Source organism: Glycine max, chromosome 9 (genome assembly GCF_000004515.6).
Source record: "Glycine max cultivar Williams 82 chromosome 9, Glycine_max_v4.0, whole genome shotgun sequence".
In the NCBI taxonomy this organism is placed as follows: domain Eukaryota; kingdom Viridiplantae; phylum Streptophyta; class Magnoliopsida; order Fabales; family Fabaceae; genus Glycine; species Glycine max.
In genome coordinates, this window is record NC_038245.2 from 27,536,977 (window position 1) to 27,609,065 (window position 72,089).

The 72,089-nt window shown below is 38.3% G+C and overlaps 1 protein-coding gene across 1 annotated transcript; it reads right to left on the reverse strand.

Moving 5' to 3' along the window:
• Positions 1-30,239: 30,239 nt before the first annotated feature.
• Positions 30,240-35,464, reverse strand: LOC102660859 (F-box protein At3g56470). Its single transcript, XM_026123746.2, has 2 exons — positions 35,414-35,464; positions 30,240-31,838 (listed from the first exon to the last, which is right to left on the reverse strand). The coding sequence occupies exon 2, from the start codon at positions 31,835-31,837 to the stop codon at positions 30,422-30,424; it is 1,416 nt and encodes a 471-aa protein (XP_025979531.1). The 5' UTR covers position 31,838; positions 35,414-35,464; the 3' UTR covers positions 30,240-30,421.
• Between the last annotated feature and the right edge of the window lie 36,625 nt (positions 35,465-72,089).

The following is a 72,089-nucleotide window of genomic DNA, read 5'->3' on the forward strand; positions in this document are numbered from 1 at the left end:
TCCTTGTGGAATTAGTGGGTCCACGATTAACGGTGTTGGAATTGGCGGTCACTGTCGGCCTCCCGTTTGCCCTACATTCTCGAGCATAATGGCCCACTTTTCCACAAACATAACAACGGTTCTCCTGTGTCTGCTGGAGCTGTGGGCAATTCCTCTTAAGATGCGGTCCTCCACACTGAAAGCATTGTACCCCAGTCCCCCTTGACTGGCTCGTGTTGGAGGTAGCCATAGGTTGCTTCCCCTTGCTGCTAGCATACGGCTTCATCCTCTTGTTACCATTCCCCTTAAAAGGATGGTTTCTCTGAGGTCCTCCAACACCTCTAGCTTGCCTCTCCTTCATCTTATCTTCAAAAATCCTGCACTTTGTCACCAACTGATTAAAATCCGTAATCTGCATATAACTAACCGCCTGTTGGATCTCCAACCGAAGCCCATTCTCAAACTGAGCACACAGATCTTCCTCATTCCGAGCATCTTGGTATTGAGGCCAATACTGCAGAAGCTCATTAAACTTAGCCGTGTACTCCCCAACAGACATGTTTCCTTGCTTCAAATCCAGAAATTCCCTCGCCTTCCGCTTCCTGAGATCTCGCGGGAAGTAATTCTCCAAGAACTTGTCCTTGAAGGCATTCCAAGGAATCACGCCTCCAGGTGCAACAAACGAAGGTTTCACGAACTTCCACCAATTTTCAGCCTCCCCTTGGAGCATAAATGTCGCATAAAGAACTTTATGCTCCTCAAGGCAACCCATCGCCTCGAAAATCTTCTCCGTCTCAGCTAGCCACAACCTAGCACCTTCAGGATCATAGTCTCCACTGAACTTTGGCGGGTGGTTCTTACGGAAAGCCATGAGTCCCCGATACTCCGCCGGTTCCACATCACGTTCCTGCACTAGAGTTTCCAGCACAGCGGTGATGCGGTCAAGGACATCACGGTTCTGATCCCTACCACGTCCTGCCATACCTATCCTGTAGGGAAACTATTAGCACCCAAGAAATCCTAAAGAGAGAGTGTACCACACAGGCTATGACAGTTATAACAACATCCTTCTCTTTATACATACTTATACACACAACAATCCTATGAATCAGTCACACATCCATGCTCAAGACAATAAGGCAGAAATACACACAATGTGTGACTTAACGTCACTCCCCGAAACCTACTCCCAAGTTTCAGAGAAACACAGCATTCACACAGCAAGACCATAACAGGTTCACTAGAATCCAACTTTTGCTCTGATACCACCATTTGTGGCGTCCCTAAATTAGTGACTGGTTTAATAGTAATAATTTAAATAACAAAAACCATGGTAAATTTTTTTTTTTTTCTTTTTCTTTTCATTTCTTTCTCTTTTCACTAAAACAAGTTTTCGAAGGAAAATCCTCACTGCAGAGTCCTGAATGGCCAGTTCACAACTCTGTTCGGAGTCATTTCTTTCTCACTGCTCATAATCTCTAAACTATTTTGCTTTTTCAACAGAAAGAACGTACCAGCCATTACTTTAGGTCGTCACGTGAAAATAAAAGAATAAAATACGGTAGATAAACTCTTTTACAAATAAAGTTACTAACGCTTTCTTTTCAAAGAACAAGATCGATCATAAATGCATTCATCATTTAAAGCTGTCCAAAATATGGGAGTTTTACAAAATATATAGTGTCATCCAGAGCAAAGGTATCCATAGTGGTGGCTTCAGCCACATGTATACAATCATCAAATGCCTATACATCAGGTCTACCCATACAAAAAAACAAAAGAGTAAACCTAACAGTTAGTCCTAGATACACCCACCCTCAAAAGTATACAAAACTAATCCAAAAAGCTGTCCACTAGGATGAAGAGCCTCCGCTGATCGCCATCTCCCTCGGGCCGCTATCCTCCGTAGAGTCTGCCTCAGATGCCGACATGACTTCCTCGGGAGAATCCACCTCAAGAAGTGGATCCTCATCACCCTCTAGAAAGTCAAGGGCATCCACAGCAGGCTCAGGAGGTAGCTCCTCCAGGTCTTCCTCAGGGTCTTCCTCGGATGACGTTACCTCGATCACTTGAACGGGCTCCACTAGACGATATGGTGTAGGCGTGGGTAGTATCCACTCCACAGTGCGCTGAAGCGTCCGTGCAGGTTCATCTGGATGCACAAAAGAAGTAGCCGTGAATCGAATGGTGCCCCGAAATCGGCACCTCGTGTTGCCTTCGAGGGTCTCCCAAGCTCCCTCTAGGCACTCCATCTCTACTCGATCACGGATTAGCTGCGCCGCCATCACGATCTACAAGAAAGAAGAGAAAGGGGTAGACTCTTTCACAAGAATCTAACTACGCTGCACACAATGCATCTCATAACCACTACATGACGTTAAAAGAAGTATCTTGAGGCTTTCCATCTCTGGTAATCGATTACACAACCTTGGTAATCGATTACCAGAGGCTAAACTTGAATTACACAGCCTCAGAACATGAAATATGCAATAATACACTGTGTAATCGATTACACATGCCTGGTAATCGATTACCAGTGACCCATTCCTCTGTGTAATCGATTACACAGGCTGGTAATCGATTACCAGAGGCTCCCTAAGTTTCCTGACTTCGTTTTCAAGCCTGGTAATCGATTACACCCCTTGGTAATCGATTACCAGAGACCATCTTAGCCTCCTGTCCTCAATTTTAAGCCTTGTAATCGATTACTCACCCTTGGTAATCGATTACCAGAGGCCACAATCCACATATCAATCAAGTTTCACAGCTGGCCAGCCACCACAAGCCTCCTTGCTTTGTGGTCTTGTTTTCCTTTTATCTGTTGACTGCCAGGAGCTCGCCTGCTTAGGTACATCACAGGTTCTCACTGACCGACTATGCCCGGGTTGGGTCGGGATTGGTCAAGCTTGGTTTTGGGCAATAGCACCCCACCTGACGTCCCCAAGGTCTCCTGACCCCCGCGACATATCTCCAGGTACCACTCTGTGGTCAACAATAAAAGCAGGAAGTTTCACCCTTCAACACTTCCTCATCTCAAGCTTGTAGGATTATGGGGTACCCATCACATGTGGTACTAGGTGGCGGTCGGGCGATGGTGCACAACAAGTTTTTCCACATCCACAATGCGCGCATAAACCCACCATCCCCTGTAGCCCACCTCCAACTGAGCTCACGTACTCCCACGTAGCCCATATCCTCGTTTCTCTCAACACCGGGTCCCCATCAATCCTCCCAAGCTTCCCCAACATCAAAGTAATACAACATTCAAACAGCACAAACTATCACAGCCAAGAAAACAGAGCAAAGGCAGAAAACTCTGCCAAAACACCAACCAAAATCACAGCTTTTCTCACTTAAAGACCCCAGTAACAATTCCTTCGTTCCAATTCGTTAACCGTTGGATCGACTCCAAATTTTTACTGGAAGTCTCTAGTACATAAGCCTACATTTTGACCGTTGGGATCTACTAGCAAACATCCAGAACTCATTCTGCACTGCTCTTTCCACAACCAGCAAATGCCTAGTATTTTGCTGCACTTATGCAAAATCCTGCTGCACAATTTCACAGCAAAAATCTGCACAAAATGCAGATTTCGAAAACCACACTTCCCCTCATCCAATCTTGCCCAAATCAAATCCTACAAGTCCCAAATCATGTATCAATCATGTCTAAACCAAGGTCAAGCTTCAAACCACAGCAACACAAAATCTAGGTGTCCAAAACCCCTCAATTCAATGGGTTTTCTAGGTTTGAAAAGTGAAATTTAGAATGAGGTAAATTTGAAGCAAACTCTCACCTCACACAAGTCCATAACATCAATCTAAACTTGCCCAAACTGGATTTACACCTAAAGTTCCACCAAATCAAAATTTGACTCCTCAACACCCAATTTTGCCCTAGAAATGGCTCTTGGTTCACTTTGGTCATTTGTTTTTCTCTCTAGCTCAGCCTAACCTTTCTCACATGTCCTAAATGACATTTCAAGCTATTATTAACTCACTTTAACCTCCATTTACCACAGAATTCAGACTTAGCCTTCCAACTCTCAAAGTCTCACTCTTTTTCCACTCATAACATCACATTCTCACTTTCTAACCTTGGGTTAGTTCTACCCTTTGTCTCTAACAGATTTCCATCAGCAATTTCAGCATATAAACATCACAAACATCATCACCAAAAACCCTAAAACAGAATGGGTATGTCTAACTCATCCAAACATGGCGATTTCAACAAGTTTTCAGCAAATGCCTTCACAAATAATCATCACACAGCAGAAAACTAACAAAACCACCCATCATATCTCCCAAAACCCCATACCCACGAAATTTAAGAGAGAAAGAAGTCCACCCAAACCTGGATTTTCGAAGTTCCACTCGTAGCCACGCACTTCACGACTCCAAAAATGCTCTCCTTTCACGATTTGGGGCAGAAACGGGCACTAAAGGTTGAAGCTTTGTATGGAGCTTTAATGGAGAATGAGGGAGGAAGAAAAGCAACGTGAGGGAGAGAGAAAGCTGTCTGAAAAAAAAATGAGGGCTGAGTGAAGAGAGAGAAAGGCTTTTTGGTTTTAAATAAAAAGGTTTTCCTCTTTTTCTATTATTTTATTCAAGCTCTGCCACATGTCCCTATTTGATTGGAGCAAAAAGGGCCCACTTTCTCTTTTTGACTGTGACCCATACTCAGTCACAAAAGTGAGAAAAATCTGACCTTTGAAACGCTAAAAATCCTGCCTCGGTTTGCGTGCCATTTCTCTGGTTCCAGTTTCTCGCGTTTCTCTGCGTCCGTCGGGGCCAGTTTTCGAAAGCAAGCAATATATATATCAAAACGCTCAGAATGAAACCCCGAGTGTGGTTCAGAGGTTGGTTTCGTTAAATTCTAAGTTGCACGCAAAACGATGATTTTTAACTAATTAATTAAGAATTAACCCATAACCTCCCAGTTATGGATTTCTCTCCCTTAATTAGTCCAGCCCGCATATCTTGCCCCCGCTATTCTTACTCTAACCAAGAACATATATGCATATACACTGAATAATACTTATATATATAATCATTCAAAATACATCGTTTCCAAAAATTCCGGGTAGAAATTTCCAGGATGTTACAGCAGTGACAAGCCAAATGTTCATAATATACTTGCAGTAACAGTAACGATGGGGGGGTGGGGGGGTTTGGTTGTTTGGTAATTAAAGAGCAGACAAATAAAATGGAATACGAAACTACTAATATTAAAAACGGGTTGTTTCCTCTGATTCAGAAGCCACTCTCTTATCCTGGGTTATGGAGAATCCGTCCCTAACAGTCAACCACTTAATCCAACTCTATTTCAATTTACTAAGCGAAAATCAACTTAGGGTTTTCAATACGTGATTAGGCACCACATACACCAGTTAGCCCTTCGTCCATTAAGCATGAACGCAAGTTAGGCTCAGAGGCAATTAATCGAACACGAAGCGTGCGCTGATTAATATTCACGAAATTGGGATAACTGGTGATGGAAAAACTGCCAGGAAGCCACATTACAAACGAAACCTCAAAGAGAGTTGGGCTTCGTCCTCAAAAGGAAACAACACCAGAAAATCTAGCCTTCCATGGATTCAAACAGAAAACGCAATTGAAACATGAAGCAGAAACGTAAATGAACAAGAACGTAAATGAACAGAAACGTAAATGAACAGAAACGTAAATGAACAGAAACGTAAATGAAAGTAGAAGAAGAAGCAAGAATGAACTCGTAATTAGAAGCAGAAAACGGAAATTTGCATTAAGAACGAAAACTGTAACAAGGGCACAGAAAAACGTGAAAACCTAAAACCAAAGCTCTGAATAATGAAAATAGCATAGCAGAATAGAATGCCCTGCATGAATCCCAAGGCAGCTATTTAAAAAGAGTCACTCAAAGTCACTGGGCCCTATTACAATACTCTGGCCCAAAACGAAATAAACACTGAACAACATAAAATAAAATTGTGAAATTTCCTAATTAGAAATTAACTAAGGTAAGCGCTGCTTTATTTGCCCTCTTCAAGTCCACAACCAAAATCCGAATTAAGCCCAATGTTTCATTAATTCCTGAAATTAGATTAAAAACATCAAATTAGCTAAATGAGCCCAAATAATAAAACTGCCTAATTAATTGACAATTAAGACCAATCAATAATTAAAATGGTGCAAAAAGGGTTTAGAAAATAGAAGAAAATGATGGCACATCACAAGAATCAAGATTCAAGATTCAAGATCAAGATTCAAGACTCAAGATTCAAGAATAAAGAAAGGACTCAATCAAGATAAGTATTAAAAAGTTTTTCAAAACTTTGAATAGCACATGATTTTTTGACAAAACCTTTAACAAAGAGTTTTTACTCTCTGGTAATCGATTACCATATTGGTGTAATTGATTACCAGTAGTAAAATGAGTTTGAAAAAGTTTTCAAACTAAATTTACAACGTTCCAAATATTTTCAAAAGGCTGTAATTGATTACAATGTTTTGGTAATCAATTACCAGTGTCCTTGAACGTTGAAATTCAAATTTAAAAGTGAAGAGTCACATTGTTTCACTCAAAAGCTTTGTGTAATCGATTACACATATTTGGTAATTGATTACCAGTGTTTGTTTTTGAAAAATCTAAAGATGTAACTCTTCAAAAAGGTTTTGACTTTTTCAAATGGGTTTTAAGTTTTTCTAAAAGTTATAACTCTTATGAATGGCCTTCTTGACTAGACATGAAGAGTCTATAAAAGCAAGACTTTGTTTTGCATTTTCCAATCAATCTTTCTAACAACAATCTTGAATACTTTTGCTTTTCCAATCAATCCTTTACAAGCCTTGAAATCTCTTTGAAGTTCTTCTTCTTCTTCTTTTGTACCAAAAGCTTTATGAAGTTTTCTGGTTTTCTAAACCTTGAAAACTTGTGCTATTCATCTTTTCATTCTCTTCTCCCTTTGCCAAAAAGAATTCTCCAAGGACTAACCGCCTGAATTCTTTTTGTGTCTCTCTTCTCTCTTTTCCAAAAGAACAAAGGACTAACCGCCTGAATTCTTTTGTGTCTCCCTTCTCCCTTGTCAAAGAATTCAAAACGACACAGTCTGAGAATTCTTTTGATTCTTCCCATTCCCTAATACAAAAGCATTCAAAGGTTTAACCGCCTGAGAATTCTTTTGTATCCCCATTCATAAAGTATCAAAGGTGTAACAGCCTGAGATCTTTGTCTTAACACATTGGAGGGTACATCCTTTGTGGTACAAGTAGAGGGTACATCTACTTGGGTTTTACTGAGAACAAGAGAGGGAACATGTTGCTTGTAGAAGGTTTGAAACATAGTTTATTAAGTGTTAGTCAATTATGTGATAAAGGATATAAAGTATCTTTTGATTCTGAAAAATTTGTTATTAAGCATGAGCATGACAATGATATTGAACATATAGGTTTTAGAGAAAATAATGTCTACATGATTGATCTAAAACAAAAATCTATAAATGATAGATGCTTTTTAAGTAAAGACTGTGATCCATGGTTATGGCATAAGAGAATTGCTCATATTAACATGGATCATCTATTGGATTGCCTAGATTAAAATTTGAAAAAGATAAGTTATGTGATGCATGCCAAAAAGGTAAACAAACAAAAGTATCCTTTAAATCTAAAAATATTTTTTCTACCACTCAACCATTGCAATTATTACACATGGATTTGTTTGGACCATCTAGGGTCATGAGTTTTGGTGGAAGTTACTATGCATTAGTAATTGTTGATTATTATTCTAGATATACTTGGACTTTATTTCTTACTCATAAGAATGATGCATTTCATGCATTTAGAAGACTTGCCAAAGTTATTCAAAACAAAAAGAATCTCAAAATCATCTCCATCAGAAGTGATCATGGAGGAGAATTTGAAAACAATGATTTTGAAATGTTTTGTGATGAGTATGGTATAGAACACAATTTTTCTGCACCCAGGACACCCCAACAAAATGGAGTAGTAGAAAGGAAAAATAGAGCCCTAGAAGAAATTGCTAGAACTCTTTTAAATGACACACCTCTTCCAAAATACTTTTGGGCAGAAGCGGTTAACACCGCATGTTATATTATGAACAGAGCCTTAATTAGACCTATTCTTAAGAAAACCCCATATGAACTTTTTAACAATAGAAAACCAAATATTGCACATTTGCATGTTTTTGGATGTAAATGTTTTGTTCTAAACAATGGTAAAGAAAGTCTAGGAAAGTTTGATGCCAAGGTAGATGAGGGTATCTTCCTTGGGTATTCCTTACATAGTAAAGCATTTAGAATATACAACAAAAGAACTATGACAATTGAGGAATCAATACATGTTACTTTTGATGAAACTAACATTACCTCCCCGAGAAAGGAGTTTGTTGATGATATTACAGATACTTTGGAAGATACTCAAAATGAAGAAAGAAATCTGAAAAGAAAGAGAGATGATGAAGACAAGGATGATCAAGATGACACAACACATGAAATGATAATCTTCCTAAAGAATGGAAAACTTTGAGAAATCATCCTCTTGATAACATCATCGGTGATATCTCAAAAGGGGTAACAACTAGACATTCTCTTAAAGATTTATGCAATAATATGGCATTTGTTTCATTAATAGAACCTAAAAACTTTAAAGAAGCTATTATAGATGACCATTGGATAGTAGCTATGCAAGAAGAATTAAATCAATTTGAAAGAAATGATGTATGGGAATTAGTAGAAAAACCTTCAGATTATCCAATCATAGGAACTAAATGGGTATTTAGAAATAAATTGGATGAAAATGGTATAGTAATTAGGAATAAAGCTAGACTTGTAGCAAAAGGATATAACCAAGAAGAAGGTATAGACTATGAAGAAACTTTTGCACCTGTAGCTAGATTAGAAGCAATTAGGATGTTATTAGCATATGCATCTATTATGAATTTTAAACTATATCAAATGGATGTCAAAAGTGCTTTCTTAAATGGTCTGATTCAGGAGGAGGTATATGTGGAATAACCTCCTGGGTTTGAAGATTCACAAAAACTAGACCATGTCTATAGATTAAAGAAGGCACTTTATGGCCTAAAACAAGCACCTAGGGCTTGGTATGAAAGATTAAGTAAATTCCAATTAGAAAAGAATTTTACTAGAGGAAAAGTAGATACTACCTTATTCATAAAAAAGAAGGATAATGATATCTTGTTAGTACAAATTTATGTTGATGATATAATTTTTGGATCTACTAATGAATCTTTGTGCAAGGAGTTTTCTATTGATATGCAAAGTGAGTTTGAGATGTCCATGATGGGTGAGTTAAATTACTTTCTTGGATTACAAATCAAACAAACAAATGATGGGATCTTCGTCAATCAAGCAAAGTATTGCAAAGAACTCATTAAGAGATTTGGAATGGAAAACTCAAAACACTTGGCTACTCCTATGAATACAAGTTGTTATCTTGATAAAGATGAATCTGGACAACCTGTTGATCCGAAGCAATACAGAGGTATGATTGGATCTCTACTTTACTTATCTGCAAGTAGGCCAGATATTATGTTTAGTGTATGCATGTGTGCCAGATTTCAATCAAATCCAAAGTTTTCACATTTATTGGGAGTAAAAAGAATCATAAGATATCTATTAGGAACAGTTAGTTTAGGATTATGGTATCCTAAGAATTCTTTATGTAACCTAGTAGGATACTCAGATTCAGACTTTGTTGGATAAAAAACAGATAGGAAGAGTACTAGTGGTACATGTCAATTCATAGGGTCTGCACTTGTTTCTTGGAATAGCAAGAAACAAAATAGTGTAGCTTTATCCACAGCAGAAGCAGAATATATTTCTGCTGGTAGTTGTTGTGCACAAATTTTGTGGATGAAACAACAACTATCTGACTATGGAATAGTATTAGATCACATTCCCATAAAATGTGACAACACAAGTGCCATAAACATATCTAAGAATCCAGTTCTTCATTCTAGAACCAAGCATATAGAAATTAGGCATCATTTTATTAGAGATCATGTTTTAAAAGGTGATGTTGTTTTAGAATTTGTAGATACTAAAAATCAACTTGCAGACATCTTTACAAAACCACTAAGTAAAGATACCTTCTATAACATAAGAAGAGAATTAGGACTAATAGATGTTAGTGACTTATCAAAATAAATCTCTATATTACTATAGTATTTGAACAATTTACTATTTCCCTATTTGCATGGTATGTTTGAACAAATATTAAGTATGTTATTTGACTATGTGGAGTTTATAATTTATCTATGCATGGTTGTTTGCTTCATGGTTTCATGGTTCTTGTTTCTTGCTTCATGGTTTGGTTGATATTTTTTATGAACATTGTATGGATGTTTAAATTAAATTTATTTGATACGCACTTTGGCTTTTTGTTGATGCCAAAGGGGGACAGAAATGGGATTAAATCAAAAATTCACATGAGTAATCAACTTATTTTTAAGATAAGCATAAATTCAAAAACAAAGGGGGAGAATTTATGAGAGTGATCGACTAGGAAAAAGTGTATGTGTGTTTCTTGATTTCAGAAGTTGTCATCATCAAAAAGGGGGAGATTGTGGAAGCAAAGCTTCATGATGAATCAACAATGATTCAAAGGTGTTTTGATGATAACAATGATGACAACAAAAGATGATGACAAAGGTGATGAACAAAAAGCTCAAAAGATCAAAGAACAACTCAAGTGAATCAAAGAACATCTCAAGTGAATCAAGAACAAGTCAAGAGTTCAAGACTCAAGAAGAAAGCCTACAAACAAGAATCAAGATTCAAGATCTCAAGAATCAAGATCAAGATTCAAGACTCAAGATTCAAGAATAAAGAAAGGACTCAATCAAGATAAGTATTAAAAAGTTTTTCAAAACTTTGAATAGCACATGAGTTTTTGACAAAATCTTTACAAAAGAGTTTTTACTCTCTGGTAATCGAATGAGTTTGAAAAAGTTTTCAAACTGAATTTACAATGTTCCAAATATTTTCAAAAGGCTGTAATCGATTACAATGTTTTGGTAATCAATTACCAGTGTCCTTGAACGTTGAAATTCAAATTTAAAAGTGAAGAGTCACATTGTCTCACTCAAAAGCTTTGTGTAATCGATTACACATATTTGGTAATCGATTACCAGTGTTTGTTTCTGAAAAATCTATAGATGTAACTCTTCAAAAAGGTTTTGACTTTTTCAAATGGGTTTTAAGTTTTTCTAAAAGTTATAACTCTTCTGAATGACCTTCTTGACCAGACATGAAGAGTCTATAAAAGCAAGGCTTTGTTTTTCATTTTCCAATCAATCTTTCTAACAACAATCTTGAATACTTTTGCTTTTCCAATCAATCCTTTACAAGCCTTGAAATCTCTTTGAAGTTCTTCTTCTTCTTCTTTTGTACCAAAAGCTTTATGAAGTTTTCTGGTTTTCTAAACCTTGAAAACTTGTGCTATTCATCTTTTCATTCTCTTCTCCCTTTGCCAAAAAGAATTCGCCAAGGACTAACCGCCTGAATTCTTTTTGTCTCTCTTCTCTCTTTTCCAAAAGAACAAAGGACTAACCGCCTGAATTCTTTTGTGTCTCCCTTCTCCCTTGTCAAAGAATTCAAAACAACACAGTCTGAGAATTCTTTTGATTCTTCCCATTCCCTAATACAAAAGCGTTCAAAGGTTTAACCGCCTGGGAATTCTTTTGTATCCCCATTCACAAAGTATCAAAGGTGTAACAGCCTGAGATCTTTGTCTTAACACATTGGAGGGTACATCCTTTGTGGTACAAGTAGAGGGTTCATCTACTTGGGTTTGACTGAGAACAAGCGAGGGTACATCTCTTGTGGATCAGTTCTAGAGGAGGGTACATCCACTAGGTTCAAAGAGAACAAGGGAGGGTACATCCCTTGTGGATCTTTGCTTGTAAAAGGATTTTTACAAGGTTGAAAGAAATCTCAAGGACCGCAGGTCGCTTGGGGATTGAAGGTAGGCACGGGTTGTTTCCGAACCAGTATAAAAGCTCTTGTGTGTTTATTTCCTTCTTCCCTACTCTTTTACTTTCTGTTGTGCATTTAATTTTCGCTTTTACTTTCTGTTAAGTTTCTCTTCTACTCCATATTCTCTTAACAACAAAAGTAAAAGCCTTAAAAGAGTAATTTTAATTGGTAAAGTTTTAGGAATAATTAATTCAACCCCCCCCCCTTCTTAATTATTCTGAGGCCACTCGATCCAACACGCAACATGTGATTATCATGGAGGAGTCTCGGGGCATTCCATTGAGCATTGTATGACCTTGAAACATATGGTACAAAGTCTAATTGATGCGGGCTTGCTAAACTTTGAGGAGGATAATCGCTTGTGAATTCGGACGTTGGTAAGCGACACTATGCATGGGACAAATTGAAGGTTGTTGTTAGATGTCTCCATTGACTCATTAGGATTTTCAAGTTTATGCCATTACTGTAAACAACAGTCGCAGTGCTAATAATATGGATACATTTGATGTCCTTGTCTCTCATTCTCTCACAATTGCATCCTCGCTTATTTAACTTCCACTAGAATGTGAGTGTAAGCCGTTGTTTTGTTTGCTCAAGTGACCTATGCTCTTGAGTTGATCTCCAAGTCTGTTCAATCTGAAATTGCTCATTCTCCACGTTTGGTGAGGATGCCGTAAATGATGAGTAAAGTAAAAAAATAAAAAAAAATGTTGGATTGACTGTGTTTCAAATCAAAAAGTACAGACGTTCATGCGACCTCATTTTATCATTCTGAAAAGTTTTCATTTTGAGAGAAAAGTGAGTTGTCAAGAACAAGATTCGTTCGGCTTAATCGGTCAATTGAAAAATCTTTTAAATATTTCTCGTCCTTGAAAATTCATTTTCGAGGATCTGCATAATTTCTTCCATTTTTCCTTGCTACAAGGTCATGACAAAAGACAACAATAGATACCTCAGAGCCCTACACTGGGGCAATGAAAAGCACCATGCATAAGCCTCAAGCGAACCTAGGGGCAAATTAGAAGTTCTCACCCGGTAGGTTGAAAACCCAAAAGAGTGGCCTAAGCAAAAATTAGGGTTGATATAAAATAAAATAAAAATAATCAGAGGCATGTTATTAAGGTTGTATCCCAAAATTCAAACTATAAAAGGATCTAAGTCAAAATTTGAAATGACACATGGCCATGTTTCAACATCCCAAACACTAGTTTATCCTTTGCTACCCCCTCCAAGCCAAAGCATATTCATTTTCTAAAAACAACAACAAAGAAAAATAGCAAAAGTAACATAGAAATCCTAAGTAGGAACCATTGCTAAACTAGCGAGAAGAGCAATGCAAATAATGCATGCATGAAGTTGTACAACAATAAAAAAGATAGGAAATAAAATTCGCCAAAGGCGAGTGAAGAAAAAAAGAGAGACAAAAGATCTCCAAATTCTACAAGAAAGGCACAAAAGTGCAATGAAATATTAATGTATGAGACAAAAGGAGTAGAGCCCAGCCCAAAAGGTAAAAGCAACGCTCTTGAGGTTTTTACTCAATATAACCCTCAAACACTCTTTGAGCCTCTCTAATCCTTTCTTTCATAGTCCTGTTACCCCTAACCATGTTATAAGCCCAATAAAGCCCATGTGGATCAGCCCATGTCATCAAGTTTCAACGGGATTGACAGACCCTTGTGATGTAAACCCATTTGCACAAGGGTTGAGGATGGATCTTCAAAGGTTTTTTTTTTTGTATGAAATTCAGAAAATGGAATGGATAAGGAGAATGAAGAAGGTGGTTGGAAGAATCACTCCTCCGGAATTGGTGTCACACACAAGGTGGTGTTCCTTGATAAACCAATTTCTTGAATCACTCAAGTAACTAAGGAGATTCACTCTCACATTTTAGAAGGTGATTAAAATTCAATTCTAAGGTTTGTTTTTTATTAGAAAATGTGCAGCTCATAAATAGGAATGACATCAAGTTGGTTATACAAGTGAGAAATGATCACCAATAACAACAATTAATGGTGTCATTATACCTAATTAAAACTAGAATTAAGACAAATGATCACCAATAACAATAATTGATGGTGTCATTGCATGAAATATGAGCTCATAGACCCTTTGAAAATCATTGAAAAATAGAAGAAGAAGAAGAAGAAGAAGAAGAAGAAGAAGAAGAAATAAGATTATATATGTATATATACTCCAATAAAAATCAAATTAAAAGAATCATAATTCATGACATTTTGAATAAACAAAATATTTAAATAAACATCTCAACACATTCAAATAAATATAACAAACACAATTTAGTGATTCCTAGAATCAAAAGACTCAATTCTTTGGTTCTCAGAACTAGTGTGCACGAATTATTATACAATTTATATTAAATATATTTATACACTCTCCCTATCCCAAAATAATGGTTGTCCTAACTTATTTTACACATATAAACAAAAAATAACAAATAGATGAAAGAAAATGATAGTTTTACAAAGTTAGCTTTATAATTTATATCATCGTTAATTCAGTTATAATTATTTTTTTGCAATTAATATTATAAGGGACATAAGTAAACAAACATAATTAATGTTACATTGAAAAATTAAAATGACAATTATTTTAAAATAATTTTTTTCTCTTACATGATAATTGTTATGGGAAGGAGAAGCAATATTTTCTTCATGTTTGTTTCCTTAATCGCATTTTTTCAGGTGTGGTTGCTATTCAAAATGTGTCCATTAACTAATGTACTAATATGAGTGAATTATTTCATGATCTTATGTTGATATGTAATATATAAATTCGTATTGTATTTGTTTTTCCGCAAAAGGTTTTTCGTCTTACCGTATTATTATCATTAAACACACATCTTACCTTTGTCCAACAAAAGTATAAATCTATTTAATTTCAAAATAATAATAATTATTGTATTATATTTTTAAAATAAATAAAATGTTAAATTACTCATTTGATTCCTATAGTTTCATTATTCTTACATTTTTAATCCCTATAGTTTGAAAGTGGTTTTTTTAGTCCTATAGTTTACATTTTAATTCTCTTTTAGTCCTTGTAGTTTAAAAGTGTTTTTTTAGTCCTTATAGTTTATATTTTAATTATGTTTTATTCCCTACAGTTTGAAAATGATATTTTTAGTCCCTATAATTTGTAATTTAATTACCTTTTAGTCCTTACTACAAAAAAATATATAAAAATAATTAGCTACAAATTAGTTATAAATTATCAATTATTTTTTACTACAAATTATCTTACGATAAATTAGTTACAAATTACTTGCTAATATTTTTGTAGTTAATTGTAATTGATAATATTACTCATATTTTGATGGTAAGGACTAAAATGGAATTAAGATATAAAATATAGGGACTAAAAAAATCACTTTCAAACTATAGGGACTAAAAGAGAATTAAAATACAAATTATAAGAACTAAAAAAGTCACTTTCAAAACTAAAAGGACTAAAAGAAAATTAAAATGTAAACTATAGAGACTAAAAAACTACTTCCAAATCATAAGGACCAAAAAGATAAGAATCGTAAAACTATAAGGACCAAATGAGTAATTTAACTTAAATAAAAAAGTACATAATGACCCATGCGAATGCACAATCAAGCCTCTTTTGGTGTGAATTTAGCAATGTATTTTTCGTTTTGCCCCTTCCCTTCCATAATTGTCATGGATTTTGGGCTTTCATTTTTCTAAACCCAGAAGAGACAAGAAATAAATTGAGGATTTGTCCTTTCATCCTTTTGTTGTGTCGTGTCCGTTAGACTGTAATCTATTATAGATTAGATACAGTTTTTCCTTTGCTGGCACTCCAAGGGTGGGTTACGTTGTTCAAATAGAAGCTTTTTTTGGAATCTAATTCATTTTTTCTTGTGTTGTAGGCTTTCAGCTACTGAGAAACAGAAGGCGTCTTTTTCTTACGGATTTATTCTTCTCCCCAGCCAAGAGTCTTTTATAAGAAGCTTCTTCCTCTTTATTTACGCGATTACCTCTTCTCTTTTTTACATTAAACCGGAAAACCAACACCATCCCACACCTTTTTCGCTCTACCATTTGTGATCTTTCTTATGTGGAGTTCATCAGTGCGGCTTTCAGTGAACCACTAGCAGCATGGTAGTTAAAATCGCGTTTTAAATCATAGGATCGTATGATTTTACGATTCCACTAAGGTTCGGCGAGTTAAATCGGAAGTAGAATCGAAAATGGAGTAGACTCGTCCGATTTAGCACAGACTCCAGCGAGTTTGGGAAGACTCGCGAGTTTGCTACATGTCCGCGGGTTTACGAAAACCCGAAACGGCGTCGTGCTGGTGCTGCAGCTACTTATTTGGGTAGACTCTGTTTGCCTTGTTCAAGTTCTGCTTATGTTCGAGTGTTGCAGCTACTTTACTTATTTGGTTCATGCTTCTTGGCTTCTTGCTGTGATGCAGTCAGTGCCGGAGTGTTGCGGTGGGGTGCAACGGTGAAAGGAGGTTTTCGGTGCTTCTAGATCTTTTGCTGAAAGGAGGTTTTCGGTATATGGGATCAAGGTGATTTGTTGCGAACAAAAGCTAAAATTCAAATTGCACAGGGCCAGTTAAGGAACAAAAGCTATATTGATATACGCAGTTGCTTGTTGTTCTTCAAATTTAGAGTAAAGGTTTTGGTTCTGGGAAGAAGCTATACAAGGTTTGTTGTTGTAATAACTTATACTGATTGAATATTTCTTAACCATGGGCCTTTATTCCTGTTATTTACTATTAGAATTGGATGAATGCAGTCTCATGAACCTTTTGAATTTATAAGATTTTTCAAGAAATTTGTGGTCATGGGTTTGTTAGAAAAAAGGAAGTGTACTGATAGTTTGTACCTTAGAAAGTGATAATATAGATAAGAAAGTAATAGTGAAAGTATTGAAGATTTGATCACCATTTTATTTGGTGAGGCTAGTTGTGGCGGCCAATTTCCCAACATAGGCTCCTTTTCAAAACTAATTCCCGATATGGGGCTCTTTTGAAACTATTTCCTGCATGGGGCTGTTATTTACGTAAAAAGCATGCAACTCGCAGAAGCCATTGGCGAGTTTGGCTAGCCTTTGACATGTGGCACTGGTCTCGCCATTGTCACTGGCGATTTGAGCTCCATGGGACTCGCCAGTTTGACTAGTGAGTTGAGGTAGGTAAGCTGGCTAGGGTTGTAGGCACGAGACAACTTTTTCAAGTTGGGAATTGCCAGTGGGACTGGCGAATTGTGCTTTATTTGGAACTGCCAGTAGCACTGGCGATTTACTCTTTGAATAGCCATTTCCAGAGGCGAGATCATCAGCTTTAAATAGGCTCACTCGTTCCACATTTGTTGTGCGTTTTTTAAACATTGCTCAATTGCTCAGTTTTTCGAATTGCTTGCTATCCAATTTTTGTCATTGCTAAACCTTTTGTTCTTGAAGTCAGCCTTAAGGTATGAAGTTCTTAACGAAATGTGTGTGGCGTGAAAGTAGTTTTTATGAAGTAATATTTTTTACGCCGGAAAAAAGTTTGTATGTGAAATTTTTATTATAATTTTTTTTAATTAAGTTGCATTTTTTTAAATTAAATTTGTGAAGGTTGAAGTATAAGTCTATTTTAAAAAAACAATTATCTCATCATATTTATGTGAAGAAAATATCTAGAGTCAAAAAATTGTTTTGAATATGAAGTTTATAGTCATTTTATAATTATATTAGGTTGGTGTTAGTGTTGATGTTGTGCTACTGTCTTAAAAATTTATGAGCCTTCTTTGAAGTGTGTTTAAAATCAAGAAAATTTGTGGCATAATATTTATTTGAAGTAATTATTTTGAGTATGGTAAATTTTTTAAATATGAAGTTGTAGTATTTTTTGAATTAGATTAGGTTGGGGTGTTTATGGTTTGTTTGTGTGTGTTAAAAATGTATGAGCCTTGAACTTCAAACTTGTTTAAAATCAAAAATTTATTTGGCATCATATTTATTTGAAGTAAGTATTTTGAGTGTGGAGAAAATTTCCAATATGAAGTGTGTAGTATTTTTTTTTTAATTAGATTAGGTTGTTGTTGCTTTTTTTTTTTAAGTTATTATTATTAAGATTAATTACTACCTTTTGATTCGTTGATGGATTATTTTTCTTTTAAAATTAGTACGTTGAAATCGTTCAACTGTTTTAAGTCTTTTTTGTGATATTTAATTGAAGTTAATAATTTTAATTTAAAATAAAGTTTTAATGTGAAGTTTTAAGTAAAGAGGGATTTTGTGATTAGATTTATTTATTTTGAATTTATTATTATTATGATTAATTATTAACAATAGTGTTTTTGTAGGTACATGATGAATTCAATTATAAAAATGTTGTATTTCAATGCAAGGGTATATGAAGAGAATGATGGTGTAATATTTGAAGGCAGTAAAAAAGCGATTCAGATTAAACGTGGAATTAGTTTCAATGCTTTGAAAAAAAAAATTGGAGATAAGGTAAAGTTACAAAATAATAAAATTATTTCTGCTATCAGTTGTAGATTTTTAGTTTCTAGAAAATATGTTGCTTTGCAAATTTGTGATGACGAAGATGTTGAAACCATGCTCGAAAGTTTTCAACAACAAAATCAAATGTCAGTTTTGGAATTGTACATAGAAAAGGATGTGGTTGGTGGTTCTATGTTTCATTTCGCAAATTCTCTTACATCATGCGGAAATAATTTATCTAATAATGAGGCGCAATCGCCAACAAATGTGAACAACTTACATGTTGATGAAGATGATGATGATGATTATCTTGTGTCTAACTCATACGTTGAAGAGTCTTTAGACGAAGATGATAGTGTTGATGGTATATCTGATACAGACGATGAAGTCGCCGACATTATTCAACCAGTAAGAATTGTTCACCCAGCAGAAGGTATAATTTATTAATTAAAAAAATAGGTGTATGATTTGAATTTATTAATTAAGAATTGTTAAATAAGTATGATTTGAATTTTTTTGTAACTATTAGGTGTACAAGGAATTGAAAATCCATTTTGGAATGATGTTTTACATTATAACAATATCAACTGGAGTCATCCTGATGAGGAAGACATTTGTGGTTTGGAGATGCCATCGAGTTTGAATGTTGGACAAGAATTATATGTTGGCATGGATTTTGATACTAAGGATGCGGTAAAAAATGCATTAAAACAATATGTTATGAAGGTGCATCAAACTTTCAAAGTTGTTGAAAGCAAATCGAACAAGTATGTTGTTTGTTGCTTGAATAAAAGCGCAGAGTGTCCTTGCCTGTTCTATATAAGGACAATTTTATCTAAAAAAACTGATTCATGGAAAGTCACACAATGGGGTGAACCACACACATGTCTCAATATGACCATGACACAAGATCACGAGAAGCTTGATTATGATTTAATTGCCACTTGTGTAGTAGGTACGTATTTAATGTTCATATTATGCTACTTTTGTGTTAATTGTCATTTTAATTTTGTTATTCTATTAACAGGCATGATCAGAGAAGATCCATCAATAAAAGTTTCTTTGATTCAAGAGAGGATTAACAGTGAATTTGCCTACAAGGTGTCGTACAAAAAAGCTTGGTTGGCGAAGCAAAAAGCCATTGCACTTGAATATGGCGATTGGGAAGAGTCATATGCGAAACTTTCATCGTGGCTAACACACATGCAAAATCATTCTCCTGGATCATATTTTCAAATACTACATGACGATTTTATTGTTGGGAACACAGTTAGTCGCGAACACCATTAGTTTCATAGAGTGTTTTGGACTTTTGGTCAATGTAAGGAGGCTTTCAAGTTTTGTAAGCCAATCATACAAGTTGATGGCACACTTTTGTACGGAAAATATTGGGGGACCCTCTTAATGGCCACATCACAGGATGGAAATGGTGGTGTTCTTCCTCTAGCATTCTCTGTGGTCGAAGGTGAGACGTTAACAACATGGTCATGGTTTTTGGCACACTTGCGTGAACACATCACAGATAAAAATGGTATTTGTCTCATATCTGATCGTCACGTGAGTATAAAGTCTGCTGTGGCTAACGAAGCACTTGGTTGGCAACCTCCCTACGGTTATCATGTTTACTACGTCCGACACATAGCAAGTAATTTCAATCGCAAATTCAATAATGCCAAACAAAAAGAAATGTTGAAGAAATTGGGTAAGATTTCATTTATCATGATCACCTTAATTTAACTTTCATGTATACTTCAAATTATTGTTGCTAACTAATTTCATGCAGGCTACACTCCTTGCAAGCATATTATTTTTATCAAAATTTAGAAAAATTCCGTCAACTGAGTCCAGCCATAGCAACATGGATTGCTCGCATTTCAAAGGAAAAGTGGACCATTGCTTATGATAGAGAAGGATGTCGATATGGCCACATGACAACGAACCTCTCAGAATGTATAAATAAGGTATTGAAGGATTGCCGCAACATACCGATAACAACATTGGTCAAATCAACATATAGTAGGTGTCGAAAGTACTTTGTTGATCGTGGTCGCCAAGCCCAAAGACAGTTAAATGAAGGACAAGTATATTGTTCTAAGCTTGTTAAAGAACTTAGAAAAAATCAAGAAGAAGCTTGTTCGCACATCGTTCGCGTGTATGATATCCACTCCACAAGGATTGAAGTAGATGAGACCTTCAATCCTATTACGCAACGTGGCAGACAAAAGTGGGCAATTAACTTGAATGGTCATTATTGTCAATGCGAAAGGTATTTTGCACTCCATTATCCATGTTCACACATTATTGCAGCTTGTGGTTACGTGAGCATGAACTACTACCAATATATAGATGTTGTTTACACAAATGAGCACATCTTAAAAGCTTACTCTGCACAATGGTGGCCTCTTGGGAATGAAGCGACTATTCCTCCTTCTAATGACGCATGGACACTTATCCCTGACCCAACTACAATTCGTGCGAAAGGTCGGCCAAAATTAGCAAGGATAAGGAATGAGATGGATTGCGTCGAATCATCTAAGCACCGACAAAAATGTAGTAGATGTGGAGTAGAAGGACATAAAAGGCATCGTTGTCCAATGCAATATGAGCCTGGGAGATGTTCATTTAATTTATTTATGCATGTTACTCGAGTGACTTCTATTGCTTTAAGTTCTATTCAATGTATTTAATTTGTGGGGTTCAATGAATTCATTAGTTAAAAACATTACTTATTTTGGCTTGTGAACTTTAGCTATTTTTTAAAAATTACTTTTTTAAACCCTAAACCCTAAACCCTAAACCCCAAACCCAAACCCTAATCCCAAAACCCCAAACCTAAACCCTACACTCTAAACCCTAATCCCTAATCCCCAAACCCCAAACCCCAAACCCCAAACCACAAACCCTAAACCCCAGACCCTTACCTCAATCCCTAAACCATAATCACCAAACCCTAAACCCCAAACCCTAAAACATAAACCCTAAAACCTAAACCCTAAACTCTAATTCCCAAACCCTAAACAACAAGCCATAAACCCTAAACCCAAACCCTAAACCCTAAACCCCAAACCCCAAACCCTAAACCCTAATCCCCAAACCATAGCCCACAAACCCTAAACCATAAACAGTAATACATAAACCCTAAACCATAATACATAAACCCTAAATCCTAATACCCTTCATCGTTAGTTAGTACCAATAGTTATTTTCGTTGTTATATTTTTTTAAAACTTTATTTATTATTATAGTTAGATGCGCGACATAAACTGTAACCATTAGTAAGCCTTAATAAATGACATACGATAGATTAAGTGTCAAATTCAAATCACAAACATATAACAACAAATTTAAACAGAGACATAAAAATCATTCATTATGATGTCCATGGTGACGTGAGGATGTGCCACATGGTCTATCCCATCTTCGCACTTGGCGATCAGGATTTCTTCTGCCGCGATGTCTCCCTGCTTCTACTTGCTCAGCCTCAGCAGAAAACTCCTAACACAAATCAACACCTAATAAGTCACCCATATCAGGTATTGCTCCGGGTACATTTCATTGCGGAGCTAATGGGGCGTTAGGTGTTGTCATTGGGGCATCATGTTGCTGTGAAGGGGTCATAGTCGGCCATGAAAAATGAGGATGTGTTTCCGCAACACCACCAAACGAATGTTCGCTTGCAGACATATCTGTGCGATGACCTTCAAACGGATACTGATACATCTGTGAATGATACTGAGAAAATGTTGGTGGCGTGTAATACATTCCATGGCCACACTCCTCAATCTGTTGGGAAAATTCTTGTGCTTCAACAGCCTTCCTTCGTCTGTCAAAACCTCGAGTTTCAACACTTGACTGAAGCATGTGAAACTCTTGTGGTGGAAATTGACGCTTTGATGTTGGACCATGTGCCACAGGCTCAGTGATTCTCTCTTGCTCTTCTGATAAAATCGTTATCTTCTCCACATAAGGCACGAGATCATCAACTGTCCATGTGTTCCTCCCTTATGGTGACACCATATACTGTAATGTCTCTGCAACTTCAGCCTGTAATTATTAGGGTCAGGAAATTAATGCCCATGCTTTAAAAAATAAATTGAAGTTAAATATTCAAAAAGAAATAAATACTAATGTAGTTGTGTTTGCATTAAGTTAAATATTCCAAAAGAAATAAATACCAATGTAGCTGTGTTTGCATTCTTTGGGTCGACAAACATCTTCGTTTTTCGCCTATACCAGACCATGCAGTCAGAGTTAAAACTCAATAGGCCCTCCTGTCGAGGATAAACGTCGACCCTAAACTCAGCTCGATTGTTCCATTAACTGATCATTGGGGCCAACAGCTGGAACCAATTTTCAGCTTGTTTGCCTTTCAGCGTAAGGCCATGGATATTCAGTGGTTGCGAAGGACACTCGGGAATAGGTTGTTGCATTCCAAATTGTCGCAACACTCTATCGGGTTGGTGCCACTCAACAACATGGAAACAAATGAGTGGCACCACCGCGCACTACGCTACACTACAAACCAAACAAATTGAAGGCAACGATGACATAACAGTTGCTGTGTAAGGCTCCCACAGAAACTGCATACAATAACACAATTGTTAATTTTCACTTAAACATGACATTGTATTTATTGTTTAACGAATACATTACGATCTTCTTACCTCATGTCGTTTCATGATATCCAATTTGCAACAAAAAACTATTAGATCATCATTGCCAATATGCTGATTTCCACGTTGCAACCACCTAAAAAAATATGAAATCATCAGTGGACTCGCGTTACATTATTAATTATTTTCAAATGAAATCTTATTTTTAAAATAAGTAACTTGTGTCCGAGTGATTTATTTTTTATTACGGGAGAAGTCCTCTTTGGAGCCAAAGTCGTGCATCGTTCCCATGCCTACATTTGGATTAAGATGCACGGCAGGTCCCCATGCATATGTGCTGCACTGTTCAAAGTCACGTAAAAATTGTAGGTACCTTAGGGAAACTTTGCTGCTGTAGAAGCAAGCAAAGCTTCATGGTGAATCAAGAATGATTCAAAGATGTTTTGATGATAACAATGATGATAACAAAAGATGATGACAAAGGTGATGACAAAAAGCTCAAAGATCAATCAAAGAACAACTCAAGTGAATCAAGAAAAATTCAAGACTCAAGAAGAAAATCTAGAATCAAGATTCAAGGTTCAAAATCTCAAGAATCAAGATCAAGATTCAAGAATGAAGAGAAGACTCAATCAAGATAAGTATTAAAAAGTTTTTCAAAACTTTGAATAGCACATGATTTTTTGACAAAACCCTTTACCAAAGAGTTTTTACTCTCTAGTAACCGATTACCAAATTGTTGTAATCGATTACCAGTAGCAAAATTATTTTGATAAAGTTTTCAAATTGAATTTACAACGTTCCAATTATTTTCAAAAAGTTGTAATCGATTACAGTGTTTTGGTAATCGATTATCAGTGCCTTTGAACGTTGAAATTCAAATTCAAAAGTGAAGAGTCACATCCTTTCACACAAAAGCTTTGTGTAATCGATTACACTAATTTGGTAATCGATTACCAGTGACTGTTTCTGATAAATCAAAAGATGTAACTCTTCAAAAAGGTTTTGACTTTTTCAAATTGATTTTAAAGTTTTTCTAAAAGTTATAACTCTTCTAAATGGTCTTCTTGACCAGACATGAAGAGTCTATAAAAGCAAGGCTTTGTTTTTCATTTCAATAATCTTGAACACTTATTCATACAATCCTTTACAAGCCTTAAATCTCTTTGAACTTCTTCTTCTTCTTTGTACCAAAAGCTTTCTGAAGTTTTCTGGTTTTCCAAACCTTGAAAACTTGTGTTATTCATCTTTTCATTCTCTTCTCCCTTTGCCAAAAAGAATTCGCCAAGGACTAACCGCCTGAATTCTTTTTGTGTCTCTCTTCTCCCTTTTCCAAAAGATCAAAGGACTAACCGCCTGAATTCTTTTATGTCTCCCTTCTCCCTTGTCAAAGAATTCAAAACGACACAGTCTGAGAATTCTTTTGATTCTTCTCATTCCCTAATACAAAAGTGTTCAAAGGACTAACCGCCTGAGAATTCTTTTGTATCCCCATTCACAAAGTATCAAAGGTTTAACAGCCTGAGATCTTTGTCTCAACACATTGGAGGGTACATCCTTTGTGGTACAAGTGAGGGTACATCTACTTGGGTTTGACTGAGAACAAGAAAGGGTACATCTCTTGTGGATCAGTTCTAGTGGAGGGTACATCCACTAGGTTCAAAGAGAAAAAGGGAGGGTACATCCCTTGTGGATCTTTGCTTGTAAAAGGATTTTTACAAGGTTGAAAGAAATCTCAAGGACCGCAGGTCGCTTGGGGACTAGATGTAGGCACGGGTTGTTGCCGAACCAATATAAAAACTCTTGTGTGTTTGTTTCCTTCTTCCCTACTCTTTTACTTTCCGTTGTGCATTTAATTTCCGCTTTTACTTTCTGTTAAGTTTCTCTTCTACTCCGTATTCTCTTAACAACATAAGTAAAAGCCTTAAAAGAGTAAATTTTTAATTAGTAAAGGTTTAGGAATAATTAATTCAACCCCCAATTCTTAATTATTCTGAGGCCACTCGATCCAACAGTTGCTGCTTTTGTCAACAAATAGGACTCCTCCTATGAATCTAAGGATCCATGCACGGGTAAACCTTTGTAGTTGTTCTACGTTACCGTCATGGTTATTTATTTGTGAAAAATGGTGAGCCAACCAGCTTAATTTAACCACACTGCCTTGAAGTTCACCTTCCTGTGGTCTGACTCCCAACAATTCTTCACATAATTCAGCCCAATCAAGATTAGTTTGACCAATTAATGGTGCCCCATCAACACGCAGACCTAATAATACTGAGACATCTTGAAGAGTAATCGTACACTCTCCGCATCTCATGTGAAACGTATGTGTTTCGGGCCTCCATCTTTCAATCAAGACAGTAATTAATGAAGCATTTATTTTTAGGTAACTCATCTTCATTATCCAATAAAAACCACATTGTCGAAGAAGAGGAATAATTTCCTCTGGTATTTCTTTTTCCCCTTGATATGTGGGGACAACTCGTCTGATGTGTAATTTCCGGTCTTCTTTTCCATTCCAAACATGTTCTGAAACATGTTTAGCTTGCATCCATAATACGTCATCATCGATCAGGCTAGACTTAATTTTAATATTTGATGAACATGACGACGAACATGCCATTGATACTGCAAAATAAAATATAATATAATAAATTCACAAAATAATTTATACATTAGTTGTAAAGAAAAAAAATTAACTACATTTACAATAAAATAATTAAATATATATCCCACATAATTAAAATTTGAATAAATAACAAAATATATTATAACAAAATTTAAATATATAAAACATTATTTAAATATATTGCATAAATAAATTAAATTACATGCAAAAAAAAATTTAAAAAAATAACATTATATATATATATATATATATATATATATTTGGGACCAAAAATTTATATAATATATATACAAAATTAATACAAGGTATTATATAACTAACCTAGCATAGAAAATTTAAATATTTGTAACTAAAACTAAAACTAATATCATTTAAAACTATAACTAAAACTAATATCTTTTAAAACTAAAACTAAAACTAAACCTACACTAAATAACTTAAATTATCAAACTAAACCTAATTTACCATTTAAAACTAAAACTAAGTAAACACAGATTTTTATAAATAACATAATTTATCATTTATAACTAAAACTAAGTAAACACAAATTTAAATAAATAACATAATTTATCATTTAAAACTAAAACTAAGTAAATACAAATTTAAATAAATAACATAATTTATCATTTATAACTAAAACTAAGTAAACACAAATTTAAATAAATAATGTAATATATATATTTACCAACAAAAATTAATATAATATATATACAAAATTAATGCAATGTATTATATAAAACTAAAACTAAACCTAATATCATATAAATCTAATATACAAAACTAATCTAGCATAGAAAACTAATCTAACATAATCTAGAATAGAAAATTAATACAATGTATCATATAAACCTAATATGCAAAACTAATCTAGCATAGAAAATTTAAATATATTTAACTAAAACTAAACCTAACGTACAAAATTAATATCATTTAAAATAAAAACTAAAACTAAACCTAATATCATTTAAAACTATAACTAAAAATAAACCTACCGTACAAAACTTAAATTATCAAACTAAACTTAATTTATCATTTCAAACTAAAACTAACTTAAGATAGAAAACTAATAACATATACTACTAATTTACTATACCTAATTTACTACTAATTATCAGAATACAAATAAAATAAAAAAATAATTAAACAAACTTACCAAGTGAGAAAACTGGAAATGGATCTCTTTCTGGGGAAAGCTTCACTCGAACACCAACACCAACAACTTCCTTCTTTCCTGCGTTTTTCTTGTGTGGATGCTCTATGGGGGTAGGGTGGATTTATGGAGCCCAAATTGCTATTGGAGTTGGCGATTTCCTCCAAGCAAATCGCCAGTCAAACTGGCGATTCCCTACTGTTGCTCTTTTGCGCTTCTGCTACGCTGCAACCCTCGGAAACGAGCTCACCTAGCTCAACTCGCCAGTCAAACTGGCGAGTCCAATGTGCACGGCTTCTGCTCTTCTGTTGTGCGCCTGCAACCCTCGGAACTCCCCTAGCTCAACTTGCCAGTCAAACTGGCGAGTCCCACCTACCTCAAATTGCTAGTAACACTGGCAAGACCAGTGCTAGCTGTCATCCCCAGCCCGAACTCGCCAATGCCTTCTAGGATTTGCATGGATTTTACGTAAAAAATGACACCATGTAGGAAATAGTTTGAAAAGTGCCCCATTTGCGGAAATAGTTTGTAAAACAAACCCTTTTTGGAAAATTAGCCGGGTGTGGCTTCCCCCAACGAGTGCATGTGAGGATGATATGGGCCAACAAGACTCCGTTACAGGAAGAGAGAGAAAGAGAGGGCACATGGCTAGCACATGAGGAGAGAGAGAGGGATTTGGAAATTTTTAAATTGAAGCTTCTTTTGGAATCTGATTCGGTTCTTCTTTCATTGCAGCTACGGCAACGAACGTCATAACGCTTCACTCATTTATTTTTTTATTTTAAAAAAAAATCTGAGCATCGTCGGGATAGGACACTAGTAAAGTACATGCAAGGTAACCATTCCAAAAACGAGAGGTTAGAAAGAGTCAACATCACAAAACCAGAACCACAATGAGTGAAAATTGTAGAACAAAACAGACAAATATTAAGTAACATTAAAATTCAAGGTTAAGCTTCCCCTCCCATTTTCCCTCCCTAAACTAAAGTCACACACAATTAAGAAAAAAAATACCACTGCGTTGTGAAGATTTTGACAAAACAAGACGCAATTTTGATGTAACAAATATTTTTAAAAAATAGAGTGAGAACTTGAAGCTCGAGACATGGACAAGCGTGTTTCAAAAATACTAAAGTTTAAATATATTTTTCGTCCTCGTAAATATGAAAATATTTAGAATTTATCCATGTAAAATTTTGAATATATTATTCCTTCTCATAAAATTGAAATGTATATCATTTTTTAACTTGAACATGATAAATTCGAACCTATAAAGATAACATTTTACATCAGTTATACATATAACAAATGTAAATATGATGTTTTTTACATCGATTATCTATATAATCATGTACAGAGTTATGTTGTAGGTTCTAATGTTTGAACCTTACTTTGAGCTAAAAACAACACATTTAAATTTTATAAGGATAAAAAATACACTAAAAATTTTACACATACAAATTTTGAATACTTTCATATTTATGAGGACAAAAAAACACATTTTAATCAAATAACAAACCTATGAGAAAGGTGAATGATCACTAACTAACTTGGCACATGCATCTTCTTTCACACTTATTAAGGAATTAGTTATTTTCATTAGAAGTGACTCCCAACAAAAAATTGAACATTTTTCTTAAGTTATTCTTTATTGGAACTTGATATTAAGCATAATTTTTTTTATCTTATTAAATGAATGATATTTTGAAGGTAGTCTCAATAAATAAGGCATTGGTAATTGAGATTTACTTATATTTGAAACCAAAATACAAGAATCTTTTGCTATATATGCTCGAGACCCGAGGGAGTAAGAAAAAAACATGATAAACTAAGAAACTTAGTTAATTACATTTAATTACATCAATTTTAATTAAAAAGTAATTTTTTTTCGAACTTATCCTTTATTGGAATTTGATATCAAGGATAAGATTAATTGAAGCTAACACCTCAATTAAATGAAAGATATTTTAAAAATAATAACATAAAATAAAATAAAATTAATTGAAATTTTATTATATTTTAATAAAAAAATGTGTTTTTTCTTCTTATATGTAATACTCGAGGAAGTCAGCACTAGGCATAACCAGAAAGAAACGTTCTGAATGCGAAGAAGTTGAACCAAACCAACTAATATTAATACTAAATATTTAATATATTAAAATAAAAATAAGCTCACCTAAAAATTAAGGCCGGGCCCATGTTAGGGTTTTGTATTGGCACCAATTGATTTCTATTGGCATCACTTATTATTTTATTCTGTCAAAAATACACTGAGCCCTAATGGAAACCCCTTTATGTTGAGTATTATACAAAATGGAAATGTGTTCCCATTTTATAGAGGGTTATGCTTTCCATATACAAAACAAAACACATTTCCATATTTGTAACTTTCCGTTTTATTAGATATTTAAAATTTCAAGAGGTTAAATTAGAAAATAAAATTGGGAGAAATTGAATTCTGATTTGATTTCCCCCTGTTATTCTTCTTTAAGACACTTATATTCATAATATGGTCGAACACTAAATGTGAATAAAATTATCATGTTATGAATAATTAACCCCTTCCACTAAACTCAATCCTCATTGATAGTTCATATAGTACAGTGTTAGAAAATTTTAATTATAGAAACTTAGAATAACTTAAATCATTACGGTTGAAGTATGAACTATACCTGTTAGAATAAATATTTTAATTTAGAAGGAATTTATATTTTTAAGTTTTGAAAATTTTTAGACCCTTAAGAAGTAAATTTTAATGAAAAATTAGAGTTTTTTTTTTGTCTTAGGTGTGAGACCATGAGTGTCCCCTAATCTTGCCGTATGTCACTATTGTTGACTTAAGAAAATTTTACACACAGAAATAATCAAACACATATTCTCCTACTAAATAGATATATGCGAATGCAATGAGACCTTACACTATTATGTCAATTTGATGAATTGGAGATTCAAATTTAATATACTCTCTCTCTATATATATATATATAAGTAATTGGAGATTTAAATTTAGTATACTACATTTTAACATGAATAGTGATTGATAAGGGGATCTAACTCAGTTGAGTAAAGTGTATAAATGTTATAAACTCTCTGGTACTATATTCAGTTCCTATGGATAAAAAAAATATGAATAGTGATTGAGATTATTGACTGTATTTTTAGAATGACATTAACTAGTATATATACCTTGTTTTGAAAAAATGACATGTATCTTCCTTTTAATTGTAAATTTTCTTGTCTTTATAATAACTTCTTTTTTTATCCATCAGTTTATCTATATATAGCCGGTGAATAGGGAAGCACCGCCACCTGCAGATTGAGTATAACGTATATGGTGGCAAAAAAGTCGCCAGTATTGGTTAATATTTAAACTTGATGATAAACATATCAAAAGAATGTATATAAAAAAAGTTAAGTCTACAGATGAAGATTGAAGAGTAGTTGTGCATGTGTTCGGTTTTTCTTAATTCTTACACAAAAAGGCTTCTCAACACTTCATGAGCATATTCTAAAACACCAAATAGGTTCACATATACACATGCATAACACATCTATTTGCCAGTTAGCAACATACGGTACTGAGATTAACTGCTTCCTTCTGGAGGAATATTTCTATAACACCACCATGAAGGTGCAGTAAACCAGGTGTATGTCCAATGGTCTATATCACCATGGAAGCAAAACGGCTCGCCATCCTCATTGCCAAGCCTGAAAATGCCCCAATTGCTTACGTCAGTCCTATTGGCGCCAAAACGGGTTAATATACCTTTTAAATGATCAGAATCCCATTCATTCCACCAAGGAACAATTGGATCATTGCAGAAAAAAATGCTGTTTCTAATTCCAGCTCCAAGTTCCATTGCAGAGAAGGATGTTGAGGAACATTTCCCCAAAAATATCATTTGATCCCCCAAATCCTCAACCTTCTTCCAAGATAATTGACAAAAGTCCAATGAATATACCTCGAATTTTAGGGTCTCAAGCACCGCATCTTGTTTGGTACTAAAATATCTACAAACAAGCAAAAGCTCCCCACAAGACTCCACAAGATATCTTAAAATTTGATAGTCATGATGATTGTGTAATATAATCCCTTCTTGTAATATCTCAGGCCTTTGTACTTCAAGAAACTGTGTTTCTATCTTGGACTGTGTTCCAAAATCATCATCACCTTTGCTAATGCTAGAGTAGATACTTCGAACATCAATTTGCCATATATTAAATCCATCAGCCAGGAGGTAAAAGCTTCCATTACAAAATACAGCATCCTCAAATGGCTCACCCGTTAGTTTATGTTTACGCCATGAATTTGCTCCTGGGACCCAAAAAGCCAGCTCACAGTACTGGCTGTGTAGAAGCATGCAAATAAAGTTATTCTCAGAGGGAAGCCCTGAATGCACCATCTTGTGGTAAAAGTTCCATATTAAAGGGAGACTAATTTGGCGTCCTGAAAATGGATTCAACAAGTTAACTTCAAGATGGAAATTGTCAATTTTTTTTACCATAATTAACCAATCACAAAATGATCCCCAACAATACTTTCCATATGCCTCTGATAACTCCAACTCCCAAACACGATTCTCCAATATACTGATACAAGTTCTAATCTCTTTGTTCTGCTGATCTGACACCAAGAGCCAAGGAAATCCATGCCTTTGCCACCTAGGAAGTTCTTCACCAAGAACTCTATTCCAACTTGTACAAACTTTGCTGATTGATAAGCAATCGATAAAGGTCAGTCTTTCAGCAACCATCTCAAGTATACCTCGAGGGAGACTAGACCAATCTGCAAAGTTTTTCTTTTTCAATTCTTTTTTTCTTCTGTGTATTTTTTTTCTACATTTGACACTAAATCTTCTCCTGACTGCTTTCAACGGCAATGAAGGGATACTTGACCAATCCTCATAGTATTTCTTTCTCAAGTTTCTTTTTTTATTTCTTCTTTTCATCCTTTTGGCAACAATTTTTGTGATGATAGCTTCCCACAGTAATGAATGCATCCTGCATGATGTTTATAACTAAATGAGACATCAAATATATTGTTTACAGAATTTAGGTGGGAAAGAGAAAGAAATAGAAAGACAGAGAAAGAGGGAAAGAGAGAAGATACATAATAGAGAGGACAGAAGGAAAGAGAAGAGAAACAAAGACGTCAAGGAAATGTGCACTGCACTATGTGATTATCATTCAGTCTCTCTAAAATACAACAGACCTGCCTTATCTATAGACAGCTACCTAACAACCATAAAATAACAGTAGTTGACTAAAACTAACTAACTACTTGACATCCCTTTTCTTTTTATTTACTTATCAATACCCTTTCCCCAAAAGAAGACCCTTGCCCTCAAGGGTCATGCATTTCAAACACAGGAAATTGTTGTTGAAACTTGAATAGAGGAACCCATGTAGCCTCCTGATCAGGTAAACCACACCACTATACCAAACTTCAGTAATAATAAGACCCTTCTTCCTTCCCATACGTATGTTGAGAATCTTTTCAGGAAACATAGAACTAGGTATGACTGGCCAATCAATGGGAGGATGCCTCTGCTTAACAGAGGGGTCTGGGCATAACTTGAGTACAGAGACATGAAATGCTGAGAAGATTCAAGAGTTTTCTGGAAGCTGTAATAGGCAACTGGACCTACCTTTTCCAGAATCCTATAGGGCCCATAGTACCTAGGAGCAAGTTTCTCAGAGTTTCTTGCTGTTGCAGAAATCTGTCTGCATGGCTGAAGCTTCAGAAACACCCACTGACCAATCTGAAATCCCCTATCAGACCTTCTTAAATCTGCCTTTTGCTTCATCATGTTTGCGGCACAATGTAAGTTATGTTTAAGAACTCCCACCATTGCTTCCCTTGCTGCAAATGTTCTGTCAAGTGCATCTACCACTGAATTCCTTGGGAGATAGGGAATGTGCAGTGGTGGTTTTTGACCATACAAGAGCTCATGAGGGGAATGTGGTATTATACCACCATTCAGCAAGAGACAGCCACTTACTCCATTCTTTTGGATTCTCCAACACATATACCTCGAGTAAGTCTCCAAGCACATGTTAAGGACTTCAAATTGCCCATCTAATTGAGGATAATAAGAAGATGATTTCAGTTCAATCCCCAATTCAAGAACAACTTCCAAAAATTACTCTCAAACACAATATCCCTACGCTTAACCAATAGCAGCATGAACATTTGCCCTTCCACAATATCTTCAGGATGTATCTTTTTAGATTCCACCAATTGGCATTCATTTGGTGGCTTGGGTTTAAGTTTAAGCATTTTTCCATTGTACGAAAAGTACATGGCAAGTGCATCATAGTCCTCAAATGCATTATTGATTCTTTAAGCCATTTCAATCCCAATACCATATCATATGTAGGAAGCTCCATTACTCTCAAACCAAATGTAAAATCTTCACCCTGCATTCTGCATTTAAAATTCTTCCACAGTTAACACTACCAGAAGCCATAAATTCTGTGCTCTTGATCAACAGCTTCCTCTCAGCTTGTCGCTATAGTGTGATTTCTAGCATGCGTGCCAAACTGCGAACTTCTCTCATGGTTCTTGGCTTCAATAAGCGAACTGGGCCAGCATATTCTTCTTGCAGACCAGTCAAATAAGCGTCAACATGATAGTCTTCAGATACGTGGAGTTTACAAGAAATCGCATCAAACTCATCATTAAAATCTGCCAAGGTGCCTTGCTGAATCTTCCGTGAGGGCCTCATGTGAAGGTCCAAAATGACCTTCAAGGCTTCAACATACTTGTCCCAGCTTGGGTCTTCACCTTCCCATAGCTGCTCATAAGCTTGGTGCCATTTGAATGCTCTATCATCTAGTCCCATGCTTGCCATCTTAACCTTCATGCCATTAGGGGTTTCATCCAGCTCAAAGAATCTTTCACACTTGAGTATCCAAGCAATAACATCTCCCCTCTGAAATTTTGGGAATACCGTCTTTGTAAATTGTTGGCAGCCGATACTCCCTTCTATTAGAATCATGTCTATCTCGAAAGTGATCTAGATTGTGTGTACGATGATGCCCATTTCTTTGATTATTTTCAAGATTGATGGAAGCATTATCCCTTTTGCGCATTAGCCCTTGAAGCAGATCAGAAATGCCCTCCACGGACCCACCATGTCTGATAGTGCATCAATCTTTGCAAGCTTTTGCTCTATTTGAACAAATCTTTCTTCCATTTCACGCATCACTGTCTGTGATCTTATTTCTGTGCCCATGAATGAAAAGATTCTGGTCTAGTGGCCGTAGACAGCCAGCTCTGAATACCAACTGTTATAGGATTTAGGTGGGAAAGAGAAAGAAACAGAATGACAGAGAAAGAAAGAGGCAAAGAGAGAAGAAAAGGAATAGAGAGGATAGAAGGGAAGAGAAACAAAGAGCTCAAGGAAATATGCTCTGCACTATGTGATTATCATTTGGTCTCTCTAAAATACGACAGACCTGCCTTATTATAGACAGCTACCCAATAACCTAACAGCCAAGAAACAACAGTAGCTGACTAAAACTAACAAACTGACATCCCTTTTCTTTTTATTTACATATTATATACAATGAAAGATTAATATCAGATTAGTCAGCCTTAACAATTTTCTTAGGATGGAAGCTTGTACTAGGCTTAATGGTTTTGGAGAAAAGACTGGGCTGATTAAATTATCGCTATTTATTTTTCCAAGAAATAAATGATGTGCTAATACCTCCCTACAACTACAAATCCTCAGAAAACAGACAGAATGTATACAATGTCGTATAAGCTATCCAAATGAAATTTAGCAAGAATGACAAATCAAAAGATGAAGGAAGGACAAAAGCAATCAGAAAAACAATTTATGAAACTATCTGTCCTTACGTTCTCCCACATGATGACTTGTTGCAAAGTAATACAAGTCAAAATAGGTATACTCATGAGAACATTTTTGTGAGAGGAACCAATAGAATTGTCAGAATATATGGAAATATTAAAAAAGGCCTTATCATATCTTTCTTAGATTATCTTATAGGATTGGTTTCCGTGATTCCTCATTATCTCATAACAGGATTGATTACTATATTTACTTATCTTATCATGATTTGTTTCCTCAATTAGTCATGATAGTGATAGCAGCATTACCCGGGTAGTGGATACAGAGTTTTTCAATAATCTAGGTTACAGCTACATTAATTTAAATTTAAAAATATACATATTTATATAAGAAAAAAAATTATATAAACATGATTGTGCAAAAGAATTCAAATAAGTATAAATATATCTCCAATCACATTAAAAATTCTCTTTGTCCTAGAAAATAAGGGCACATTTCCTAAATACCATCCTACATCGATAGGCCATGTTGCAATTCAGAATTCACAAATAAACATGATCCTCATTGTACTAGCGTAGAACCCACAAACCAAGAACTGCAAGGATTTGCACATAAATCACAATATTCTGTTTAAACATTGATAATATACCGACGTAGGGCATGCATCAAACAGATTATTTATCAGTTATCACCCAGGACCAGGAGTAGTCATATAATTAAAATATACATTTCAAAGTGAGAAATCGACACACGTACACGCGTAAGAGGAGAAAACCTTTAACAAAAAACACAAACCCGTGAGAGAGTTGAATGATCACTAACCTGTACCTGTAGCTGTAAGTTCGCACGATGTTCCATCACAAGAAAGAAACGTTCCGACTTCGAATACGCAGAAGCTGACCTAGAAATTGATGCTGGGCTTAGTTCAAACACAATCCATGTTAGGCTTTTCGCTTTGTGCACCTAGAATTCTGTTTGTGCACCCAGCGTATTTTTGAAATTCTGAAAATATCCCTAGTTATTTCTTCTTCTTCCTTTTGCCTTCTTCAGTCATTCATTATGTTGCTTTCTTTTCATTCATTGATTCATTCTTGTAAGAGGAGAGGTCCTTTGTTGTTGTGTCAGCTTTGGTCGAGGGTGCAAGTGTTAAGGTGGTTCGTCGACAAGTGGTAGTTGTGTTGGTGGTTGGTGTGACGGTTAATGATAGAGGTAAGGTATTGGAACTTGTCTTTGATTTTTTTTTTTTATAAAACTTACAGATTGATAATCCATAAGTTATATAAAATTTACAAATTAATAATTTGTAAGTTATAACTTACGGATTACCAATTCATAAGAACCATATGAATTTTGGTTTCGACGGATCGATAATCCGTAAGTTCTATTTTTTAAAACTTTTTAAAAATATGTTTTATTGTTTTTAAAAAATAATTAGTATTATTATTTAAAATATTTTTAAATACATATAGTTTGATAAAATAATTTGTTTTAAAATAATTTATAGTTTGAAAGTGGTATTTATTTTAAAATAATTTAGAGTTTTATTTTATTTTAGTCGTTTATTTTAAATTTATTTTTTAAGTCCATGAATGTATGGTGTGGTTAGGGGTCATTTGTTTGTCATTGATTTTGTTTCAATGTTTTGTTAAGATAGACGAAGATAAGTGGATGCATGACAATGTAATATCTGAAGAAGTTGATATGAATGAAGAAAATGAAGATGAACCTGGTGTGTATCAACAAGTTGATTGTTCTGATGCCTTCAATAATTTTTCAGGTATTAATATGATTTTTTGTTGTTAAAGTAAGTAAATGAATGTCCCTTGAAGACTAAATAATTATGGATTGCATTGTAGGTATTTGCTACCCATAATGATGTTTTGCATTGGGATCGATCTGTTAATTATGATATTGGTTTTGTGGCGGTGATTGTGAGGTCAGACACAAATACTAATATTAGAGGAAGAACCTCATTCGTTTTAATTGGTTGTGAAAGAAGTGGTGACGTAGCTCCATGTGGAGCTTGTAGGCCTTGGATCTTCTTCACCAATGGAGTCTTTTGCTTCTTGATGATGAATGGCAGCAGAATGGAGAAGGAAGAAAGATGATTGGAGATGCCACTTCAAGGATAACATGAGTCAAGAAGAAGCTCACCACCATAGGAAGCCATGGATAAGAGCTTGAAGGTAGGAGAAGATGAGCGGAGGGAGAGGGAGAGAAGGAACATGAAATTTTGTACCTCAAATGAGGTCTGGACTTTGAAATGTACTTCTCAAATGATCAAAGTTGGAAAAATGTACACACATGACCTCTATTTATAGCCTAAGTGTCACACAAAATTGGAGAGAAATTTGAAATTCTATTGAAATTTCACTTGAATTTGAAATTAAATTTGTGGAGTCAACATTTTACTAATTATGATTAGTGAATTTTAGCTATGGTTCAGCTCACTAATCCAAGATTAAGTCCAAGATTCTACACTAAGTGTGCTTAGGTGTCAAGAGACATGTAAATCATGAAAGACATGCACAAAGTGTGACTATATGATGTGGGAATGGAGTGTAGCAAGAAAATGCTCACCTTCCCCTACAAAATTTAATTAGATTGGGCTTTTCCCAATTCAATTAAATTTATTTCCCAACACTCACATCAAATATTCACTTAATGCATGCGAAATTATAAAACTACCCCTAATACAAAAACTAGTCTAGGTGCCCTAAAATACAAGGACTGGAAAATCTTACATTTCTAGGTTACCCTACCTACATTATGGAGCCCTAAATACAAGGCCCAAAAATAATGAAACCATAATCTAATATGTACAAAGATAAGTGAGCTCATACTTAACCCATGGTCCCGAAATCTATCCTAAGGCTCATGAGAATCCTAGAGTCTTCTCTTGCATCTCTGGCCTAATCTTCTTGGAGTCTTCTATCCAATGTCCTTGACGGGTAGGATTGCATCAAGTGGTCAGTATAGGGCCAGGAAGAAAGATTTAGCATGAACAGTTACTAGTAGTAGAAAATATGGGTGTCCCAATCATGAATTGGCTAAGTCATTAGTTGAACAACCATATGTTGGTTGACTGGCTTTGGATGAGAAGATTATTATTGTTGATATGACAAAGTCAATGGTGAAACCAAGAAATGTTCTTCTAACATTGAAGGAGGACAATGCCAACAGTTATACAACAATCAAGCAAGTATACAATGGAAGAAATGCATACTATTCTTCCATAAGAGCTAGTACTACAAAAATGCAACAACTAATAAAGCTTCTTGAACAGGGTTAGTGTATTCATTGGCATAGATTGAAGGATGAAGATGTTATACATGATATATTTTGGAGTCATCCTAATGCAGTCAAATTATCCAATGCCTGTAATTTGGTATTTTTGATAGATAGTACCTACAAAACAAACAGGTACAGGATGTCGTTACTTGATATTGTTGGTGTGACACCAACAGGGATGACATTTTTTTGCTGCTTTTGCCTATTTGGAGGGAGAACATTTAAATAATGTTGTTGAGCTCTAGAACACTTTTGATTTATTTTTTCAGTCGTGATGCACTCCCTAGAGTTATTGTTACCGATAGAGATCTAGCATTGATGAATGCGATGAAATTTTTTTTCCGTAAGTCTACCAATTTGTTGTGTCTGTTTCATATTGATAAGAATGTGAAAGCAAAATGTAAAACCCTGGTTGGTCAAAAAAATGCATGAGATTATGTCATGGAAACCTAGGGGAGTTTGGTGGATTGTCCTTCTAAGAAAGAGATAGATGAGGGCCTTATGAAGTTTGAAATTGCTTGCTCACCATGGCCAATGTTTGCTGACTATGTCAAGAAAACATGGTTGATTCCCCATAAAGAAATGTTTGTTAAAGCCTGGACAGATAAGGTGATGCATTTAGGAAACACAACAACTAACATGTATGAAAGTTGTAAATATTTGTTTTTGTTAGGGTTTAGGATTTATTGGATAAAAATAATTGTTTTTCTTTACTTGTTTGTGTATTTCATATGTAGGGTTGAGTCTACTCATTAGACCTTAAAGAGACTACTACAGAATAACCTTGGAGACTTATGTAGTGTTTGGAAAGCCATGAACAACATGATCACAATACAACACACCGAAATTAAGGCATCTTTTGAGACAAGTACACATGTGGTTGGACATGTTTTTAAAGTTACCTTATACAAGAAACTACTTGGCATGGTATCAAGGTATGCTTTAAACTAGATCGCTGCTAAGTTTGAGCGTGTAAGTTATGCTGGTATTGAGAGTTCTCATTGTGGATGTGTAATGAGAACTACTCATGGTCTTTCTTGTGCATGCGAGTTAGCTAGATATGTTGTCGGTAGCATACCTCTTGATGTAATCCATATGTTTTGGCGGAGGCTAAGTTTTTCATACCAAGGGTTATCTGAGCCCGAAGTCAACATAACCGAATAGATGGAAACCATATCCAAGTGGTTTGAAGAGTTTGATGTTTGTGGCAAAGTTACTTAAAAGAGTAAACTTTGGGAAATTTCCTACCCTGATCTAAATTCTATGTGTGCTCCTCTAGAAAATGTCAAAACAAAAGGTGCTTAGAAGAAATCAGTGATCAAACATCAAAGATCAACAAAGCGTGATCTGTCTTACTGGGAGTATGTTGATGCATTACAATCTGTGCAAAAATAGTAATTGTTTAGTCAAACGTAGTGCACCATCATCTGAGCAAGTAAAACCAAGAAGGACCATACCGATGTTGGATCAATTTCATCCATACATTCATGATTCCATTGAAAACATTGTCGATGTTAAAGTTGATGGTAATTGTGGATATCGTGCAATTGTTGCCTTATTAGGTATGTGTGAAGATTCATGGTCTTTGGTTCACAACCATTTGCTTAGAAAACTTGCAAAATGGTTTGATGAGTATATCAACATACTTGGTGGCATAGACAAATTTGAGGAATTAAAGTGGTCCCTACTTGTTGATGGATTATCCATGGTATATAAATTTTTTGTTAGGTATTGAGGGATTAATTTCACTTTAAATAAATGTAATTATAATTGTTACATGCAGATTACCATGCATAAGTGGATGAATATAACCGACATGAGATATGTGATTGCATCAAGGTATAATGTCATCCTTGTTTTTATTTCTCTCCAACAAAGCATGACGTTTTTTCCACTTAGAAGTCAACCACCAATCGATTGTTTTGTTCATCACGTTATATGTATCAGTCATGTGTATGACAATTATTTTGTCCAGGTAAAAGCATCATCATCTTATTTGTCTAATTTATGTAATAAAATGTGTTCTAATAATTTGCAATTTGTATGTCCCTATGTAACAAGTATTTCTAAAAGATTGTTGTCCTTTACCGCCAATAGCTTTGTTATGGTCTACACATTCTAATGTAAGCTCCCTTGGAGCTTGTAGGCCTAGGATCTTCTTCATCAATGGATTCCTTTACTTCTTGGAAGATGAATGGCAGCGGAATGGAGAAGGAAGAGAGAGAGGATGATTCCTCTGTTGGATCTTCCTTGTAGGCACTTGATGTAAATATCTTTTTATCTATCTAATGATGTTTTATGTATTCATTGTGCTATCAGAACTTCATTCTACCATGCTTTTGCCTTGATCACGTAGATGCATGTGTTTTTAGGGTCATTCAACAGTGGAAAGTGGTATGATTCTTAGAACTTGATAGGACATGGCTAGTTTGTCGTACTATCACAAGGGATCGGGGTATGATAACCTAGTTGTTGTATGTTTGTCTTAATGCAGTCCTGGCCGAGTTTAGTCCAACAAGAGGAATCTGCGGACGATGCTTAATCAGGATTAGGCTAGACTATCATGAGGAATCGGGGTTTAGCATTTTAGGAGACACCATAGAACGCATATGCATTGTTAAGTAGAGAATATCCTTTGAACATCAGGTTCCTATTAGGAAGACCAACATGTCGTTTTTTTGTCTTTACACATCATTACTCATGTGATTTTCCTTTTAATAGTTAGGTTACACACCTGTTCATAGTAAACATATCTCTTTTCACACTAGACATCTATTCACTAAAATAGCTTTACCAAGTAACATAAGTTCCCCGAGAGTTCAATACTCGGTTCTTATCGTTTTATACTACTTGCGTGATCCGGTGCACTTGCCGGAAGCGAATAGCCGCCCAGCTCACCCAGGCGAGCTGGTTGCTTCCTGATGAAGCTTTCTGATGGGCCCAGTGCTGAAGGACACCCCCTAGTTTGATCAGTTCACCCCCATTTTCGTATTTTTTCTCATTTCCTTCTGAAACATTGTGAAATCTTACAAATCACGTGGCAATTGGTTTTAAGTAACTCAACGTGACCAACAAAAATCTGCATGTCGACAAACAATTGTCCCCATATGAAATTAGGGTATGACAGGCGTGAAGGGGGTTGAGGAAAGGGTTCCAAGGTTCAGCATTGAAGGATATTGAGAGAATTGAGAGAGAAGAAGAAGAAAGAATAGGAAACGAAGCCGAGGCGCTACTGAATCGCGACCGTGATCGAACCCTACATCGTTCCTTGTTCGGTGTTCTTCATGCGACCGTCGGTTAGTTTTCTTTTAAAGATTTGAATGAGATCTATGCACCCTTAGGGGTCCCCCTTGTTTTTTGCATACTCATTTCCTCCATCTATCATCGGTGATCTCGTTTTCTTTGTAAAATTCAATCTTAACATATGACTAGTACTGTAAAGTCGTCTTTAAAGAGGTTGAAAGTTAATAAACAAAACTAAGATAAAACCAATTCATAACATCTTCTTTTTATCAAATATCACTTGAGATCGTTTCAAGGTCCAACGCCTTAAAATTTTTTTTTTTCGCAATTAAAATAAATCTTTCAAAAACATGAAATCAATTTAACACACAAACATTCAAACTTAAAAAACTATGTAGGTCTGAATTCCTCATTGCACTTGAGGATACGTAGGAGCAAGGGCAATCCCCTTGTCGACCCCAAAAAAATAAAAAATATAAAAGGGAAAATAAATAATATTGAAGTCACATTTTTGCACACTCGATTAAAGGTTGTCGTCCCTTGTGACGGGCACGTGGGGTGCTAATACCATCCCTATGTGTAAACAACTCCCGAAACCTTATTTTCAATAATCATATACCTCGTTTTGGTTTTTCTAACATTTTCCTTGAATAAACGTTGGTGGCGACTCCACACGTTTTCTTCATGAGAAGACACTCCTCTGGCATTTAGCCTCGCCCTCCCGTTGAAGGGTAGGTTGCGACATAATCCATAGGAATTCACATCCATATGGCTTATACGGATTCTCAATCCGTATTCACCATTGCCAAAACCGAAAGAACAAGAGGGTAGTGAAAGGACTTGATGTAAGCTCCATTGGAGCTTGTACGCCTAGGATCTTCTTCATCAATGGATTCCTTTGCTTCTTGGAAGATGAATGGCAGCGAAATGGAGAAGGAAGAGAGAGAGGAGACGCCACTTCAAGGAGAAGATGAGTCTAGAAGAAGCTCACCACCATAAGAGGCCATGGATAAGAGCTTGGAGGAAGAAGGAGATGAATGAAGGGAGAGGAAGAGAAGAGCACGAAATTTTGTGCTCTAAAAGAGCTTTGAAATCTGAAGTTTAATTTTCAAATGATCAAAGTTCCAAAAAATGCACACACATAGCCTCTATTTATAGCCTTAGTGTCACACAAAATTGGAGGGAAATTTGAATTTCTATTCAAATTCTACTTGAATTTGAAATTGAATTTGTGGAGCCAAAATTTCACTAATTATGATTAGTGAATATTAGCTATGGTTCAGCCCACTAATCGAAGGTCAAGTCCAAGATTCTCCACTAAGTGTGCTTAGGTGTCATGAGGCATGTAAAGCATGAAGGACATGCACGAAGTGTGACTATATGATGTGGCAATGGGGTGTAGCAAGCAAATGCTCACTGTCGCAACCTACCCTTCGGCGGGAGGGCGACGCGAGACTCACAGGTGCGTCTTCCATGGGAGGAAAATATGCGGAGTCGCCACCAACGTTTATTCGAGGAAAACGTCGGAAAAACCGAAAAAGGTGTGGTCTACGAACTTTAAGTATGAAAGGTTCGGGAGTTGTATTTATGTACGGGGAAGGTATTAGCACTCCACGTGTCCGTCACAAGGGACGACAACCTTTAATCAAGTGTGCAAACATGACTTCAATTTGTTTTATTTTCCCTTTTACGTTTTTATGTCTTTTTATGCCTTTTTGTATTTTTTATCTTTTTGTGGTCGACAAGGGTGTTTCCCTTGCTCCTACGTATTCTTCAATTGTGATAAGGAAATCAGACCTATGTAGTTCTTTGAGAACTAAATGTTGGTTAAATTGTTTTTATCCTTTTTTGCAAGATATATTTTGATTGAACCAAAGGTTATTTAAGGCATTGGACCATTAAACGATCTTTCGATTCTTTTGAAAGGAGAGAAAACATTAAACCATTGGACCATTAATGATCTCTTGGTTTTTTGAAAGAGGTGACAAAGCTATGTGTTGATTTTAGGCCTTTTTTTTTTATATAAAATCCACGTTTAACCAATAAAAGCGAAAAGGACCATTTCAAGGCGTTGGACCTTAAAAATGGCTTTTGGGTGATGACAAAAGCTTGATTTATGAATTGATTTTAGCCTTAGTTTCACTTTGGGTATTTGTTAGTGCTTAGCTTTACTGAGTTTTAAAAGATTGGCTAAAATTTTGTTAAAACATAAGCACTTAGACAATGAAGGAAAGCTGGAGTTGCTGCACATGATGTCCAACGTTATGTCAAGGAATCAGATTGGGCTGCACAATGCACAAGGCAAGATAAAATGTCAAATGAAGAATTGGAGCTGCAGGATCCACGATGTCGGATACGATGTCCAGGACATCCTGCCCGAAAATACTGGACACATAAATCTGTTATATCTTTAACAGATTAATGTGCAGTTAGCAACAGATTTGGCGATCTATCTTTAGGAACGAATTAAAAGATAATTAAAGTTCGAATTACAAACTTGAATAGTTCGTTCAGGGATTAAAGATTAAAGATAAAAACTAAAAGATCAAAATTTATCTTTTAGATCTTTAAGTGCAGATTTTTCAGGAGAATGATAGATCTTATCCAGCGCAAGTTGTTGCAGCCCAGATACGCACACTGCTATATAAACATGAAGGCTGCACGAGTTTACTACCAAGTCCGAGATTGAAGAGTTATTTTGTGAGTTTTGGGACTTGAGTGTTTTGTGAGCCACCTTGATGTTACCCTAACATCAAGTGTTGGACCTGAGTGTGTAGAGTTGATCTCTAATGTTCAGAGAGCAATCTCTGGTGTGTCTTTGATTTAATTGTAAACACGGGAGAGTGATTGAGAGGGAGTGAGAGGGGTTCTCATATCTAAGAGTGGCTCTTAGGTAGAGGTTGCACGGGTAGTGGTTAGGTGAGAAGGTTGTAAACAGTGGCTGTTAGATCTTCGAACTAACACTATTTTAGTGGATTTCCTCCCTGGCTTGGTAGCCCCCAGATGTAGGTGACGTTGCACCGAACTGGGTTAACAATTCTCTTGTGTTATTTACTTGTTTAATCTGTTCATACAGTCAAATATAATCTGCATGTTCTGAAGCGTGATGTCGTGACATCCGGTACGACATCTGTCATTGGTATCAGAGCGGGCACTCGAAATCACTGAGTGAGATCTAGGGAGATAAATTCTGATGAACATGGAGAAAGAAGGAGGACCAGTGAACAGACCACCAATTCTAGATGGAACCAACTATGAATACTGGAAAGCAAGGATGGTGGCCTTCCTCAAATCACTGGATAGCAGAACCTGGAAAGCTGTCATCAAAGGCTGGGAACATCCCAAGATGCTGGACATAGAAGGAAAGCCCACTGATGGATTAAAGCCAGAAGAAGACTGGACAAAAGAAGAAGACGAATTGGCACTTGGAAACTCCAAAGCCTTGAATGCTCTATTCAATGGAGTTGACAAGAATATCTTCAGACTGATCAACACATGCACTGTGGCCAAGGATGCATGGGAGATCCTGAAAACCACTCATGAAGGAACCTCCAAAGTGAAGATGTCCAGATTGCAACTATTGGCTACAAAATTCGAAAATCTGAAGATGAAGGAGGAAGAGTGTATTCATGACTTCCACATGAACATTCTTGAAATTGCCAATGCTTGCACTGCCTTGGGAGAAAGGATGACAGATGAAAAGCTGGTGAGAAAGATCCTCAGATCTTTGCCTAAGAGATTTGACATGAAAGTCACTGCAATAGAGGAGGCCCAAGACATCTGCAACATGAGAGTAGATGAACTCATTGGTTCCCTTCAAACCTTTGAGCTAGGACTCTCGGATAGGACTGAAAAGAAGAGCAAGAACCTGGCGTTCGTGTCCAATGATGAAGGAGAAGAAGATGAGTATGACCTGGATACTGATGAAGGTCTGACTAATGCAGTTGTGCTCCTTGGAAAACAGTTCAACAAAGTGCTGAACAGAATGGACAGGAGGCAGAAACCACATGTCCGGAACATCCCTTTCGACATCAGGAAAGGTAGTGAATACCAGAGAAGGTCAGATGAAAAGCCCAGTCACAGCAAAGGAATTCAATGCCATGGGTGTGAAGGCTATGGACACATCAAAGCTGAATGTCCCACTCATCTCAAGAAGCAGAGGAAAGGACTTTCTGTATGTCGGTCTGATGATACAGAGAGTGAACAAGAAAGTGATTCTGACAGAGATGTGAATGCACTCACTGGGAGATTTGAATCTGCTGAAGATTCAAGTGATACAGATAGTGAAATCACTTTTGATGAGCTTGCTATATCCTATAGAGAACTATGCATCAAAAGTGAGAAGATTCTTCAGCAAGAAGCACAACTAAAGAAGGTCATTGCAAATCTGGAGGCTGAGAAGGAGGCACATGAAGAGGAAATCTCTGAACTTAAAGGAGAAATTGGTTTTCTGAACTCTAAACTGGAAAACATGACAAAATCAATAAAGATGCTGAATAAAGGCTCAGATTTGCTTGATGAGGTGCTACAGCTTGGGAAGAATGTTGGAAACCAGAGAGGACTTGGATTTAATCATAAATCTGCTGGCAGAACGACCATGACAGAAATTGTTCCTGCCAAAAACAGCACTGGAGCCACGATGTCACAACATCGGTCTCGACATCATGGAACGCAGCAGAAAAAGAGCAAAAGAAAGAAGTGGAGGTGTCACTACTGTGGCAAGTATGGTCACATAAAGCCCTTTTGCTATCATTTACATGGCCATCCACATCATGGAACTCAAGGTAGCAGCAGCGGAAGGAAGATGATGTGGGTTCCAAAACACAAGACTGTTAGTCTTGTTGTTCATACTTCACTTAGAGCATCAGCTAAGGAAGATTGGTACCTAGATAGCGGCTGTTCCAGACACATGACAGGAGTTAAAGAATTCCTGGTGAACATTGAACCTTGCTCCACTAGCTATGTGACATTTGGAGATGGCTCTAAAGGAAAGATCACTGGAATGGGAAAGCTAGTCCATGATGGACTTCCTAGTCTAAACAAAGTACTGCTGGTGAAGGGACTGACTGCAAACTTGATCAGCATCAGTCAGTTGTGTGATGAAGGATTCAATGTAAACTTCACAAAGTCAGAATGCTTGGTGACAAATGAGAAGAGTGAAGTCCTAATGAAGGGCAGCAGATCAAAGGACAACTGTTACCTATGGACACCTCAAGAAACCAGTTACTCCTCCACATGTCTATTCTCCAAAGAAGATGAAGTCAAAATATGGCATCAAAGATTTGGACATCTGCACTTAAGAGGCATGAAGAAAATCATTGACAAAGGTGCTGTTAGAGGCATTCCCAATCTGAAAATAGAAGAAGGCAGAATCTGTGGTGAATGTCAGATTGAAAAGCAAGTCAAGATGTCCCACCAGAAGCTTCAACATCAGACCACTTCCAGGGTGCTGGAACTACTTCACATGGACTTGATGGGGCCTATGCAAGTTGAAAGCCTTGGAGGAAAAAGGTATGCCTATGTTGTTGTGGATGATTTCTCCAGATTTACCTGGGTCAACTTTATCAGAGAGAAATCAGACACCTTTGAAGTATTCAAAGAGTTGAGTCTAAGACTTCAAAAAGAAAAAGACTGTGTCATCAAGAGAATCAGGAGTGACCATGGCAGAGAGTTTGAAAACAGCAAGTTTACTGAATTCTGCACATCTGAAGGCATCACTCATGAGTTCTCTGCAGCCATTACACCACAACAAAATGGCATAGTTGAAAGGAAAAACAGGACTTTGCAAGAAGCTGCTAGGGTCATGCTTCATGCCAAAGAACTTCCCTATAATCTCTGGGCTGAAGCCATGAACACAGCATGCTACATCCACAACAGAGTCACACTTAGAAGAGGGACTCCAACCACACTGTATGAAATCTGGAAAGGGAGGAAGCCAACTGTCAAGCACTTCCACATCTTTGGAAGTCCATGTTACATTTTGGCAGATAGAGAGCAAAGGAGAAAGATGGATCCCAAGAGTGATGCAGGGATATTCTTGGGATACTCTACAAACAGCAGAGCATATAGAGTATTCAATTCCAGAACCAGAACTGTGATGGAATCCATCAATGTGGTTGTTGATGATCTAACTCCAGCAAGAAAGCAGGATGTCGAAGAAGATGTCAGAACATCGGGAGACAATGTAGCAGATACAGCTAAAAGTGCAGAAAATGCAGAAAACTCTGATTCTGCTATAGATGAACCAAACATCAATCAACCTGACAAGAGACCCTCCATTAAAATCCAGAAGATGCACCCCAAGGAGCTGATTATAGGAGATCCAAACAGAGGAGTCACTACAAGATCAAGGGAGATTGAGATTGTCTCCAATTCATGTTTTGTCTCCAGAATTGAGCCCAAGAATGTGAAAGAGGCACTGACTGATGAGTTCTGGATCAATGCTATGCAAGAAGAATTGGAGCAATTCAAAAGGAATGAAGTTTGGGAGCTAGTTCCTAGACCCGAGGGAACTAATGTGATTGGTACCAAGTGGATCTTCAAGAACAAAACCAATGAAGAAGGTGTTATAACCAGAAACAAGGCCAGACTGGTTGCTCAAGGCTACACTCAGATTGAAGGTGTAGACTTTGATGAAACTTTCGCCCCTGTTGCTAGACTTGAGTCCATCAGATTGTTACTTGGTGTAGCTTGCATCCTCAAATTCAAGTTGTACCAGATGGATGTGAAGAGCGCGTTTCTGAATGGATACCTGAATGAAGAAGCCTATGTGGAGCAGCCAAAGGGATTTGTAGATCCAACTCATCCAGATCATGTATACAGGCTCAAGAAGGCTCTCTATGGATTGAAGCAAGCTCCAAGAGCTTGGTATGAAAGACTAACAGAGTTCCTTACTCAGCAAGGGTATAGGAAGGGAGGAATTGACAAGACTCTCTTTGTCAAACAAGATACTGAAAACTTGATGATAGCACAGATATATGTTGATGACATTGTGTTTGGAGGGATGTCGAATGAGATGCTTCGACATTTTGTCCAACAGATGCAATCTGAATTTGAGATGAGTCTTGTTGGAGAGCTGACTTATTTTCTGGGACTCCAAGTGAAGCAGATGGAAGACTCCATATTCCTCTCACAAAGCAAGTATGCAAAGAACATTGTCAAGAAGTTTGGGATGGAAAATGCCAGCCATAAAAGAACACCTGCACCTACTCACTTGAAGCTGTCAAAGGATGAAGCTGGCACCAGTGTTGATCAAAGTCTGTACAGAAGCATGATTGGAAGTTTACTATATTTAACAGCAAGCAGACCTAACATCACCTTTGCAGTAGGTGTTTGTGCAAGATATCAAGCCAATCCCAAGATAAGTCACTTGAATCAAGTAAAGAGAATTCTGAAATATGTAAATGGCACCAGTGACTATGGGATTATGTACTGTCATTGTTCAGATTCAATGCTGGTTGGATATTGTGATGCTGATTGGGCTGGAAGTGCAGATGACAGAAAAAGCACTTCTGGTGGATGTTTCTATTTGGGAACCAATCTTATTTCATGGTTCAGCAAGAAGCAGAACTGTGTGTCCCTATCTACTGCAGAAGCAGAGTATATTGCAGCAGGAAGCAGCTGTTCACAACTAGTTTGGATGAAGCAGATGCTCAAGGAGTACAATGTCGAACAAGATGTCATGACATTGTACTGTGACAGCTTGAGTGCTATTAATATTTCTAAAAACCCTGTTCAACACAGCAGAACCAAGCACATTGACATTAGACATCACTATATTAGAGATCTTGTTGATGATAAAGTGATCACACTGAAGCACGTTGACACTGAGGAACAAATAGCAGATATTTTCACAAAGGCGTTGGATGCAAATCAGTTTGAAAAACTGAGGGGCAAGCTGGGCATTTGTCTGCTAGAAGACTTATAGCAATTACTTCTATCTGAATGTGCTCAAACGTTAATAGCACGTTCACTACTGGGCCAAAACAGATTCGACCGTTGCTTCACACGTCCCTCTACATTCCTCATTCAAATTTACATTTTCGTGGCATTCTCGTTTTCATCAGCATTCCCCAACACCTCTCAGATTTTCACGAAACCATTTCAAAAGCTCTACTTCTCCATGGCTACCTCACCAAAAGAAACTTCATCTCCTGGTTCACCCTCTGTACCATCATCTCCATCATCCACCAAAGCACCATCAAACCAGGAACAACCTGAATTCCATATCCAACCCATACAAATGATTCCTGGTCAAGCCCCTGTTCCTGAGAAACTGGTTCCCAAAAGACAACAGGGAGTGAAGATTTCTGAAAACCCTAGCCTTGCAACAAGTCCTAGGGAAGTAGACCCGGAGATGGATAAGAAGATCCGCAGTATTGTGAGTAGCATTCTGAAAAATGCTTCTGTCCCTGATGCTGATGAAGATGTTCCAACATCTTCCACCCCAAATGTTTCTGTCCCTGATGCTGACAAAGATGTTCCAACATCTTCCACCCCAAATGCTGAAGTCCTCTCTTCATCCAGTAAAGAGGAATCAACAGAGGAAGAGGATCAAGCCACAGAGGAGACCCCTGCACCAAGGGCACCAGAACCTGCTCCAGGTGACCTCATTGACCTAGAAGAAGTAGAATCTGATGAGGAACCCATTGCCAACAAGTTGGCACCTGGCATTGCAGAAAGATTACAAAGCAGAAAGGGGAAAACCCCCATTACTAGGTCTGGACGAATCAAAACTATGGCACAGAAGAAGAGCACACCAATCACTCCTACCACATCCAGATGGAGCAAAGTTGCAATTCCTTCCAAGAAGAGGAAAGAAATTTCCTCATCTGATTCTGATGATGATGTCGAACTAGATGTTCTCGACATCAAGAGGGCCAAGAAATCAGGGAAAAAGGTGCCTGGAAATGTCCCTGATGCACCATTGGACAACATTTCATTCCACTCCATTGGCAATGTTGAAAGGTGGAAATTTGTATATCAACGCAGACTTGCTGTTGAAAGAGAACTGGGAAGAGATGCCTTGGATTGCAAGGAGATCATGGACCTCATCAAGGCTGCTGGACTGCTGAAAACTGTCACCAAGTTGGGAGTTGCTATGAAAGTCTAGTCAGGGAATTCATTGTCAACATTCCCTCTGACATAACAAACAGAAAGAGTGATGATTATCAGAAAGTGTTTGTCAGAGGAAAATGTGTTAGATTCTCCCCTGCTGTAATCAACAAATATCTGGGCAGACCAACTGAAGGAGTGGTGGATATTGCTGTTTCTGAGCATCAAATTGCCAAGGAAATCACTGCCAAACAAGTCCAGCATTGGCCAAAGAAAGGGAAGCTTTCTGCAGGGAAGCTAAGTGTGAAGTATGCAATCCTGCATAGGATTGGCGCTGCAAACTGGGTACCCACCAATCATACTTCCACTGTTGCCACAGGTTTGGGTAAATTTCTGTATGCTGTTGGAACCAAGTCCAAATTTAATTTTGGAAACTATATTTTTGACCAAACTGTTAAGCATTCAGAATCTTTTGCTGTCAAATTACCCATTGCCTTCCCAACTGTATTGTGTGGCATTATGTTGAGTCAACATCCCAATATTTTAAACAACATTGACTCTGTGATGAAGAGAGAATCGGCTCTGTCCCTGCATTACAAACTGTTTGAGGGGACACATGTCCCAGACATTGTCTCGACATCAGGGAAAGCTGCTGCTTCAGGTGCTGTGTCCAAGGATGCTTTGATTGCTGAACTCAAGGACACATGCAAGGTGCTGGAAGCAACCATCAAAGCCACCACAGAGAAGAAAATGGAGCTGGAACGCCTGATCAAAAGACTCTCAGACAGTGGCATTGATGATGGTGAAGCAGCTGAGGAAGAAGAAGAAGCAGCTGAGGAAGAAGAAGAAGCCGCTGAGGAAGAAGAAGATGCAGCAGAGGATACAGAATCCGATGATGATGATTCTGATGCCACCCCATGACCATCAGACCTTTATTTTTGCTTTTTACTAGCTATAGGGGCATGTCCCTTTGAACAATTGATTGCTATTGGTCTGTAATATTTGCATGCATTCTAGTTTTGTCAAATTCTGTCTAAAAAGGGGGAGAAATAGTATAATAGTATATGCATGATTTATGATTTTGAGTAGTAGGATACTATGTATGCAATAGTAGTATTATGCATGATTCATGATGTTGAGGGGGAGTTGTATGTATATGATTTTGAGGGGGAGACTACTGCTGCTGATGATGATTGATGTATGCTACTGAAACTAGTAGCTGATAGAAGATGCAGTAAGAGCATGGAGACAGGGGGAGCAGAAAGCTGATGTCACGTGAGATGTCTTGACATCCTGGAAACGACTTGCAACTTGCAGAATTTTGCTGTCGCCACTACAGATACCGCTGTGCTTGATTACTCTGATAATGAAAGTTGCTGATCCCACTTGCATAACTGCTCGTACCTGCTCAGGAAGTGTCTAAGTATGTTTTAGACAAAATTTGCCAAAGGGGGAGATTGTTAGTGCTTAGCTTTACTGAGTTTTAAAAGATTGGCTAAAATTTTGTTAAAACATAAGCACTTAGACAATGAAGGAAAGCTGGAGTTGCTGCACATGATGTCCAACGTTATGTCAAGGAATCAGATTGGGCTGCACAATGCACAAGGCAAGATAAAATGTCAAATGAAGAATTGAAGCTGCAGGATCCACGATGTCGGATACGATGTCCAGGACATCCTGCCCGAAAATACTGGACACATAAATCTGTTATATCTTTAACAGATTAATGTGCAGTTAGCAACAGATTTGGCGATCTATCTTTAGGAACGAATTAAAAGATAATTAAAGTTCGAATTACAAACTTGAATAGTTCGTTCAGGGATTAAAGATTAAAGATAAAAACTAAAAGATCAAACTTTATCTTTTAGATCTTTAAGTGCAGATTTTTCAGGAGAATGATAGATCTTATCCAGCGCAAGTTGTTGCAGCCCAGATACGCACACTGCTATATAAACATGAAGGCTGCACGAGTTTACTACCAAGTCCGAGATTGAAGAGTTATTTTGTGAGTTTTGGGACTTGAGTGTTTTTTGAGCCACCTTGATGTTACCCTAACATCAAGTGTTGGACCTGAGTGTGTAGAGTTGATCTCTAATGTTCAGAGAGCAATCTCTGGTGTGTCTTTGATTTAATTGTAAACACGGGAGAGTGATTGAGAGGGAGTGAGAGGGGTTCTCATATCTAAGAGTGGCTCTTAGGTAGAGGTTGCACGGGTAGTGGTTAGGTGAGAAGGTTGTAAACAGTGGCTGTTAGATCTTCGAACTAACACTATTTTAGTGGATTTCCTCCCTGGCTTGGTAGCCCCCAGATGTAGGTGACGTTGCACCGAACTGGGTTAACAATTCTCTTGTGTTATTTACTTGTTTAATCTGTTCATACAGTCAAATATAATCTGCATGTTCTGAAGCGTGATGTCGTGACATCCGGTACGACATCTGTCATTGGTATCAGAATTTCAGTATTAGTCAATTCGATTAAGAAAGAAAATCCCAAAGAAAAATGTCCGATTGATTTTTTTTATTATTTTATTTAAAGATATTTTTTTTATTATTATATTATTATTTTGCCTCTTTTTGGTTTTAAACGTGGTTACGGCATGACAGATCGATCAGATTTTATTCTAACAGAAATTAAAAGATGTTACAACTCAAATGATCGGTGGAAATTTATTTTATTTTTGATTAGGCGAGAAAATGACTTAAATAAATGACTAAAGCACGTCAAAAGGGGGTACAGAAAGCAAATGAAATAAAAATAAAAGCACGCGAAACAAGTGGGGACCACTAAGGGTACATAGAATGAATTGAAAGGTTCGATTTCGGGAACTTACCGGTTGAAGACCAAAGAACGACGAAGAACAAACGAAGAATGATGAAGAACGATGGAAAACCTTCGCGAAATCGCCCACGGAAACGTCTCGGAAGCGTTATGGAAGCGCCTCGGCTTGGATTTTCTTCACGGAAACAATTTTTCTCACTAATTTTAAGTGAATCTCAGATACCAGGAGGGTTGAACGAATTTGTTCTGCCCTTTTCCCCCTATTTATAGGGGAAAAGAGGGAGGTGGTTGCCGCCCAGCTCGCCCAAGCGAGCTGGGTTGCTTCCACCAGAAGACACCACCTTCTGTTGGAACATCCTAGAAGGCCCAAGTGGGGCTGATTGCTATTTGCACACCCTTGTTTACTAAATACACCTCCATCTACCTTTTTTTCCTGATTCTTTTTCCGTAACGTTACGGAACTTTACGAATTACGTAACAATACTTGTTTTCTTTTCGTAATGTCACAAAACCTTACGGATTACGCAATCGTCCCCTCTTTGGCCTCTGAAATGTTACGGAACTTTACAGATTACACATTAACACTTCCTTTCGACTCCCGACATGTCGCGGAATTTCACGGATTGCCTAACGATGGGTATCAAGTACCTCGAAGTGGCCAAGCGAAGGTCGCATCCCACCAAACAGATGGTCCCCGGACGAAATTAGGGTATGACAGTTGCCCTTCTTTACTTGTCTTTTATTGGAGATAAAAGGGAAGTAAATATAAGACACTAATTTCGTTCGAGTGGAACATCACTCGGCCGGTCAATCTCCCCGCCAGTGGAACCTATCGTTCAGTAAGAAAAGAAAAGGCATCAGAAGCATCAATAAACTTCAGTGTTTTGAAAACGACAAAGTTGGACAACCACGACACTTCCCTTTGCCATTGCACCCAATCGTCTCTGCCCAGTAGAGAAGAAGTCCCGCGCGTCGCTGAACTTGAATGTTTCCGGACGACGAGAGTGAAAAAAACCTGCAAATTTTTTTGAAAACGATCAGCACCGAACGACCAACATCATCCTAACACTACCGAATTCGTTCCTCTCGGTTGACGAAAGGTGCGGATGACCATAAGGTATCTCCGCATGTCATCGGGTTCGTCGCCTCTGGATGACAAAAGGCACAAAAGACGACGTTAGTCTCTGCGTGTTATCAGGCATCGAGTCTTGCAGATAGCAAAAGCGTGCGGATGACCATAATTTGTCTCCGCGTGCTGTCGGACTTGATTGTCTCTGGATAGTGAAAAAAGGTGCGGGACCATATGGTTTCCCCGCATGTCATCGGACCCGCCGCCTCTAGATGACAAAAGGTGCAGAATGACCATAATTTGTCTCTGCCTGCCATCAGACTCGATCGTCTCCAGATGGTGAAAAGGTGCGGAATGACCATAATTTGTCTCCGCATGTCATCGGGCTCGCCGCCTTTGGATGACAAAAGGCGCAGAATGACCATAATTTGTCTCTGCGTGCCATCGGACTCGATCGTCTCCAGATGGCGAAAAGGTGCAGAATGACCATAATTTGTCTCCGCATGTCATCGGGCTCGCCGCCTCTGGATGACAAAAGGCCCAGAATGACCATAATTTGTCTCTGCGTGCCATTGGACTCGATCGTCTCCGGATGGCGAAAAGGTGCAGAATGATCATAATTTGTCTCCGCATGTCACATGACCTCAGGGTCAGTATGACAGAGATTGTGGGGCGGCCGACAAAAGCGAGACTCTTGCTCTTACGCATCCTCAATGAGGAACTCAGACCTACGTAGTTCTAGATAACTGTGAGACTAAAATAGTCTCGTTGTTTTCTTCACTAAAATGCGAACATGCTTTAGTAAAGAGACAAAACTTCCAACTGATCATAGCAACATATGCTTTTCGGATGAAAAACAATGTGCCTACCGGGGAAGGAGAGTATGCTGATGAAATTTTCTCATAACCATAAATGAGATTTTGGACGTTAGCATTTCGCTTCTAAATGACCATTTAGAGGAAACACTGGGTTCAACAAAAATAGAAGAAAATCACTCAAATTGTATCAATCTCACACGGGTAAGTGTTTCATCCTAATTCCGAACCATAGATATGTCATGACTTGATTTTGCAAATCATTTCCTATCAAATCAAAGATTACATGCATGATCATGGATCAATAGGACTTTTCCTCGCGAATGGTTTGTTTTTTTTGTGGGGAATTTGGCTCTGAGTGTTTGTGTAACGACCTGCCTCGTCGCTACGGTATCCACACTCTAATATTCGATAATTTCAATTTTTATAAAAAGAACTCCCTTAATTTTTTATTATGAAAATAGAAGTGATTTTGTCACAACATAAATTCATCCAACAACACGCCATTACTTAAGTGATTATGCATAATTACATAGAAACAATAATTCGGTACATGTCATACACATAACGAAAATTAAATATGTTTATATATATATATATATATATATATATATATATATATAAAATTAAAATTCCAGTTTTACATCTTTAACTCAACAAAATAAAACTTAAAAACCAACTACGGAGGAGTTGATTACAAAACACAACTCTCTCCCAAAATAACGCCAACGCCATCACGTCGGCTCGGCGGCTCCTCACCAGAATCTTACTCCCTACACCCTGCCACTGTCATTTTGCTCCCACGAACAAGGTTCGTGATCATCACAGGTATCAACCACACGATACAAAATTGCAAGGGTGAGTTTATTATAAAAGAACCAATACCAATTCCAAATAACCACAATTAGCAAGGAACATAGGCAAACATGATAAGCATACACAACAATCATTATTCAACACTCATATCCAACAAATATTCATCATTCACATCCAACAATTACTCATCATCCATCCATGGACCCAATCAAGACTGCACAGAATGATGCATGCACCTGACTCAACACTCAGATGCAATGTGGTACGTACCAACAACAACCAAATATCAGGAAATAGCCTAAGCGTGTCCACACGACACTCTCACTTAGGGAACTGTGCTGAGTTTGTCGAGACCACCCAGTTGTGCACGTAACAGCCCCCCTCCCATAAGTGATCAGCCTGGGAGCCCAAAGGTGTTCCCTACCAGGTGACAGCCCCCTAGTACAAAGTACACTTGGCCACAGTTACTCTATTTCCTGTGTCGTATGAGCTATGATCACGGCCAAAAGTAAATGCCAAAGACCATGGACCAATTAAAGCACCTAAGCATCCCCTCAGGAATGCTTAGATTCTTTAACCATGCTAGTTACCCACGTCTGGGCCATCCGACAAGGTCAGTGCACTCTACCCCCCATGACATACACTTCATACGACGTATAATCATGGCCAAAAGCTAGTGCCAAAGACCCTGGAAGGTCAGTGCACTGTGCCCCCCACGATCATACACAACATCCAACGTATGAACGTGGCCAAAAGCTAGTGCCAAAGACCCTGAAAGGTCAGTGCACAGTGCCCCCCACGAACATACACAACATGCACATGCCAATGCATTTCCAACATCAATGAACAAATCGTATTTCCATGTCATTCACAACATAAATATCATCTCATCTCAATGACGTTATCAACAACAACAACAACCTCATTTCATATTCACATATTCATCAATAATAACAATTCATGTTGACATGGTCTTTATTAACAATGTCATCTCAAATCAATATCATCATAATCATCATTATCATCACATATCAATTAAAATCCTCAATAGCAACATCAACAACAATTCAAACAAACACAACAATATCATTTCCACACGCACAGCCTTCAAACAACCAAAACAATATCATTCATCACAATATATATATCGCATCCCATTAGTTAAAACGTAATTTTCTTTGAAGAAAAATCAGCATGCACAGGGACAGGCAGATATCCTCATAGCTAGGTTCCCTGACCCTAACTATGGTGTTAAAATGGTAAATTTTATAATAAACTCCCCTTACCTATAGTGAGCTACCCCACGGATTCCTCGTCGCGTCACTTGAAGATTCCTTTTTGTCCTTGCTTGTCGATTCCACACAAGCCTCTACCATGCCAAAACGAAGGAGACTTAGTATGGATTTAAGAAAACAAAGCTAGTAACAGTGCTCTGGGTCAAACACCCACATTACTACATGAAAAAGCTGAGAGTATTTCGGGTTTTACAAAGGAACGTAATTTGGAAATTCCGACCACGCCAATGTGACCGGGGTTTAGTGTAGGTTACGAAAATAACATGTATTTCATGAAAGGATAATGTTTACAAAGTCTCTTTCTCTAAGGTTTTTCAAAGGAAGCATAAGACATGCAATGGCGGTTGCAAAGTTAGAAAAGATGCAAAGACAAGATGGAACTAACAAGAAACAAGCATAGAACCATGGTTACCTCGAAAGAAAACGAAAGATCAGATTAGGATTTTCGTTCTCTACCGAAACCGCAAGCCAAGTTGGAAATTCTGCTTTGGTTGAAGGGTTCCTCTCGGTGTGGGTTTTCAATGGAGAACAATGATGGTTTGTGGTGGCTAATGGTGGATGTGGGTGATGGAGAAAGTACTTGGAACTTTAGAAATGGATTTGGAAGAAAGAAAGAAGAAGAAATGACATTTTTCCTAAGCTACAAGAAAGCAAAGGCTGAAATGCTTAAATAAGAGATGCTCTCGGGAAAGGAAGCTTCTAGCACACTCCAGATATTTTCTCAAAGATCCCAACGGTTAAATCATGTTAAAGTGTCTTGTGAAGTTGCAAACAAAATTTCGAGATGATCCAACGGTTAACGAAGGCTGGGAAGTATTTTTACCGAGGCAGCTTCATGTAGTTTTATCTAGAAGCTTCATTAAGAGGCTTCCTCCAGAAGCTTTATTAAGAGACTTCTAGCACACTCCAGACATCTTCTCAAAGATCCCAACGGTCAGATCATGGAAAAGTGTCTTGTGAAGTTTAAGGCCAAATTTCGAGAAGATCCAACGGTTAATGAAGGCTAGGCAGCGTTTCTACCGAGGCAGCTTCATGTAGCTTTCTCTAGAAGCTTCATTAAGAGGCTTCCTCTAGAAGCTTCCTCGTGGCTTCTTTGAGAAGCTTTCACAAGAGGCTTCTTTGAGAAGCTACATCCTTATCTATCCACCCCTCTATTAACTAAATTAACTTCCTTAAAAATAATTACGGATGAAAATAACGCAACAAATAATCAAACATCAAACATAATTACTAATAATATATAGATATATATATATCAGGGTGTTACAACTCTCCCACCCTTTTAGAAATTTCATCCTCGAAATTTACCTTACTCAAACAAGGATGGGTGAGCTTCTCGCATCTGAATTTCTAATTCCCACATGGCATCTTCTCCTGATGCACCTCCCCATATCACCTTGACCAACGAAATCTCTTTCCCTCTTAGGTGTTTTGTTCGCCAATCCTCGATCCTCAAAGGCAATATTTCATATGTCAAATTCTCCTTCACTTGTACATCATCCAATTCAATCACATGGGATGGATCACGGATATACTTACGGAGTTGAGACACATGAAAGACATTGTGAGGATTAGAAAGAGACGGGGGTAGTGCAATTTGGTATGCCACAGGGCCAACTTTCTTAAGAATTTGGAAAGGACCAATAAAGCGAGGTGTGAGTTTTCGGGATTTCAATGCTCGACCAACCCCAGTCCATGGAGTGACTCTCAAGAATACATGATCACCAACCTCGAATTCCAGATCTTTCCTCCTCTTATCATGATAACTTTTCTGCCTACTCTGAGCAGTTCTCATCCTTTCTTGAATTAACTTAACTTTCTCAGTGGTTTGTTGTACCACTTCTGGTCCTAAGATGAGGCCTTCTCCGGGCTCTAACCAACATAGGGGTGTTCTACACCTTCTACCATACAAAGCTTCATAGGGAGCCATGCCAATGGTAGAATGAAAACTGTTGTTATAAGTGAACTCTATCAATGGAAGAAAACCCTCCCAGCTTCCCTTCTGCTCTAAGACACATGCTCTTAAAAGGTCCTCCAACGACTGAATGGTCCGTTCAGTTTGGCCATCAGTCTGAGGATGGTAGGCTGAACTCAGTCTAAGCTTGGTTCCCAACGCTCTGTTCAAGCTCTCCCAAAAATCTAGAGGTAAATCTAGGATCTCTATCAGATACTATGCTAGATGGCACACCATGTAACCTGACAACCTCACTTATATAGAAGGTGGTCAACTTCTCCAAGGAAAATCTGATATTAATGGAAATGAAGCGAGCAAACTTAGTCAATCTGTCAACAATAACCCAGATAGAATCTAAACCTCTAGGGGTTCTAGGTAGTCCTACCACAAAATCCATGGAAATACTGTCCCACTTCCACTGGGGTATCTCTAAGGGTTGTAACTTCCCTGAAGGTCTCTGATATTCTATCTTAGCCTTCTGACAGACTAGGCATGCATACACAAACTCACTAACCTTTTTCTTCATGTTGGGCCACCAAAACGTCGTCTTTAAATCATGATACATCTTGGTAGCACCAGGATGGATGCTCAAATTACTCCTATGTCCTTCCTCTAAGATCATCTTCCTAAGTTCAGGCACATTGGGAACACAAATCCTATCTTGAAGTCTCAAAACTCCATCTGGTCCAACATTGAAACTACTGTCCCTTCCTGACTCTATAGCCTCTAACTGAGTCCTTAGAAAAGGATCAATCTTCTGACCTTCCCTGATATCACCTAGTAACTCACTAGTGATCCTCAAAATTCATAATCTTACACTATTAGGAGTAACCTCACATGCAAGACTAAGGTCTCTAAACTGTTCCAGGAGATCCATCTCTCTAACCATCAAGGAAGACATATGTAGAGATTCCCTACTCAAGGCATCAGCCACTACATTGGCTTTGTCGGGATGGTAGCTAAGCTCAAAATCATAATCCTTAAGAAACTCTAACCATCTCCTTTGTCTCATGTTCAACTCCTTCTGACTAAACAAGTATTTAAGGCTCTTATGATCACTAAACACCTCGAACTTAGAGCCAAACAGATAATGTCTCCAAATCTTAAGGGCAAAAACTACAGCAGCCAGCTCTAGATCATGGGTGGGATAATTCCTCTCATGAGTCTTAAGTTGTCTAGAAGCATAGGCCACCACTTGGCCATTTTGCATCAACACTCCGCCTAAACCCATCTTTGATGCATCACAATACACCTCAAAGGGTTCTCTCGGGTTAGGCAAAACTAGCACTGGAGCGGTCGTCAATCTTTCCTTAAGGATCTGGAAACTATGCTCACATTGGGTATCCCACACAAAAGCTTGACCCTTACGAGTCAGTTTAGTTAAAGGTAGAGCCAACTTGGAAAAACCTTCTATGAATCTCCGGTAATATCCTGCTAAGCCCAGAAAACTCTTAATCTCAAAAACAGACTTAGGACTCTCCCACTTAAGAACAACTTCTATCTTAGAGGGATCCACAACTATACCCCCTTGAGATATCACATGCCCTAGGAAACTAACTTTCTCTAACCAGAACTCACACTTGGACAACTTAGCATAGAGTTGTTGGTGCCTAAGGGTATGCAACACAATCCTCAGATGTTCTTCATGTTCCTCTCTAGTCTTGGAGTATACCAAAATATCATCTATGAATACTTCTATTTTCTTCCGATCCTTGATCGAGAGTTTTCTTTCTTTTTGCTTTGTTTTCTTTTGAGAGCAAGGATTATGGTAAGTTGGGATTTTGGCTCAAGGCTTGTAGAATGGATAGACATGGTATATGTCAGGGTGTTGGTTTGGCCAGCAGTTCGGGGAAAAGGGGATGTCCCACATTATTTCCATGATACACATGCAACAATGATGATTTGGAAATTTTATGCAAAACTAGTCATGCATGCACCCATGTGGACACTCAAGTGTCAAGTTTTTATGGTCATGTGATGCTAGGGCTCATGATTCATTTTCTCTATTTAAGTCAACCCAATGTTTCCAAAACATGTTCTTTTATCAAATTGTGCATTCATTCGAGTCTATTTTGGGTGTTCGAGAAAATTTTCACAGCATTCACCCTTTAGGTGTGTACATATTTTTCAAAAACTGATTATGATCATTGAAAATTTTTGCAAAGAAAAGCTGGAAGTTATCTCCTTTCAAAAGCACGTTGGTTTTCTTAGCTAGACAACTTTTTTATTATTATTTTCTTTTTTTCTTTCTTTTTCTCTTTTTTTTCTTTCTCTTTCTCTTTCCCTTTTTAAGTTATTATCATCTATTCATTTCCTCTCCCTTTTTTTTCTTTTTCTCTTTGAAAAGGTCGTGCAGACAAGGGCGCACGCTACCTACTTACGTCTAACCTCAAGGTAAACAAAAAAAAAAATCATGCGAAATGGTAAGTCGCAAAAAAAAAAAAACGGTGACAAAATAATTGGGAGCCATAACGCAAAATTTTAACAGAGACAACAAAAAATAATAACCGCAACGTTAGTAACCATATAGATAATAACAGAAAACAGTAATGTCAATAGCAATATAGACAATAACAAAAAACAGTAATGTCAATAACAAAAGTGCGGTGACCTCGGTCACGTGGCTCCGCTACTTCCCAAGAAACCGAGCAAGTCAGTCATATCTTCATCCATATAGGCCTCCTCTGCCTCACCAGGGGATCCTGCAGGCTTCTCCCCTGCCTGGGCCTCGGGCCAGTCTCCGAGCTATGCGACCTCAGCCCCAAACTGCTCCGGAGTAGGGCATGAAAAAGGAGCGGAACCCTGCCCCTGCTGACTGAGGCTAAACCGGTAGAGACATTCATGTATCTGCACCTGCCCACGGTGGTTGGCCGCCTGCTGGCGAACCAAGTGCTGGAGATAACGCTCCATGCCTAGTGATCCAGCGGGATCGGCCTGCCGAGGTGGTGGCGGTGCGTCTGCGGCCTGATGTGCATCACCCTGCACCTGCATGGGCGTGCAGTACTTCTCGATGAAGGCCCGGGTGATTGGCGGTCGGATCACTTTACTGGGGATGACGGGAACCTTGAATGACTGGCAGAGGTCCGTGATCAACGCCGGAAACCCCAGGGCCCTGTTAGACTTATCCGGGTCCAGAGGGTGCCCGGTGGGTGGCATACCTGCAAACAAATAGATGGCGTCAGCAATCACCTGGGCCATGTGGATGCTCATCCGTGTCAGGATGGCATACACCAACTGGCACTTAGGTAGAGGGAGATCAGAGTTATGATCGCTAGGCAAGACATTGCTAAGCAGCAGTGTCATCCACATCTGGGTCAAAGTGGTCATGCTGGTGCGCATGATCCGTACCCGCCTCCCTGCAACGGTCCAGGCGAAATCCTGCCCCGGTGTGCATAATAGCTGGACAATGGCCTCCTCGTCGAATCCGTCGGCCCTGTTCCTCCTCTGGCTGAACTCACATTGCTGGCCTTCCTCCAAAACTAGCGGGTCACCCAGGAACTGGCTGAGGGCATCTGCATCAAAGGGAATCCACTGACCCCTCACCCATGAATGCATGTCTCGCACTCCCTCCTCTGTGGGCCAAGCATTAGCGTAGAACTCTAGGACTATCTCAAGGTCAAACTTAGCCATGGGAGTCACCAGCGAAGTCCAACGTCTGCGAGCTATCTCCTCCTGAAAGTCCGTATACTCATCCTTCCTGAGCTGGGCGCGCCTCTCTCTGTGGAACGACCATCCTTTGATGGCCTCGAAGCGCTGCTGGTGCTCGGCTGATAAGGACATGACCAAGAGCAAGGGCAAGGATCCACTTGAAGGACTTGGAGGACCTATGACAAGGGCTAGAGCAAGGAAAGCCAAGGAAGCTCTTCAACAAGTGTTGTCCATACTATTTGAATACAAGCCCAAGTTTCAAGGAGAAAAGTCCAAGGTTGTGAGTTGTATCATGGCCCAAATGGAGGAGGACTAAATGGCACCACTTTGTCTCAATTTTAGAGTGTTTAGTTTGTCTAAATAATGGCCCAATCCCTGTAAAGTTGGCTGACCAAAAATATGTTTTGGGTTAATCAACTAAAAGGGCTTTAGTAGGTTTAGTTCAAGTTGTAATAAGGGCCCAATTGGCAACCTAGGCATCAGCCTTTTGGGAGACCAAATGGTGGCTGACTTGTTGGCTGTTGGGGGTGACTTTTGGTTGCCACAATTTCAGTTACACTCAGCGATTAAGTTTTTTTTAATTCCCTAGGTTAATGGCATTAAGTTATTTTAATTCTAGGTTAGTGGGTCATTACTAAAATCTGATGTAAAGCTTCTATATAAGCTGAACCATTTTATCAATAAACACAAGTTGAGTTTTATTCAGAAAATTAGAGTTTATCTCTTTTATCTTAGTGAGAGTGATTCTTCTAAATTCTTGAGTGATTCAAGAACACCCTAGCTGTATCAAAGGACTTTCATAACCTTTGTGTGTTGCCCTCGCCGGAAAGAGTGATTCTTTCCTTCCTTTCATCTTCACCTTGTTCTTTCAAATCACAATTCCAGAAAATCCACTTCTGCCCAGAATTATATCGTGGCCATAACTCCCATTTTACGCACTCAAATTAAGTGATTCTTGAGCCTATATTGAATTTCAAAACGAGACCTTTCACCTCGTTTTGGAATCACCTCATTTGGAGCCCTGTAGCTTGAGTTATTGCCATTTCTATATTTCTGTCCAGCCACCACTTAACCTACGTTTTACCATCCCATTAATCCATTTTATGCCAAGAACCACCTTATTAAGACCCACGAAATTAACCACCTTATTTTTCATCCTTAATCAATTTCCGCATTTTCCATCAAGGTTTAATCCTAGACGATCCTAAGTCAGCCCTTGTGCCATGAGGGTTCATATCATCGACGCTCTGGAAACGGTGACTATCAAACTCGGGGGTGGAATTGGGCCCTTCCGCTGCGGCGTCTCTTCTAGACCTCTTCGTGGAGAGTTTCTTTGGAGGCATTTCCTGCAAAATCGTTTAGAAAGTTAGTTCAAGAAAAACTTACTCAAAACGAAAGCCAGATCAAGCCAAACAACGTACCCTTTTTCCAACAAAGCATGAACATCCATATGAATTTTGAAAGGAATGTTTACACATTAATGCACGGGTTCTCCTAGGATATTCATACATCTATACCTATCTTTCTCTTGATGAACGACACCCTACAAGATGCACCTACTTTTTTTTGGCAAATAAATTCCTTACGCTATGTGTCAAACTATCCATACATATTTTCCAAGGCTTTTGCTACCCACCTACCCCATTCTTTTTGCTATATGTTCATATTTCATTCACATACATGTTCATACATTTGAGAGGCAACTTCATGTTATATTCGCACATGCTTTTACTCATTTGAAAACAAATTCATATCGCACCTTCATTGGAAAAGTAATTTTTGTACTACTTATTCACATTCTTGAAAGGCAATTTCATATCATATGTTCTTACTTTGAGACGCATTTTCGTGCCATTTTCAACATATATGCACATTTGCAAAACATTTAGCTACCTATTCAACATACACATGTACATGGTGAATGACATTTTCACACTATCTAGGCACAAGGAAAACATGGTGCAGCCCAAACCAAGTGTTGGCCTTAAGGAGAAACCTCACCCACATGCTCTCACTCATCATGCCTTCTTGTATTTCAACAAACAAAAGCTTGGGCCCCCTAGGCCTAAGTCATGTTTTGGCATTTATCCTAGTTCTCAAAAGATGTCCGCATCCAAAAAGTGGTGATCATACATACACAAATCCAATCTAAAAGCCATTTTTACAAACTTAGGCAAAAATACCATTGAGGCATTTCACCGAGCACTTGGTGGACGCACTTTTGGGTACCAACAACAAGGGAATGGGGTCAATGTGGCTTACCCCATCATCTCAGAACACAACCTAGGCCTACGGCCATCCCCTACAACCCCTCAATTCAAAGAAACAAAGCATAAATTTGCCCCAAATTGTCTCACGGAATTGGTCAAATTATGTACCATTTAAAGCATAAAAGGCATCAATGGAAAGCTAGAAACCAAGGGGTAGTGCACTTACTTGTACGGAGTGACCAAAGACACTAAAAATGGAAGCAAAAGCGCAAAAATGGTGGCCTAGGGGTGAAAATCTGCAAATCCCGTGGGTGTTGCGTTTTTTGAATGAGGGAGGGGAGTTTTGGGTGGAGAGAAACTCCCTCTCCCTCGTTTTTATGTTTCCAGGTGCAGGGGTGCTCGCCCAGGCGAGCTTAACCCTGTATTTTTTTTTTGGGAAGACACAGGTATGCACTCTCTATGGGTCGGCGTTCGCATACTCGAACCCCCTTAGGGTAGATTAGGCATTCAACATTTACTTTAAAGACACAACAATAATAATTACAGGGAATTTAAAGGATACTAGGCTGCCTCCCAGCTGCACTTTCTGCTTGTGCAGAGCTGGGCATGGGATGACGATCTATCGATCGTGATCCTAGCCTCTACTCGCGTCCATCCCTAAGTACCTGAAAACAGGAAACGACATTGCGCAGCAAATTGTGGCCGCGTTACCGTTTACCTTGATTGGTCTCTGCCTTTTGATCCGACCCGACATTTAACCATTGCCTAAGACGATTCTGCTCCTGTTATAAGATAACAAAATATGCATGTGTATGCGTATGCATGAGCATTTTCAAATGCAATAATCTTTTTAGTGAAAACTGGTCAGGTTCAGTTTTAATTAAGCGCTTGGGGCATCCTATGGACTGAGCAAAAAGGTTCAGGTTATCAAATTCTAGACATAGTTTGAAGCACAAAGTGAGGACCGAAACCTCAATCCCATGTTCTTTTCTTTTAAAAGACTGCGATGAAAAATTACAGAGGACAGGAATCCCTGGGGGAAACCAAGAAGGACACACAAAAATAAAAGAACATGCAACGACTTCCTTAATTGCCCCAGATCCTAAGCGTAGTATTGCTTGACAACATCGGAGTTCACGGGTGAAGGTAGCTCCTCGCCATCCATGTTGTTGAGCACCAGGGCCCCTCTGGAGAAAGGCCTTTTTACAACGAAAGGCCCTTCGTAGTTCGGGGCCCACTTCCCTTTGTTGTCTTTTAGAGCTTGGGAGACTTTCTTCAACACCAAGTCCCCTTCGCTGAACCAGCGCGTACGTACCTTCTTGTCAAAAGTGTTCTTCACTCATTTGTGATATAAACGCTCATGACTCATGGCGGCCAAATGCTTGCCTTCTATGAGACTAAGCTGATCGAAACGTGCTTTGGCCCATTCTGATTCCTTTAATCCAGATTCCGCCAAGATTCTTAATGACGAGACTTCCACCTCAAAATGGTAGCACAACCTCCATTCCATATACCAATGAGAACGACGTTGCCCCGGTTGACGTGCGCACTGAGGTTCGGTAACCGTGTAACGTGAATGTGAGCATCCGTGCCAATCTTTGTATGACACGATCATCTTCTGGATAATCTTCTTGATATTCTTATTGGTTGCTTCCACGGCTCCGTTCATCTTTGGTCAGTAGGGCGTGGAATTGTGATGTTGGATCTTAAACTCCTCGCACATTTCCCCCATCATCTTGTTATTCAAGTTGGTGCCATTGTCCGTGATAATCTTCCTCGGCAAACCGTATCGGCAGATGATTTCCCTCTTAATGAACCTGACCACCACACTCCTAGTGACACTAGCGTATGATGCGGCTTCGACCCACTTAGTGAAGTAGTCGATTGCCACTAGGATGAAACGATGTCAATTTGCAGCTTTGGCCTCTATGGCCCCAATCACATCTATCCCCCACATGGAAAATGGCCACGGTGCGGCCAAGACATTCAGAGGCAGGGGGGAGCGTTGACATTGTCTGCGAATGTCTGACATTTGTGACATTTACTCATATGGAGACAGCAATCACTCTCCATGGTGAGCCAATAGTAACTTGCCTTTAAGATCTTTCTAGCCATGGCGTGCCCATTAGTGTGCGTACCAAAAAAGCCCTCATGGACCTCCCCCAGCATGTTTTCTGCTTCTTTAGCATTCACGCAGCATAGTAGAACCATGTCATGGTTTCTCTTGTATAGTATGCTTCCGCTCATGAAGAAGCCAGCTGCCAATCTTCTCAATGTCCTTTTGTCGTTGTTGGAAGCCTCCGGTGGGTACTCTTTGCTTTCAACGTATCGCTTGATATCAAAATACCAAGGCTTACCGTCCCGTTCCTCTTCCACCAGACAACAATGTGCGGGTCTGCCACAACACCAGAATTCAATGTACGGTAGGTCCCCGTGCGGTGTTAGCTGGAACATGGACGCTAAAGTGGCAAGTGCATCTACCATTTGATTTTCCTCTCGGGGAACGTGATGGAAGGAGATCTCATCAAAGAAACCAACCAATTCCTTGGTATAGGCTAGGTAGGGTATCAACTTGTGGTCTCTAGTTTCCCATTCCTCTCTCAGCTGGTGAATCAGCAGTGCTGAGTCCTCGTACACCTTGAGTAGCTTGACATTGGAGTCAATTGCTGCCTGGAGGGCCAGGGCGCACGCTTCATACTCAGTCATGTTGTTGGTGCAGTCGAACCCCAGCCTGACTGTGAAAGGTATACATTGATTGTCTGGAGAGACCAATACTGCCCCAACGCCATGGCCTAGAACGTTTGACACTCCATCAAACCACACGATCCACTTGTCCTGGTCCTCGTCTAGCTTTTCCTCAAACAAGGCCATGATGTCCTCATCTGGGAACTCGGGATGCATGTGTTGATAGTCGTTGAGAGGCTGTTGAGCCAAATAATCTACCAAGGCGCTTCCTTTTATTGCCTTTTGGGTGACGTAGACTATATCGAACTCGGATAGCAAAACCTGCCACCGGGCGATCCGCCCTGTGAGAGCAAGCTTCTCAAAGATGTACTTAACCGGGTCCATCTTGGATATCAACCAGGTGGTATGGCTCAGCATGTATTGTCTTAGACGGTGGGATGCCCAGACTAAAGCACAACACATTCTTTCAAGCAGGGAGTAGTTCATCTCATAGGCCGTGAACTTCTTACTCAAGTAGTAGACAGCACGCTCTCTCTTCCCGGACTTGTCATGTTGCCCCAGCATACATCCCATCGACTCGTCCAAAATCATCATATACAAGATGAGAGGCCTTCCGGGTACCGGCGGCATAAGCACATGAGGGTTCATGAGACACTGTTTGATCCTTCCTGTCATACCCTAATTTCGTCCGGGGACCTTTGCTTGATGACATGCAACTTTTGTTTGGTCCTTGTGAGGTGCTTGGCACCCATCATTAGGCAATCTGTGAAATTCCAGGACATGCCGGAAAACAAAAGAAAATATTGATGCACAATCCGTAAGGTTCCGTGACACACCGGAAATCAAATGGAAGCATCGTTGCACAATTAGTGAGGTTCCGTAATATTCCGTAAGTCAAAAAGGGGATGATTATGTAATCCACAAGGTTCCGTAACATTACGGAAAGAAAACCAGTATCGTTACGAAATTCGTAAGTTTCCGTAACTTTACGAAAAAAGAATCACCAAAAAAAGGCAGGGGGTGTACTTAGTAAAAATGGGGGTGCAAATAGCAACCAAGCCCACTTGGGCCCTCCAGAAGATTCCTCCAGAAGGCTGTTGCTTCTGGAGGAAGCAACCCTGCTCGCCTGGGCGAGTTGGGTGGCAAGCTTCTCCCCCAATTTTCTATAAATAGGGAGAGAAGTGAAGTGAAAAAGGGTTCAGCCCCTTAGGCACTTCTCTCTCTTTCGAATTTGCTTGGAAAAATTGTTTCTGTGAAGAAAATCCAAGCCGAGGCGCTTCCGAAACGTTTTCGTGAGGAATTTCGTGAAGGTTTTGACCGTTCTTCGACGTTCTTCATTCGTTCTTCGATCTTCAATGGGTAAGTACCTCGAACCAAGCTTTTCGATTCATTCTATGTACCCGTGGTGGTCCACATTGTGTTTTGTGTATTTTTATTCTTGTTTCATTTACTTTTTATACCCCCTTTTGACGTGCTTAAGCCATTTTATTTAAGTCATTTCTCGCTTAACCTAAAAATAAAATAAATTTCCACCGATCGTTTGAATTGTATTATCCGTTAACTTTGGTTAAAATGAATTCCGACTGTTCGGTCGTGCCGTAACCACGTTGGAAATCAAAAAAGAGGTAAAATAATAATATAATAATCAAAAAACGTCTTTTAGTAAAATAAAGCGAAAAATCAATCGGACGTTTTCTCTTTGGGATTTCTCATTCTTAATTGAATTGACTAATAACTAAAGTGAAACTAAGGCTAAAATCAACTCGCCTAGTCAAGCTCGTCCATAAACATAGGTTTTTGAAGCTTATCATTTCAATTTCTTACTAAGTAAAATGGATCATTTTCAAGGTCCAACGCCTTAAAATGATCACCTTTTAAGTAAAAAAGAATCACTTGATAAGAAAGAACTATGTAGGTCTGATTTCCTCATTGCAATTGAGGAATACGTAGGAGCAAAGGGAAACACCCTTGTCGACCACAAAAAGAGAAAAAATATAAAAAGGGTATAAAGGATATAAAGACATAAAAGGGAACGTAAAAATCAAAGTCATGTTTGCACATTCGATTAAAGGCTGCCATCCCTTGTGATGGACGTGTGGGGTGGTAACACCTTCCCCGTGCGTAAATACAACTCCCGAACCTTTCACTTAAAAGTTCGTAGATCGCGTCTTTTCCAGTTTTTCCGACGTTTTCCTCAAATAAACGTTGGTGGCGACTCCGCGCGTATTCCTTTCATGGAACACGCATCCCGCGAGTCACGCGTCGCCCTCCCGCCGAAGGGTAGGTTGCGACAGTTGGCGACTCCACTGGGGACGTTTTTAGAGAGTTAGGCCATTTAATCTTGTGCAATGTTTTATCATGACTTTCTCATTTGATTGGTTTCCCTTTATTTTTCTTATGTTCTTGTGTATATAAACTCTTTGTTGCTTTTAGTGCATTTTTTAAATGTATGCATGAGGTAAATATTTATTCATTTGATGCACACAAACACCAAACACTATTTGCACACACTGTGAGTTGAAAAAGGGCCCTATACCCGGGTTCATGGGAACATAAGGAGTGGAGGTGAATCTGTGATCATGCTAGGTCTCCGACTTGCTTGATTACAGTGAACCCTCATCTAGAGTTTTTCTCTTTAAAAACATATTGTTGCTAGTAGTCCCTACTGCTGTTGTATGTTCTTCGAAGGGGATAATACCTCTAGAAACCATCAAGAGAGATATGACTACCTTGGGGGTTATCACTAAATGCCTAGTTAGTTCTCTCCCTTATAGGTCCCTTAAATAGGGGCACGGAGCAAATACACTGCGTGCCATTTTTCACACTGCCATGCATAAGTATCATATGTACATCCCTGTGTTGTGCCTTTCGCATATGCATCATGCGTGGGTTTCGTCTTTGATCCCCTCACTTTAGCAAACCGACGGAGGGTCCGTGTCGCCTTCTTAAAAACATACGTTGGGTGCCATGCTGCCCAAACGTTGTATCCAAGAAGGAAACAATTTCTCGGGCTCCCGTATTCGTAAATTGCATCTGTGTCATATGCATTTCTTCATGCATTCATCCATTCCACCCATGATAGATGTTGGAGTTTTGATTCGCACTGGATTTTATTTCACTTTAGTAAAACATGGGATCGAGTCAAAAGCCTTCGCTTAAAAAGAGGTTCTATCAAGTCAAAATCAAGAGCTTAGAGGTCACTAGTTTACGAGAGTTGGGGAAATTAATGGGTCAACTTCAACGGCAAGCCTTCTGCAAAGCCTACGGTAAGATTTGGGACCTAGCTATGGTAGAAGTCTCCATGGAACCGATTGCATCCCTTTCCCAGTATTATGACCAGCCCCTAAGGTGCTTCACATTCGAGGACTTCCAGCTAGTGCCGACTGTGAAAGAGTTTGAAGAAATCCTGGGATGCCCACTGGGAGGAAGGAAGCCATATCTTTTCTCTGGGTTCTATCCCTCCACGACAAGAGTTGAACCAGGTAAAGCAAAATAGGAATGGGGTAGTCGGAGTATCAAGGAAGTGTTTGGAGGAAAGGGCAAAGGCCTTGGAAAATCAAGGCGAATGGGCTTTCTTTTATTGACATCTTGGCGCTTTTGATCTTTGGAGTTGTCCTCTTTCCGAATATGGAAGGGTTAGTGGACCTAGCAGTGATTGACGCTTTCCTCGCCTTTCATCATGGCAAGGAAAGCCCGGTCGTCGCCATTTTGGCCATGTATGACACGTTCGACCGGGGATGTGAAAAGAGCGACGCAAGAATTTTTTGTTGTGCATTGGCTCTCTATGTGTGGCTGGTTTCACACCCTTTTCTCCAAGAAGGTAGGCCCGTCTATCCGCTACAAGGTCACCGCTCGTGCGTCGAAAAAGGAAAGGCGAATTGGGACTAACTCTTGGCTAGCATGGAGGGGCGTCTGTTAATTGGTTCCCTCGCTAGAAGGAAGGAAGAATCAGGATTCTATCTTCATGCGAAGGATGTCCAAATGTTCCCTTGATGGGAACAAGGGGTTGTATTAATTATAATCCCGTCCTCGCCATAAGACAGCATGGCTACCCCATGAGAGGAGTGCCATCAGACGAAAGCATCACGCCTTTCATCGCACGGGGTTTCAGTGACTACAACGCAAGGGTACTCCAAGGAGTTCGCAAGGCATGAGATGCGGCATGAAGAAAGGACAGAGAGCTTAGGGGAAGCAGTAATGGGATCATCGGCGGCTATCATAAGTGGCTGAGAGTCCGAACACAAGGATTGGATTGGCTCCCAAATCTAAAGACTGTGAGAGACGATGAGGTTAAAGCTTCGGAAGAAAGTGATGAGGTACAAGCCCTAAAGGCAAAGCTTGAAAGAGCCCGGGTAGTCAAAGAGAAGTTCAAGTCCATAGCCATCAAAGTTTGAAGAGAGTATGATGAACTAAGGGACGTCAATATGGCCACCGATGAAGCCTTGGAATGAGAAACCAAGAAGGCCCGAAAGGAAGAACATGACCAAAACAAGTTTTGAGGGGATTTATAGGGCAGCAATAGTGAGCTCAAACTCCGAAGAGGTGAAAGGAATCATCACGGGTCAAAGGCATGA

Excerpts from the sequence above, each read along its gene's own strand:
- LOC102660859 (XM_026123746.2), bottom strand. The coding sequence starts at position 31,837 with ATGCATTCATTACTGTGGGAAGCTATCATCACAAAAATTGTTGCCAAA.